Genomic DNA, 72089 nt, shown 5'->3' on the forward strand with positions numbered 1-72089 from the left:
TTGCAGTAGGGGGGCTGTTTCTCCTGCTACTGCACCTCCAGGGAGTAGCAGGAACTTCCTGGGGACTTGAAGAAGGTTCAGATCTGTAGAACAAAAGTGCAAGTTTGGTGTGGAAGACCAGTCAGGGAGACAGAGACAGGCCAGACGGGCACAGGAGGGCTCTGGGTGTTCCTCTTTAGGTGAGCTTTATGGAGATTAGTGCAGTTATGTTGTGAGGCAGTAGCCAGGCCAGGCCTTTAAACAGCAGAGCTGGGATCTGAATTCCTGGAGCTATTGCTCCACCCTACACTGTTCCCAGAGCCCTGACCAAGGCAGAGCAGTGCCATGCGGAATGGAGCCTTCACTGCCTTGCCTCCTGCGGTGTCCAGAGCTTCCAGCAGAGTTCCTCTGCACAGCGGTCTGACAGGCGGAGGCAAGGATGCAACTCATTTTCTGTAGGAGGAATTCTAAGCCATAGTCAGCTTGCCCTGCTCTTTTACATCCCAGGGAAAGCACTAGACAAATATCACCCACAGGGAAGTGAGACACGCAGCTTTAGGAGATAGAATGAAACATATAGGCACAGCAGCCTTCATGTGCACTCTGTCTTAAGGAGCACACGAAATCCTGAAACGTTATAAATGGTGGAGAATTTCTTTTTATGGGCACTAATTTGTCACTGACACCCGGAAATACACCATTCTGCTGACAGTGTAAAAAGTGAGCCCTCAGGGTGTAACGAATACCACTTTACCTGAAGATCACAAGGTTACATTACATATGATTGTTGGTTCAATTCCTGCTGCTACACTTCGGAGCCAGCTCCCCTTTGTTTTTGTTTTGTTTTGGTTTGGTTTGCCTTTTGACAGATACAGTTAGACAGTGAAAGAGAGAGACAGAGAGAAAGGTCTTCTTTCCGTTGGTTCACCCTCCAAATGGCTGCCATGGCCGGAACTAAGCCGATCTGAAGCCAGGAGCCAGGTGCTTCCTCCTGGTCTCCCATGCAGGTGCAGGAGCTCAAGCACTTGGGCCATCCTCCACTGCTTTCCCGGATCACAGCAGAGAGCTGGACTGGAAGAGGAGCAACCAGGACTAGAACCCAGTGCCCATATGGGATGTCGGTGCCACAGGCAGAGGATTAACCAAGTGAGCCACGGTGCCGGCCCCCAGCTCCCTGTTAATACATATGGGAGAGCAGCAGAAGATGACCCAAGTGCCTGGGCCCCTGCACCCACATAGGAGACCTGGAAGGAGCTCCTGTCTCCTGACTTGGGTCTGGTTTAGCCCCGGCCATTATGGTCATTTGGGGGGTGAACCAGTGGATAGAAGATCTCTCTCTCTTTCTCTTTTCCTTTCAAATAAATAAAAGTAAATCTTTAAAATGGTTGCCAAGTCTCTGAGAAGAGAGCAAGAGCCTTGAAGTGGAACTCAGAAACACCCACCTGTCATTGAGACTGAAACTGTCTACGTACCTCCTGTCTGCTGCACACCTGAGTCACCATCTTTCCTATCTGGCCACACGAGATCCAGGCTGTGAGTCTGGTCAAAGGCAGAAACTGCGGTGTAACCCACAGGCTGTCTCCAGCAGACACAGGTGCCCTGCCTGGATGGAGTCCATGAATCCACACCTGAGTTCCCCAGTGGGGAGCATGAGGGGTGACACTGGGAGGGAAGGTAGGAGAAAGCAGCTTGGGGCCATTAGGCCATGAGGAGAGAGTAGAGGACAGACAGGGGCAGATGCAGAGAAAAGAGAGACAACCATGAGCAGGGGGGCCAGGAGACCCCCCGAATTCTGCAGTGTGTTCCCCGAGACAAAGGCCAGTGTGGCCTGAGCAGTGCCTCTGTGCCCCTGACCCCTGCTCCCAGGCTGAGCCCCAGCTGGCCTTGGTTCCCTTCACACGCCCATTGAGTGACAACTTGATGTGTCTTTGTGTTTCCAAACTACCTCAGACAGCACAACCCAAATCTATCCCTCAAAATAGACACGTGAAAATAAGAGGAAATGGTCTCTGTTAGTTTGATCCAGCATTTGGAGAGATCTTAAGGATACCAGTCATTACAACTGAAGCCAATGTTCCTGCCCAGCACCTCACTTCCCGGTAGAAGAGAGAGCCACAGAGAAAAGCCCTGGGGGAGCCGCTGGTAACTGTCGGGGTGGGCCACGGAGTCAGCGGGGATGGAGAGAGGTGGGACATCAGAGCAGGAGCCACACCCCCCAGGGATCCAGCATCGGCCTTGGCTGGACACCGGCATGCATCCTGAAGGAATGATGCGATAATACACAGCAAGGTGGATGCACGGTAGTATGTGTCCCGATGTTACACATATTGTGCTGGTGGGAACTGAATAAGTAACTGTTTGTGCTACCAAGAGCTAGCACACACCAGCTCTGAGGTCAGCCAGGTAGGCTCTAAGTATATCAAAGACTGCATATCTTGTTCTCCTATCACCCCTGTGGGTTAAATGCTACCATTCTCTACATTCTAAATTTTCTTTATTTACTTGAGAGCCAGACAGAGGGATAGACATACAGACAGACAAAAAGAGTCAGACAAACACAGAGAGCTCCCATTCCTTTATTCACACCCCAAATCCTAGAAATGGCTATGGCTGGACCAGGGACAAAGTTGGGAGCCAAAAAATCCGTCCAAGTCTCTCCTGTGGTTGGCAGGAATCCAATGACGTGAGCTATCTCTTCTGCTTTCCAGGGTCTGGTTTAAAAGAAGTTGCAGTCTAGAGCCAGAACTGAGTATTAAAACCTGGGCACCACAACTTGGTCTATGGACACCATAAAAGCTAGATGAAATTCCTGATCCCAAGTTTGTATTTTATCGATGAGAAGACTGAGGAAAAATAAGGTTAAGTTGCCAACTGTATTGTAATTCTCCAGAAAAATAGGAGAGAGCCCCCATATACACACAGAGAGAAAGAGAGAGAGAGAAAAATATATTACGGAGATACTCCTATATCTATCAGTGTTTACACTTGCACACAACACACACACACATACTTACTATTTTTTGAAAGCAGGGATGGGTTTATTAATAGTACATAAATGCATCATTGAATTAATTGCAACAGATATGCTTGCTGGAGATCATTCAACATTAATTTGATTTACGTACCTGCAATGTGAGTTCTCTGGAAGCTGCAGGCATCATTATCAAGAAGATCTCCTAGGATTCTCCATCTGGAAGCTGTCACATTGTAGGGAAGCTTTCCCGAGCACCTGAGCGTATCTACAGCCTGTTGTCCAAATGAGTTCCATGATGTTGGAACAACCAGGAAACATTTACTTCTATATTCATTGTATGTTAGAACATACTACTTCTCCATACACTGGAGTAATCATTGAAACCACATCTTTGACAAATGTTTTCTGGACACATAATCCTTGACCTAAGTGTCGTTTTTATTGTTACTGAAAAACCAACCAACCAACCAACAACAAACACATCCAGGGGCTATGAGAGGTGATGACAAAACTTGTGCAGACAGAGCAGGTAGAGAACCCAAGTACTGGGCTTGCTGAGAGCTCACTGGTTCTGCGAAGGACTGGAAGATGATAGAAGACTTCAGAGCATGTTCTGAACAAGTTCACTTTATTCCCTGTTCAACTCACTCATAGCTTAGTATTCCTTCTGGTGATTGGTACTCTGTCCCATCCAGATCAAATCCATTCAGCATTCCTGTTATTCCTTCTTATTCATGGCTGCCCATTATTCCTATGGCCCCACCAACAGGCCCAGGAATGCAGTCAATGTAAGGCAAGACTTACAGCAGAGAAGAGGAAAAAACACAGCCACCTTCCTTTTCTTTCTCCACATCCACCTCCTCTTCTTTCTTCTTCCTCTCTACTTCCCTCTGTCCCCTCCCTATCTTCTGCCTCCATTTCTGTCTTTTCTATATTGTTGTCAGTGCATCTGGCACATGGCAGGTGCTTATTTGAGATTTGTGATTATCGATTTCAAGCAAGGACAATTAAAATGCTTGTGAGGGTTTTCTCCAAGGACATTCAACTCTGTGCTACAAGCATATAAGCAGGTAATTAAGCAGGCTCTTCCTTGATGGGTGATAACAATAATCATGAACTGTGTACAGATGTTAAAAATGCTTTCAAAGAGTGAGTTTATGTCCAAACCATGAACTCTCAGCTGATCCAGGAAAAAAAGTGCAAATGTCAGGATGGGAACAGGTAGAGGGTTAAAGGCATTGAGGATGGAAGAATCATTGGAATGAGCCAGGTACAAGAGCAGATGAGGACCGCAGACTGTTCTTTAAGTATGCATGCTAGAAACAGTTGAGCTACTGATTGGAGCCAAGTCTGCTGGGTGTCCTGGGGTTGGGTGGTGAACGTGGAACTGAGTATAAATTTCGTTCAGAGAAATCACAAGGAACACAGAAGCTCTGCTGCTGAGTAACTCAGCACATGGATGTTGGTGTCATCAAGTGAATTTGCTTTAGTCAGAGTCCCACATGATTGACAGTCTTACAGTTTATTCATTACATCAAAGTGTCAGCCTTGCCTGCTCTCCAAGGCGCTTGCCTTGGGGCAGTTTTCTTCCATGGGAGAAGCTCAGCTTCTACAATGTAAGACCATAGCAACACGTTATTTTTTTTTTTAAACTTTTATTTAATGCATATAATTTTCCAAAGTACGACTTATGGATTACAATGGCTTCCCCCCCATACCGTCCCTCCCACCCACAACCCTCCCCTTTCCCACTCCCTCTCCCCTTCCATTCACATCATGATTCATTTTCGATTATCTTAATATACAGAAGATCAGCTTAGTATACATTAAGTATGGATTTCAACAGTTTGCTCCCACACAGAAACATAAAGTGAAAAATAATAGATGATTTTTTTAAATGATGATGAAATCAGAGCAGACCTATTGTCATGTTTAATCCCAGTGAGAGTCAAGTTGGGAATTGATAATTTCTTTTTTTTTTTTTTTTTTTTTTTTTTTTACAGAGGATCAGTTTAGTATGCATTAAGTAAGGATTTCAACAGTTTGCACCCCCATAGAAACACAAAGTGAAATATATTGTTTGAGTACTCGTTATAGCATTAAATCTCAATGTACAGCACATTAAGGATAGAGATCCTACATGAGGAGTAAGTGCACAGTGACTCCTGTTGTTGACTTTACCAATTGACACTCCTGTCTATGGCATCAGTAATCTCCCTATGCTCCAGTCATGAGTTTCCAAGGCTATGGAAGCCCTCTGAGTTCTCCGACTCTTATCTTGTTTAGACAAGGTCATAGTCAAAGTGGAGGTTCTCTCCTCCCTTCAGAGAAAGGTACCTCCTTCTTTGATGACCTGTTCTTTCCACTGGGATCTCACTCGCAGAGATCTTTTGCCAGAGTGTCTTGGCTTTCCATGCCTGAAATACTCTCATGAGCTTTTCAGCCAGCTCCGAATGCCTTTAGGGCTGATTCTGAGGCCAGAGTGCTATTTAGGACCTCTGCCATTCTATGAGTCTGCTGAGTATCTCACTTTCCATGTTGGATCACTCTCCCCTTTATTTACTCCATCGGTTAGCGTTAGCAGGTACTAGACTTGTCTATGTGTTCCCTTTGACTCCCAGTCCCTTCACCATGACCAACTGTGAACTGAAACTGATCACCTGGAACAGTGAGATGGCATTGGTACATGCCACCTCGATGGGATTGAATTGGAATCCCCTGGTATGCTTCCAACTCCACCACTTGGGGCAAGTCAGCCTGAGCATGTCCCAAATTATACATCTCTTCCCTCTCCCATTCCCACCACCATGTTCAACAGGGATCACATTTCAGTTAATTTTCAACACTTAAGAATAACTGTGCATCAATTACAGATCTAAACCAGTCATATTAAGTAGAACAGATAAAAAAACTACTAAGAGGGATAATGTATTAAGTTGTTCATTAACAGTCAGGGCTATGCTGATCAAGCCACCATTTCCCATAGTGTCCACCTCACTCCAACAGGTTTCCCTCTTGGTGTTCAGTCAGTCGTCACCGATCAGGGAGAACATATGGTATTTGTCCCTTTGGGACTGGCTTATTTCACTCAGCATGATGTGTTCCAGATTCCTCCATTTTGTTGCAAATGACTGGATTTCGTTGTTTCTTACTGCGGTATAGTATTCTAAAGAGTACATATCCCATAATTTCTTTATGCAGTCTATCGTTGATGGGCATTTAGGTTGGTTCCAGGTCTTAGCTATTGTGAATTGAGCTGCAATAAACATTAGGCTGCAGACTGCTTTTTTGTTTGCCAATTTAAATTCCTTTGGGTAAATTCCAAGGAGTGGGATGGCTGGGTCGAACGGTAGGGTTATCTTCAGGTTTCTGAGGAATCTCCAGACTGACTTCCATAGTGGCTTGACCAGCTTGCATTCCCACCAACAGTGGGTTAGTGTCCCTTTTTCCCCACATCCTCGCCAGCATCTGTTGTTGGTAGATTTCTGCATGTGAGCCATTCTAACCGGGGTGAGGTGAAACCTCATTGTGGTTTTGATTTGCATTTCCCTGATTGCTAATGACCTTGAACATTTTTTCATGTGCCTGTTGGCCATTTGGATTTCCTCTTTTGAAAAATGTCTATTGAGGTCCTTGGCCCATCTCTTAATTGGATTGTTGGTTTTGTTTTTGTGGAGTTTCTTGATCTCTTTGTAGATTCTGGTTATTAACCCTTTATCTGTTGCATAGTTTGCAAATATTTTTTCCCATTCTGTCGGTTGTCTCTTCACTCTCCTGACTGTTTCTTTTGCAGCACAGAAACTTCTCAATTTGATGCAATCCCAATAGTTGATTTTGGCTTTGACTGCCTGTGCCTCCCGTATCTTTTCCAGAAATTCTTTGCCTGTGCCAATATCTTGAAGGGTTTCTCCAATATTCTCTAGTAACTTGATGGTGTCAGGTCGTAGATTTAGGTCTTTAATCCATGTTGAGTGGATTTTTGTGTAGGGTGTAAGGTAGGGGTCTTGCTTCATGCTTCTGCACGTGGAAATCCAATTTTCCCAGCACCATTTATTGAATAGACTGTCCTTGCTCCAGGAATTAGTTTTAGATCCTTGATCAAATATGAGTTGGCTGTAGATGTTTGGATTGATTTCTGGTGTTTCAATTCTGTTCCATTGGTCTATCCATCTGTTTCTGTACCAGTACCATGCTGTTTTTATTACAACTGCCCTGTAGTATGTCCTGAACTCTGGTATTGTGATGCCTCCGGCTTTGTTTTTGTTGTACAAGATTGCTTTAGCTATTCGAGGTCTCTTGTCCCTCCATATAAATTTCAGCACCATTTTTTCCAGATCTGAGAAGAAGGTCTTCGGTATCTTGATTGGTATTGCATTGAATCTGTAAATTGCTTTTGGGAGAATGGACATTTTGATGATATTGATTCTTCCAATCCATGAGCATGGAAGATTTTTCCATTTCTTGGTATCCTCTTCTATTTCTTTCTTTAAGGTTTTGTAATTTTCATCGTAGAGATCTTTAACGTCTTTGGTTAAGTTTATTCCAAGGTATTTGATTGTTTTTGTAGCTATTGTGAGTGGGATTGATCTTAGAAGTTCTTCCTCAGCCATGGCATTGTCTGTGTATACAAAGGCTGTTGATTTTTGTGCATTGATTTTATACCCTGCTACTTTGCCAAACTCTTCTATGAGTTCCAATAGTCTCTTAGTAGAGTTCTTTGGGTCCCCTAAATACAGAATCATGTCATCTGCAAAGAGGGATAGTTTGAGTTCTTCCTTCCCAATTTGTATCCCTTTAATTACTTTTTCTTGCCTAATAGCTCTGGCTAGAACTTCCAGAACTATATTGAATAGCAGTGGTGAGAGTGGGCATCCCTGTCTGGTTCCAGATTTCAGTGGAAATGCTTCCAACTTTTCCCCATTCAATAGGATGTTGGCTGTGGGTTTTTCATAGATTGCTTTGATTGTATTGAGGAATGTTCCTTCCAAACCCAGTTTGATTAGAGTTTTCATCATGAACGGGTGTTGTATTTTATGCTTTCTCGGCATCTATTGAGATAATCATATGGTTTTTCTTCTGCAATCTGTTAATGTGGTGTATCACATTGATTGTCTTGCGCACATTAAACCATCCCTGCATACCAGGGATAAATCCCACTTGGTCTGGGTGGATGATCTTTCTGATGTGTTGTTGCATTCTATTGGCGAGAATTTTATTGAGGATTTTTGCATCTATGTTCATCAGGGATATTGGTCTGTAATTCTCTTTCAGTGCTGCATCTTTCTCTGGCTTAGGAATTAAGGTGATGCTGGCTTCATAGAAAGAATTTGGGAGGACTCCCTCTTCTTCGATTGTTCTGAATAGTTTGAGAAGAATTGGAGTTAGTTCTTCTTTAAACGTCTGGTAGAATTCAGCAGTGAATCCATCTGGTCCTGGGCTTTTCTTTGTTGGGAGGGCCTTTAGTACTGTTTCAATTTCTGTCTCAGTTATGGGTCTGTTTAGGTTTTCGATGTCTTCCTGGTTCAATTTAGGCAGGTTGAATGTGTCCAGGAATCTATCCATTTCTGATAGGTTTCCCTGTTTGCTGGCATACAAGTCCTTGTAGTAATTTCTGATGATTCTTTTTATTTCTGTGGTGTCTGTTGTTACATTTCCTTTTTCATCTCTGATTTTATTGATTTGGGTCTTTTCTCTTCTTTTTTTAGTTAGTTGGGCCAATGGGGTGTCAATTTTGCTTATTTTTTCAAAAAACCAGCTCTTCGTTTGGCTGATTTTTTGTAATGTTTTTCTTGATTCAATCCTGTTGATTTCTTCTCTGATTTTAATTATTTCTCTTCTCCTACTAGATTTGGGTCTGATTTGCTGTAGGTTTTCTAGATCCTTGAGGTGAATTGAAAGCTCATCTATTTGGTGTCTTTCCAATTTCTTGATGTAGGCACCTATTGATATAAACTTTCCTCTTAACACTGCTTTTGCTGTGTCCCATAAGTTTTGGTATGTTGTGCTATTATCCTCATTTACTTCCAGAAAGTTTTTGATTTCTCTTTTGATTTCTTCTATGACCCATTGTTCATTCAGGAGCATGTTGTTCAATCTCCATGTGTTTGCGTATGCTCTAGGGATTCCTGAGTTACTAATTTCCAACTTCATTCCTTTATGGTCTGAGAAGCTGCATGGTATGATTCTAATTCTTTTGAATTTGCTCAGACTTGCTTTATGGCCTAGTATGTGGTCAATCCTAGAGAAGGTTCCATGTACTGCTGAGAAGAATGTAAAATCTTTAGCTGTAGGATTGAAAGTTCTGTATATATCTGTTAGATCCATTTGGGCTATGGTGTCGTTTAAATCTACTGTATCCTTGTTGATCTTCTGACCGGATGATCTGTCTATTTCTGAGAGTGGAGTATTGAAGTCCCCCAGTACTACTGTATTGGGGTCTAAGTCTCCCTTTAAGTCCGTTAATAAATCTTTTAGATAAACTGGTGCCCTGTAGTTAGGTGCATATACATTGATAATTGTTATATCTTCCTGTTGAATTGATCCCTTAATCATGATATAGTGTCCCTCTTTGTCTCTCTTAACAGTTTTTGTGGTAAAGTTTATGTTGTCCGATATTAAGATGGCTACGCCCGCTCTTTTTTCATTTCTGTTGGCATGGTATATCTTTTTCCAGCCTTTCACTTTCAGTCTGTATGGATCTTTGTTGGAAAGATGTGTTTCTTGTAAGCAGCATATAGATGGGTTTTGTTCCTTAACCCAATCAGCCAATTGGTGTCTTTTAACTGGACAGTTCAGGCCATTCACGTTCAAAGTGACTAATGAAAAGTGGTAACTTTGCCCTGCCATTTGCCAAAGATAAGTTCTAATATATGCTTTGAATTCCCTGTGATCTTTTGCTGTGAGGTTTCCTTCCTTGATTTCCTTCCTTTACCTTCTTTCATATTGATGACCGTGTTTCTGTGTTTCTGTGTGTAACACATCTTTAAGCATCTTTTGCAGGGCTGGACGAGTGGCAACAAATTCTTTCAATTTCTGTTTGCAATGAAAAGTCTTTATTTCACCTTCATTCACAAATGATAGCTTTGCAGGATATAATATTCTGGGCTGGCAGTTGTTCTCTCTTAGTACCTGGGCTATATCTCGCCATTCCCTCCTAGCTTTTAGAGTTTCTGATGAGAAGTCAGCTGTGAGTCTGATTGGAGATCCTCTGAGAGTAATCTGACGTTTCTCTCTTGCACATTTTAGGATCTTTTCTTTATGTTTCACTGTGGAGAGTTTAATTACAACGTGTCGTGGTGAGGATCTCTTTTGGTCGTGTTTATTAGGGGTTCTGTGGGCTTCCTGTACTAGGATTTCTCTGTCCTTCTCCAAACCTGGGAAATTTTCTGCTAATATCTCACTAAAAAGGCCTTCTAATCCTTTCTCCCTCTCCATGCCTTCAGGAACTCCTAGAACCCGAATGTTGGGTTTTTTAATAGTATCCTGAAGATTCCCGACAATATGTTTCAGATTTCTAATTTCCTCTTCTTTTCTTTGGTCTGACTGTATCCTTTCCTGTTCTCTGTCTTCTAAGTCCGATATTCTCTCTTCTGCTTCACCCATTCTGTTTGTAAGGCTCTCTATTGTGTTTTTCATTTGATCTATTGAATTCTTCACTTCAGTCACTATCACAGTTTCCTGTTGTACTAGTTGTTTCGTTTCATTTTGATTCCTCCTTAATATTTCATTTTCACGAGAGAGATTTTCTATCTTGTCCATTAAGGATTTGTGTAGTTCCAGAATTTGTTTTTGAGAACTTCTTAATGTTCTTATCAATTTTTTGAGATCTGCTTCTTGCATTTCTTCTATGTCATCATCTTCATAATCTTGAATTGGGGTGTCTTTTTCATTTGAGGGCATCATGGTGACTTCCTTGTTTTTATTACCTCGGTTTTTGCGTTTGTTATTTGGCATATTGGAGATATTTGGTTTCTTCACTGTGGTGCTTTTTCTTGTTATACTATGACTCTAGATTAAGTGGACTATCTGTTTTTGATGGAGCCTTAGGGCTTGAGATGGGTGTGGCCTGAGAGCTCTGTTTGGTGTGCCAAAGGTGACACTCCCAGGTTAGGCGTGGTAAATCTCTCTCTCTCTCTTTCTTTTTTTTTTTTTTTTGATTCAAAAGGGAAGTAATTCCGCACAGCTGAATGAAGTTGGAGGTAGTTAGCAGGCAAATGATATACCCACAGGAGCCAGAGATCGGAAGCTCTTTCCCAAGATCCCCACAGGGAATCTGTTCGGCCCTCAGAGTGGGCTCAAATTCTCCTTCAGTCTCCCACTGGGTTGCCAAAGTTACGGAATTGTAGCGTCTCTGGAGAGTGCTCACGTGAATTCCGTGAGTTCTCTCCCCCACCGTCTCTTTTTTCACAGTCTCAGTTCAGTAGCACCACAAATTTACTAGCTCCTAATCTCCTGTTAATTCGCCCCGCCCAGAGTCAGGTTTTTCTGCTAGGCTCAGGGCCGGTGCAGACCTGAGGTCGCTCTGCTTATGACGTATGTCCAAGATGGCGCCTGCTCTTTGTCTTGCTCGCCCTTGAGAGGTGAGCGGAGAGAGAGAAACCCGTGTCCGTACTAGTCACCCTTTTCTCTCTCTCTCTCTCTCTCTCTCTTCCAGTTAGCCTTGTGAACTTCCCCCCCCGGGGGGTCGTTCCCTCTAGTCTCCTCTCTCCGCTTGCCTGCCGGTGTCTCGGGCTATTGAGGTTCGGCTCACCTCGCGTTCCAGCGCTGGTGTGTTGAGTCTGCCGCTGATGTCCCAAACTGTGGGCTCCCACGCTGTCCACGCAGGTCCGCTGTGAGTCACGCGTTCCGGAAGAGTTTCTTCTGCTGTTTCCTCCCCTACTCTTCCTTGAACCTGCAGTATCTCCACTTTTATTAAACTATCTCTCCCCAGACTATCAGTGTGCTCCCTTCCTATTCCGCCATCTTGCCGGGAGTCCACACGTTATTTTTTTAATTTGCAAAAGGGATGTGTGGTTCATTATGTGTTGTATTTGTTTAATAATGTCTAAGTTCTTTGTTCTAGCTTTTGCTTTTTTTAAAAAAAAATAGAGAGACAGACACAGAGAGAGATTTCCCATGTGCAAGTATCAGTGATAGGCCAGGGCAAAGCTGGGGACCAGAGACTCAATCCAGGTCTTTAATGTAGGAAGTAAGAACATAATTATGAGAGCCATCACTACCACCTCCCAAGACCTATATCAGCAGGAAGCTGGAGTCTGGAGCTGGTACCAGTCATAGAACCATGGTATTTCAATATGGAATGCAGGAAGCTTAATTGATATGATGTAGTTTATTTTACTTTTTTGAAAGACAGATTTAGAGAGAGACAGAAGCAGAGAGAAAGAGAGAGATCTTCCATTTGCTGGTTCACTCCCCAGATGGCCACAAGAGTTGGAGCTGGGTCAATCCAAAGCCAGGAGCCAGGCACTTCTGGGTCTTCCACATGGGTGCAGGGACCCAATCACTTGTGCCTACTTCTACTGCTTCCCCAGGCTATAACAGAGAGCTGGATTGAAAGTGGAGTTGCCGGGACTCAAACTGTTGCCCATTTGGGACACCAGCACTGCATGCTGCAGCTTTATCCACTATGCCACAGCGCCAGCCCCAGTGATATCTTAACCACTAAGCTAAATGTCCACCCCAGTGTTTAAGTTTTATACTTTTGACTTTTGTGTAAGTCTTAAAAAATATTATCTACAAGATAAGAGAAAAGCCTAATGTAATGTATGGCTAACATAATGCATTAGCAAATAGGTCTGTGATTGCCATGTTGTTTTTGTCTGTTGTATTTAGATCCATTGCCATTTTTAGTACATAATAGATGTTCTTTTACAGCATTGGAAAGGACTATGGAAAGATCCTAAACATCCGGAGACTACTCCTGCAACCTGTTTATGTTCAGAAATTCCTGGCGGGGCTACCCAAAGTGTCTGCTCCACATATGGAGGCTTAAGTTCTCTCTCTTCCCAGTCCTGCTTTCCTGGTTAGGTGGGCACCTGAAGCAGAGATCCTGAGCTCCACATGCTGCCTCTGAGTCTTCTTCCAACAACCCAACTGGTGACAATGATCACAATGGGAAAAGAGGATCTCTTGCTTTTCAGATTTAACACAGAAAAATGGAGTTTTGGAAAATTTATTCAGAGGTCATGGTAGAAACAATTTCGTGCACTCAAGGCCCTGAGATTTAATGGTTTTCCAGCCCTATACATTAATTATATGCTTTAGACAATTAAAATTAGTCATCTTGATCAACCATTTCAATGTTCCGCCATGTGACATCCTAAGAGTCACCGTGTTGCAGACTGGAAGCCAAGGGGTCCTTCTGGTTGGGTACCACAGACAACTGTGAAGTCCTAGGATCACTTCACCACCCAGGCGACACATAGCATCTCCTCCTCTGGTGGTCATGGCTACATGATCAAAGACTACTCCAGAGGACTGGGGTGCATTGATGGCAGAAGAGCGTTGTTGCATTAACACTGTCTCACTTGAAATGAGAGACATAAATCCATGAATTGTCATATAAGAAGGGTAAATATATAAAACCTAGTGTCATCTATGTGCACATGGGGCATTTGTGTGCACATGGGACATTTCAGTGCTTTAAACAATTGCAAATAACTAGCTTACACCTGTATAAAAATTCATCACATGGATCTAGCCAAATAGATGGGAATATGACCAAAGAAGATGATTTAAATAAAACCAAGAAAGAATTCTATTTGAAAATTCCAATTCTAGAATTGCCATGCTTTAAAAGTTTAGAGCATTTTCAATATTCTAATATCCCCTGTGGAAATACAGGTATTGCTGAATGAGCAGCGATGTAAGTCATGATGATGGCAATATAAATAATATAGCATTGTAGAATTCACTGAACACACACACATACACCATAAATGAGGAAGAAAATGCTCTCGATTAAGAACAAGTATAGCATCAATCTAATCGTGTTGACAATGTCGACAAAAATCTAAATCAGCAAGACCTGGTATTACAGATTTGGCATCTAAACCAGGAATATGTTCAGATACAACCTGGAGGTCAAAATACAGAGGCATGAAAAGTGGTCAGAGAAGAGCCAGGGAGTTGACCCTGACCTGGACAAAGACAATAAAGACAGTATATGAAATGAGTCAGAACTGCAGCAGTATGGTTACGTTCTTAAACTTCCCATTATGTTGATAAACCTATAAACTGTAATGACTAAAACATCTTCCCATAGGGTCCTTTCATCTTCTGGGTGTGCAGTGACACAGGTAGCAGGGGAGTGGGGCAAGTGGGCTTTCCACTCCGCTCTGAGTGAGCTTCCTTTTACACAAAGAAACCCTGCTAAGGCAAAAGTCATCCTGGCACAAGCTCTGGGTGTTTTTTCTTTTTAAACTGGTAAGAGCTATTTGTCCTTTCTAAGTCTCAGAAAACGGTGAAGATGAGCTTCCCTGTTGATGAGAATGTGTGATCAGCAAGGAAGCATGCTCTCCTCTCACTGTCTCATAATTGTGACCTGGATACTGACAATGGCAACAATGGTGATCAAAGCTGAGATATGCTCTCCATGACACCTGTGCAGATTCAGGTTTCTGATTCCCCCTCGCCTTAGGGGTGGGGCTGAGTTGTCTGCGGGATGTGCAGTGACACGTCTCATATTAGTTGAGCAAACAAGTTCCTCACACCACGAGAACCTTGTAAACTCTTTTGAATAACACACACTTTTATATTCATCACACCATTCTTACAGGGACACACTGTTGGAACAACGGAAAGAGGAAAGACACTTGATCCATAGTTTAAAAGTGTGGTTTTCTTTGGCTGTTTGTGATTTTGAGAACATTGTGTCTGCAGAAATCAATGTTTCTACATACAGAAGAGAAGTTGGGAGAGTCTCTCCAGCTCCTTCTGAGAAGGAGAGACTTACCCTTGATCCAGCAGAAGCAGCGTTCAACTGTGTCCCTACATGGAGAGCACATAGCCCCAGAGTGATGCAAAGACACAGGTGACACAGTTTTGTGAAGGAAGAGCTGTGCTCTTGGCTCTACAGGTTACTTATGGGTATTTTTCTAGAGAAAGTCCTCTCTTACCACTTCTTTCTTTCACAGCACAAAAAAAATCACTGGAGAAAGGAATTTTAAAAGTAGAGAAGTGTTGGGGCCGGTGCTGTGGCGTAGTGGGTGAGGCTGCCACCTGCAGGGCTGGCATCCCATATGGGTGCTGGATCTAGTCTCAGATGCTCCACTTCTGATCCAGCTCTCTGCTGTGGCCCGGGAAAGCAGTGGAAGATGACCCAAGTCCTTGGGCCCCCGAACCCACTTGGGAGACCCGGAAGAGGCTTCAGATAGTGCAGCTCCGGCCATTACGGCCAACTGGGGAGTGAACCAGAGGATGGAAGACCTCTCTCTCTCTCTCTCTCTCTCTCTCTCTCTGCCTCTCCTTCTCTTTCTGTGTAACTCTGACTTTCAAATAAATAATTTAAAAAAGGTAGAAAAGTGATATGAAAAGGAATGAGAAATCTTGACATTGTGGTAGAAAAGAGGATGAATCAGGTTATACCTTATCTTTGTGTTATAAAATTTTTAAAAATACACATTTTAAGAATATTTCAAAAGAAGTGCTTTAGCAGTGATACAATATTCATAGATTCAAGGTAGGACTGAGTATTTGCAGGTTCTTTCTTACAAACCTGAATGAGCCCTATGATGAGAAAGTATTTAACACAGATTTCTCTCAGGTTAAAATGTGAGGCAATTCTAGCCTGTTTTCTTAAGAAACAAACAGCTACATTTGCTCTGGTGAATACAGGTCTAAGAATCAGTACACTCAAATTTCACCGGAGGAGGAAACACAAAATGCTTAACCAGCTGAATTTTTTTATCTTCTATGTTTCCAGAAGTTTATCTTCAGTGGAAGTGGCTTTATCATCATTTCACTTTGAGCTACCCAAATGAGTTTAAATGAGGTCCAGGGTGAACTCACAACCGATATTTTTTATGATTTATTATTGCTCACAGGATAACAACATTTTAAATATGGAGTATGCCTCAGAGACTGCTCCATAGAGTTTCCAAAGCAGTTTTGGAACTGAGCTTTATAACAGGGAAGTGACTTTCCCAGGGTCACATGGTCTCTTGGCCCATTCCCTCCATGACACTGCCACATGCTTACTGCTTGTATGACGTCATTTGATGGGCACTCAGTGGACCCCTCCTACTCTCCAAGAGAAGTCATAATGCATTCTCTAGTAACCTAATTGTAATGTTCACTGTAAGTACAGCATTTTAACAAATTAACATATTAAGGAATGAATCAATGATTGAAAACATTATTCAATAATAGATCAGTATAAGATATTTGTAATATTATAAAATACAATTAATGAGGTTGGGGTGTGGCACAACAGGTTAAGCCACTCCCAGCAACATTGGCATCCCATATGGGAGTACTGGGTTGAGTTCCAGCTACCCTACTTCTGATTCAGCTTCCTGCTAATGTGTCTGGGAAGGCAGGGGAGGATGACCTAAGCACCTGGTCCTATCACCCATGTGGGAGTCAAGGATGAAACTTATGGCTTTGGCTTTGGCTTGGCTCAGACCTGGTTGTTGCATCCATTTGGAGAGTGAAACAATAGATAGAATTATCTCTCTCTCTCTTTCTCCTCCCACACACATACTCTCTCTGGCACTCTGCTTTTCAAATAAATGAATAAATAATTTTAAGAACACAAAATTAAGAAGACTTAACTATTGTGGTTCATAGTTGGTATACTCACATGAGAAATGAATTAGAAATTGAAAATATCTTCCCCAATGTCTATATGGTATCTAATGAAATAATATTGACATCAAGCTGTTTACAAGCACACAAAAAAAGGAGAGGACAGACCCACATTCGCTGTTTATATTGAATCTTGTAATTAGTGAAAACGCAAATAACTAGAATAAAATAACCTATCTCCAATGGAAAAATAAGTAAAATTGTAAAAAAAAGTATGAAAAGAAAAGTGAGTTTGATAATACATATAAACATAATGGGATACTTAATTTTAGATTTGTATCAAATATGATAACTTGTGGCAATCATTAATTAGGTTATAGATTAACAAATATATTAAAATGTTATAGTTATTCTCTCCTTTATGTCCAACCCAATGCTGTCATATTTTTTTCTAAATTCAAAACCTATTTGGAATGTACTAGAATACTTCTAAAATGTTTTTTGAACTCTGTAATTAAGTTAAAAATGAATAATATAATTTTTATTGCTCGGAATAGGATCATTCATGTTCAAGACATCTTTGTAAAAGATGCCAGACATCCTATCAATGAAGAATGGAATTCCTGAAGATTTAATCATGTCAATGGAATCTTTTATACATCATTGTTTGAAGGAAATGGGCACTTCCAAAGATGTTTTAAAATCAGAAAACAACAATGAAAACCAGAAGGAACTAAATCAGAACTGTGATGGGGATGCCTAGTGGTTTCTCATCACAGTATAGTGGTTTCTATCACAGAATCACCCTTGTTGATGAAAAGATGAGCAAGAGCACTTTGGTGGTGGAAATGGATTCTGGTGAAGATTTCTCAGCATTTTTTGTTTTGTTTTGTTTTTTTGTTGTTGTTTTGTTTGTTTCTTGTTTTTGTAAAATACTCTCCTAATAACCTAATAAGCAGAATTATTTGCTCTTTAGCCTTCCAGAAAGTCGATTAGTGAGATGCCTAGAGCATTACACAATGCGCTCAGCCATGACCTTGGCTTTGACTGACCTACTCCTAGCTTGATTGCACCACTTTCAACTCTTGGTAGCCATTGTTTTGACTGTGCTTTGTCATCAGGATGATACTTCTGGAGTTACGTGTCTTCTCCTATTACAGCTCTTAGAAGAAATTCTTCAGGATCCTGATACCACTTCTTTTTAAGATTATTTATTTATTTGTTTGAGAGGTAAAGTTACAGACAGAGAGAGAGAGAGAGAGAGGCAGAGTGAAAGGTTTTCCATCTGCTCATTCACTACCCAGATGGCCACAGTGGCTGGAGCAGGGCAGATCCAAAACCAGGAACCAGGAGCTTCTTCTGGGTCTCCCACATGGGTGCCAGGGCACATGAACTTGGGCCATCTTCTGCTGCTTTCCCAGGCCATAGCAGAGAGCAGGATTGGGAGAGGAGCAGCTGGGATTCAAACCAGAGCCCATATAGGATGCTAACACCACAGGCGAAGTCTTACCCACTTTGCCACAGCACTGGCCTCTGATACCACTTCTTAAAAATGTCCATTGAAAACTCTGATTCTATTGCAGCTGATCTGGGTGAAATAGTTTTCACATGGCATCCATTGAACAGAAAGTTTGTTTCATTTTAATTTTCTTGTCAGCACTGACAGTGAACCTGTTCAGATGTCCTTGGTGGTGGCTGTTGTTTCTCCACATTTTAACTTATTTTAGTATTTTTAACATATATATATAATTTATTTTAGTATTTTTAACCTACTAAACACACTCATTAATTAAAATTATTATGAGGGCAGTTCCAAGATGGTGGAATAGGGAGGGAGCGCACTGATAGTCTGGGAAAAGATATTTTAATAAAAGCAGAGATACTGTAGTTTCAGGGAAGAATTATGGAAAAAAAAATTGCAGAGGGAGCTCTTCCGAAACTAGTGGGACAAGGTGGACCTATGTGGAGGGCATAGGCGCCCACAGCTCGGGACCCCAGACACCGAGTCTACGCACTAGCACTGGAAAGGGAGGTGAGGTGAAACTGCAGTAGCCCAAGACACTGGTGGAAAAGCAGCAGGAAAAGCCTAGAGGAAGCAAGGCTTGAAACCTTGTGGGAGGAATGATCACCAGGCTAACTAGAGTAGAGAAAAAATAAACAAAAGGGGTCAGTACAGACATGATTCTCTCTCTCCACTCACCTTAAAAAGGCTAGCAAGACAATGAACAGGCACAATTTTGGACAGTGTAACAGCTACGCCAGCTAAGGGCTGCACCTGCCCTCACCCAAGCAGAAAATCCTGACTCTGATGGGGAGAAATAACTAGGTTAAAACCTAGTAAATGTGTGGAGCTTATGAACTGGGACTGCGAAAAAAAAATGGAGGGTGTGTGGGAGAACTCACAGAGTGCCTGAGAGTACTATCAGTGGGAGATGCCACAATCTTGGTAACCTTGGCAACCCAATAGGAGATTGCAGGGGAATCTGAGCTTACACTGAGGACTGCACAGTCCTTGGGAAAAAGCAGACAAATATTATACCCACAGAGGCCAGCACTCAGGCACTGATTGCCTCCAAGGAGAATAGCTCAGCTGTGCAGAATTACTTCCCTTCTGAATAAAAAAAGGGAGGGGGGGAGAGAGAGAGAGAGAGTGATTTACCATGCCAAACCTGGGGGTGTCACCTTTGGCACACCCTTAACCCTGAAGAACTGAACAGAGCTCTCTGGCCACACCCAACACAAGCCTCTAGAGATTCACCAAAAGCAGACAGTCCACTTAATCTAGTGTCATAATATAACAAGAAAAGCCACCACAGAAAAAAAGAAGAAGAAGAAGAAGAAGAAGAAGAAGAAGAAGAAGAAGAAGAAGAAGAAGAAGAAGAAGAAGAAACTAAAGAATATCTCAACAATGCCAAGCAACAAATGCAGAAACTGAAACAAGAACAAGGAAGACACTCTGGCACCCCCAAATGAACATGGCATTCCAATACAAGATTATGAACATGCTGAGATAGAAGAAATGCAAGATATGGATTTCAAGAAAATTCATGATAAGAACATTTAGAAGTTCTCAAAAACAAATTCATGAACCATAGAAATCCATACTGGACAGGATAAAAAATCTCTCTTGTGAAAATGAAATCTTAAGGAGGAATCAAAATGAAATGAGGAATTTAGAACATGAAATTGTGCTATTGAAGAGAAATCAAAATGAAATGAAGAATTCAATGGAACAAATGACAAATGCATTTGAGAGCCTTACTAACAGAATCAGTGAGATAGAAGAAAGAATATCAGACTTAGAAGACAAAGCACAGGAACGTATACAGCCAAACCAAAGACAAGAAGAAGAAATTAGAAATCTAAAAAATATGGTTGGGAATCTACAGGTTACTATTAAAAAACCCAACATTCGGGTTCTAGGAGTTCCTGAAGGCATGGAGAGAGAGAAAGGATTAGAAGTTTTTTTTTAGTGAGATACTAGCAGAAAACTTCCTGGGTATGGAGAAGGAAAGAGACATCCAATACAGGAAGCACATAGAACCCTTAATAAATATGACCAAAAGAGATCCTCAAAACGACATGTTGTAATCAAACTCACCACAGTGAAACAGAAAGAAAAGATCCTAAAATGTGCAAGAGAGAAACGTCAGATTACTCTCAGAGGATCTCCAATTAGACTCACAGTAGATTTCTCATCAGAAACCCTACAGGCTAGGAAGGAATGGCGAGATGTAGCCCTGGTACTAAGAGAAAAACTGCCATACCAGAATATTATATCCTGCAAAGCTCTCATTTTTGAATGGAGGTGAAATAAAGACCTTTCAAAGCAAACAGAAATTGAAAGATTTTGTCACCACTCATTCAGCCCTGCAAAAGATGCTTAAAGATGCGTCACACACAGAAACACAGAAACACAATCATCAATATAAAAGAAGGTAAAAGAAAAAAAAAAACCTCTCAGTGAAAGATCACAGGAAGTTCGAAGCATATATTAGAAATATCTTTGGGAAAATGGCAGGGCAAAGCTACTTCTTATCAATAGTCACATTGAATGTGAATGTCCTCAAATCTCCAGTTAAAAGACAAAGACTGCCTTCATGGATTAAAAACCAAAATCCCTCTATTTGTTGCTTACAAGAAACACGTATTTCCAACAAAAATGCATGCAGACTGAAACTGAAAGGTTGGAAAAAGATATTTCATGCCAACAGAAACCAAAAAAGAGCTGGCATAGTCATCTTAATATCAGACAAAATAAACTTTAACACAAAAACTATTAAGAGAGACGAAGAGTTGCACTATATATTGATTAAGGGATCAATTCAACAGGAAGATGTAACTACTATAAATGTATATGCACCTAACTACAGGGCACTGGTTTAATTAAAAGATATGTTAAGCAACTTAAAGGGAGACTTAGACTTCAATACAATAGTATTGGGGTACTTCAATACTCTACTTTCAGAAAGAGATCAACCAGACAGATTAACAAGGAAACAGCAGATTTAATCGACACTACAGCCCAAATGGATCTAACAGATATCTACAGAACTTTTCATCCTACACATAAAGCATTTACATTCTTCTCAGCAGTACATGGAACCCATTCTAGGATTGACCACATACTAGGCCGTAAAGCAAGTCTCAGCAAATGACACAACATATCAAACTGATGGGATACAGCAAAAGCAGTGTTAAGAGGAAAGTTTAGAGCAATAGGTGCCTACATCAAGAAATTGGAAAGGCACCAAATAAATGAGCTGTCAATGCATCTCAAGGATCTAGAAAAACTGCAGCAAACCAGACCCAAAACTAGTAGGAGAAGAGAAATAATTAAAATCAGAGAAGAAATCAACAGAATTGAATCCAAACAAACACTACAAAAGATCAGCTAAACAATGAACTGGTTTTCTGAAAAAATAAGCAAAATTGACACACCATTGGCCCAACTAACTAAAAAAAGAAAAGACCCAAATCAATAAAATTAGAGATGAAAAAGGAAACGTAACAATAGACACCACAGAAATAAAAAGAATCATCAGAAATTATTACAAAGAGTTATATGCAAGCAAAATAGGCAAACCTATCAGAAATGGATTGATTCTTCGACACATGCAACCTACCTAAATTGAGCCAGGAAGACATAGAAAACCTAAACAGACCCTTAACCAAGTCAGAAATTGAATCAGTAATAAAGGCCCTCCCAAGAAGGAAAAGCCCAGGATCAGATGGATTCACTGCTGAATTCTGCCAGACATTTAAAAAAGATCTAACTCCAATTCTTCTCAAACTATTCAGAACAACACAAATTCTTTCTATGAAGCCAGCCTCACCTTAATCCCTAAGCCTGAAAAAGATGTAGCATTGAAATAAAATTACAAACCAATATCCCTGATGAACATAGACTTAAAAATCCTCAATAAAATTCTGGGATGGTTCAACGTTCGCAAATCAATCAATGTGAAACACCACATTAACAGACTGCAGAAGAAAAACCATATGGTTATCTCAATAGATGCAGAAAAACATTTGATAAAATACAACACACTTTCATGATGAAAACTCTAAGAAAATTGAGTATAGAAGGAACATTCCTCAATACAATCAAAGCAATTTATGAAAAACTCATGGCCAGCATCCTACTGAATGGGGAAAAGTTGGAAGCATTTCGACTGAGATTTGGTACCAGACAGGGATGCCCACTCTCACCACTGCTATTCAATATAGTACTGGAAGTTTCAGCCAGAAAGAAAAAGAAATTAAAGGGATACAAATTGGGAGGGAAGAAGTCAAACTATCCCTCTTGCAGATGATATGATTCTTCAGGGGATCCAAAAACTCTACTAAGAGACTATTGGAACCCATAGAAGAGTTTGGCAAAGTAGTAGGATATAAAATCAATGCACAAAAATCAACAGCCTATTATACACAATTGATCATAATGACAGGTTTAAGAGTCAAAGGGATCACATAAACAAGCCTAGTGTCTGATAATACTATCTGGTAGAATTGAAAAGGGGAGAATGATCCAACATGGGAAGCAGGATACACAGCAGACTTATAGATGGCAGATGTCCTAAACAGCACTCTGGCCTCAGAATCAGCCCTTAAGGCATTCAGATCTGGCTAAAAAGTCCATGAGAGTAGTTTAGGCATGGAAAGCCAAGACACTCTGGCAAAAAAAAAAAAATCTAAATGAAAGATCTCTGCGAGTGAGATCCCAGTGGAAAGAATGGGCCATCAAAGAAGGAGGTACCTTTCTCTGAAGGGAGGAGAGAACTTCCACTTTGACTATGGCCTTGTCTAAATAAGATTGGAGTTGGTAAACTTGGAAGGCTTCCATAGCCTTGGCAACTCATGACAAGAGCCTAGGGTGATTACTGACGCCATAAACAAGAGTGTCAATTGTTAAATCAACAACAGGAGTCACTGTGCACTTACACCTCATGTAGGATCTCTGTCCTTAATGTGTTGTACTATGCGAATCAAGGGTATAACTAGTACTCAAACAGTACTTTACACTTAGTTTTTCTGTGTGAGTGCAAACTGTTGAAACTTTTACTTGATATATACTAAATTGATCTTCTGTATATAAAGATACTCGAAAATGTAACTTGAAGTCAACGGGATGGGAGAGGGATTGGAGATGGGAGGGTTGTGGGTAGGAGAGAAGTTGTGGGGGGAAAAAGCCACTTTAATCCAAAAGCTATACTTTGGGAATTTATATTTATAAATAAAAGTTTAAAAAGTGTCATTTACTATTTGAAACATAAATCTATCAGAAATGTTAAATTTTGCTTGAAATAGACACGATTCTACAAATTAAAGAAACAGGGCTTTTGCAAATGCATGAGAAGTTTTGAAAGCTATTTTCAATACTTGTTAAATGGTTAATTTTCTCAAATAGAGTGATGATCAATTATGGCACTATTTTGGAATATCTGATTTGTACAGAGAAAACATAGAAAAGGAAGAGAAAGAAGATTTTTAAGGTGAGGCTGACTGTGGGATCAGGTGATTCATACAGTCAGCCAGGTCTTCTCTGACAAATTCAGTGATTTGATTTTACTTCACTTCTCTAAATCTTGACCGTAGTGCATGAGGACACCACTCACTGGGTGAAGAATAATGACTCCACAGCATTGTTTAATGACTACCTCCTTGTCACACTGTTTCATCGCAAAATTGTTTTGCCACGTCCTGACTTAATGTAGTCTCACCACTAAAGTTATGGTAATAGTCTACAAGTTTGCCAAGATTTTCTGTAAAAACATTTACTAATACACCAAAGTTTTAAGCTTTGGAGAAAAACTATGAATGGAAATTTAAAAATATAGCCATTTCATTGCTCTGGATGTATGGGTTGGGAAGAAAATTCTTTTATGGAAATGTATAAAAAGCAATAAGCCTTAACAGAAAAAAGTCCTTTGCAAGGCAGAGATAAGGGTTATGGTGCTATTTGGTTTATTACTGTGTGTGTCTTACAGCGATTTCACTTTCATTGTTTTATTTGTTGCTGGACAATGTAGTACCTCAGAGACTTGGCTTGTTCTCTAAGTGTGCTGCAGAATGTCGCTGTTTGCGCTGGATTCTGGAACTGCAGAGTTATAGGAGAAAACTTCTTGGACATCTATGGAAGACCTATGCTTGATCAACACAGAGCATGACCCACATCTCCAACAACTCTTTACAAAACCACGCAAGTGTACTGCGTAGGACATGTTCTTTTAAGTGTTGTGTATATAGCTTACTTTTCATACTTTAATATTATAACTATCTTATTTATGTCATGGGCCTGAAGTCAGAGGTGACTAGATGTGCAACCCAGCTCAACTCAGCATTAACTTGGGGCAAGTTACTTAGGTAGCATATATATTTCATGTCACTAGATAATAACAAAGCTTAATTTGCAGAGTAATAATTAGTGTTAAATGTGGTTATATGAATGAAAGCACTTCTCCTCATGACTGGTTTGTGGGAATATTCCCAAATATAAAAGTTATATTAGCCGCCTTTTCATCATTATAAGTAAAAGACCTTAGAAATACTTAAGAAGGAAGAGGGTTTACTTCATTTCTTGGTTTGGGAAGTTCAAAGTCCAAAACTTCCAAGCTTTGGAGGTTCATGTGCCCACTGAGATCTGGCACCATATGCAAGCAGTGATTGGTGGGATGCATGCAGAGAGAGAATCACAGAGTGAGCCAGCCTGCAGACAGCAAACATGTTTTTGCTATACAGCGAACCCTCAAACATGAACTATCTTCCAAGGGCACATCCCATTGACCTGAATGCTCCCACTATTTCCACTTCATAAACATCGTATTTGGATCAAGTTTCCATTTTTAGCCCATCAACCATTAACATTAATCCTTTAATCATTAGCATAAAACTTTGGACTTCAGAGATATGCAGGAATAGGGAGACAAATCATGCTCAAAGTATGAAAGAAGTTTTTGTTTCCCTCAGTACTTTGTTAAAATAGACAATGATGCTTAAGCCATGCAGGAAAATTGTTTGTTCAAGTTAACCAATCACAGAAAGGAAATTCTTAGGGAATATCTAGGAACTCAGGACATGGACATTTATTTGTTGCTTTGAGTCTGCGTTTCCTTGGCTGTGAATCCTTCTGAGCCCAGATAGAAGAAAGACTGTTCCACCATCGGCAGCACAGAGCTGTGTCCATGCTGGTTCTGTGTATCCTAGCTCTGACACTGAAAATCAAAATGAGTATGGCCCACCAGCTCTAGCTTGAACACTCTCAAGAATAGGGCTTTGTCTTTGACCATATGTGGACACTAGGGATGTGGCAGTGTAATGGCATATGCAACACTGTGGCAAGAAGTGAAAGCCATTACTAGTGTGGCAGACGAGGAGAAAGCTAAGTGGATTGGCTTCTTTTCATTTTATCTGATTATCATGCCACTCCTATAATAGCTTGTTTGTCTTGACATAAAAGCTGTGGTTACACAAATTGAGACGTGCGTGTACACCAGCTCTGATGACATTCATAATTGAACTGAGATGAAAGCAATGCTGAACTTAGAAATGGTTCTTATTTTGCTTAGATATTAACTCTGAGAGTTTACTATTCCCCTAATTCTTAAATCTATGTTTCTTAAAATGGAGAAAACTGTGCCTTGAACATCTCAGAGGATGATTATATAAAGACAAAAATATGATAGATAGTTTTGTAGTTGTCTAATACTACAGAGCAATCATCGAACAACATAAATAATGATGAGCTTTTATGTTTTCTGTAGTTCTGATGTACGCGTGTGATGTGGCGCTGTAGGATCAGGCTCATCTTGCTAGGGCTTGGACTGGAAGACGTTACGTGTATTTCACCAAGAATAAAAAAAAATTAAAAATATTTTCGGTGCACTCTATGGTTTGAATATGTTTCCTCTCAAGCTCTTATTGAGATCTAAGTTCCGTTGAGATATAATTAAGTCTGGAAGAAGTGGTTAGAACCCTGAAATCCACCCTCACAGGAGGGAATGCCGATGTGAGAGAAGAGTGGATTTTGGCCAGTGCCGCGGCTCAGTAGCCTAATCTTCCGCCTTGCGGCGCCGGCACACCAGGTTCTAGTCCCGGTCAGGGCACTGGATTCTGTCCCGGTTGCCCCTCTTCCAGGCCAGCTCTCTGCTGTGGCCCGGGAGTGCAGTGGAGGATGGCCCAAGTGCTTGGGCCCTGCACCCCATGGGAGACCAGGAGAAGCACCTGGCTCCTGCCTTCGGATCAGCGTGGTGTGTGGGCCGCAGCGCACCAGCCACGGCGGCCATTGGAGAGTGAACCAACGGCAAAGGAAGACCTTTTTCTCTGTCTCTCTCTCACTGTCCATTCTGCCTGTCAAAAAAAAAAAAAAAAAAAAAAAAAAAAAGAGTGGATTTGGCGCCCTCTAGGTCTCTCTTGCCTCTTGCCTTCCACCATGTGATGACTCAGCAAAAGTGCCCAGTCAGACACCAGGGCATTGACCTCGGATGTCCCAGTCTCAAGAAATGTGAGACTTTAGATTTCAGCTCATAATAAGCTGCGCAGTCTCAACTATTCTGTTATAGCAGTGGAAAATAGAGTAAGACAGGACAATAAAATTTTCACTCAGTCAAAATTAGTGTGTTAATTGGAGTCATCTTAAAAATGAAGATCACATGGTATTGCTTAAAACACAGAATCTGACATCACAAAATCTAAAATTTGACTTCCAGGCTGACTACCCATGTCACAAGTTTAGGCAGTTTTTGTCCCATAAAATACAAATACTGATCTCTAATTTTGAGTAAAATGATTGAATGAGGCACAAAACTGTAACATGCTTATAATAGCATTTCATGCAAATGAATATTAAGTGCTTGATATACTCCATATATTTTTGTTAAAACATGATAGTAGTATTATATCACATGTGGTAGTACTATACCACATGCATTTTGTTTAAAAGTAAATTAAAAATGTCAGGAAGAAAAGTCTATGATAGCAGTATTTATGAATTAAAAGAAGAGGGCATTTAGAATTCTATTTTTATATTAATTTTCAAATGTTCAGTCTTTTACATTTAACAGTTATAACTCAGTTGTGACAACCATATCATGAAAACTTCATAGAAGGAAATTGGCATATCTAAGGAAACACTGTATTTTATTAGCATTCTAGCCTTCTATTTATAAATTGTCTATTATAAATTAAGTAGTCCCTTCCCTAATTAATATCATATAGCTTACTGAGGTCTGTTTGGTTAATCATTTACCATCAAGACCTTCAAATCCTTAACTCTTTTTGTAATTGTTATTGCCAAAATTGACTTTATTAACCTGGAGTTTAACGATAACTTTTCTGGCTGAGAGTGATGACATAGTTTATATTTTAATGGTTTTATTTCTGGGAAAATATAGATAACAGTATGTTTCTTTCAAAGAGAAAAATTGTCTTATTTTGATTTACACTGTCCCCTTGTGACACTGTAATGTCATACTTGATTATCTTCTGTATTATTAGTAGTATCATAAAATAACAAAGTGTAATTCTGGTATAACTATATGATCAGATTAGATGTCATTATTGGATAGATGGTCTCCTAATAAAAATAAACAATAAAATGCCATTTTCTACATACTTAGGGAAATTTAAATGATCCTCAAAGTATGAAATGAAATACTAGAGCCAGCATTGTGGTGCAGAAGGTTAAGCTGCCATTTAGTCCCATCTGCTCCACTTAAGGATTCAGCTTCCTGCTAACGCACTTGAGAAGGCAGAGGGTGATGAGCCAAGTACTTGGGCCCTTGCCACCCATGTGGAAGACCCAGATGATGTTCCTGGCTCCTGGTTTTGGCCTGGTCCAGCCCTGGCTGTTGCAGAAATTGGGCTGTGAATCACTGGATGGAAAATCAACCTCTTTCTGTCTCTCTGTCTCTCTCTCCCCTACCCCAATCTTTTTCTGCTACTCTCTTTTTCAAATTAATTAATTAATTAACAAACATTTAAAAAATTAGCATGCTGGCTTATTAATCATGTTACTACAAGATCAAAAGAAAGCAGTGAACTGTATTTTACTTTTCAGTTTTCATTCTCTAGTCTGTCTTATCCTAGAATATTTTCATTATACAAAGTATCAAGTTTTAAAATACAACAAATATATCCTATAAATCCTCAGCATATCTTTTGAAATTAATTTTGGATCTCATGGATTGATTATACAAGAATTGCATAGTATGCAGTATCTGGATTAAAAGGGATTTGTTACTTATTTTTTATCTCTGAGTGCACTACCTTTTATGAACTAAAAAAATTCATTGATTTTGCTAATATTAACCCTTCCTATTGCAGTGAATATTGTTTACAAATCTACATTGAAGTTTTCTGTAGGTCCTAAGCTCAAATTTCACCATTTAGTATTGAAATTCTTAATCGCAGTTAATTACATGAAGGCTTCTCCTTCCTACTACTGAGAAATAATTCTCATAAAATGGAACACAATAATCTCCCCTGTGTGGAGTGAGGGCTATAGGTAGGTGAAAGGGATAATGGGAAGTTTTATTTTTAAGTATTGTTGAACAATGTAAAATTCTATGTTGTAGTCATTTAAAGCCATTTCTAGTAAATCTTTAGAAATATATTGACTATTTTGCATTTCAATATGTAAAAATGTCATCTAGGTTATCAGTGAGGACCTGTTATCTGGCACACTCAGTGTGGTGTATAAGTGGGAACACTCAGTGTGGTGTAAGAAGGAAGACTGACCATGGTTATCCCCATAGCTCTTTGAGGTCTGTGTGTATATGTGTGATATTCAACCTCATGTCCCTTTGGCTTAGCTGAGTAGACTTGAGTCCATGTGGTTTCACATTGACTTTGGACCTAATGCTGGGGCTTCTGCTGCCATGGAACTTTATCCTCCACTTGCATTATGGACTTGTGGGAAGATCTTCACAACCATTTTGTTGAAGAAACATCCTGGACTTGTTTTTTCTTCCTTTAAAATTTTAAAAATACTTTAATTGGTAAAAGTTTCATACATGTGTGGTGTACAACATGGTATGATATACGTTTACCTTTTGTGATAGCTACATCAGTTTAAATGACAAGTGAATTACTTCAAGTATTTTTTTTTTGTGTGATGAGAACACTTAAAATCTACTCTCGGTAATTTTCAAGTATACAATATCTTGTTATTAGCAATAGTCAATATGTTGTATACTATGCTGCACAATTCTGATCTTATTCATTCTATCTAATTTATATTTTGAGTTCTTTGACCAATATCTCCTCAATCCATCTCCTCTCTTCCCACTTTCCACCCCAGCTCTTTGTATCCACTATCTATGCTTTTGTGAGTTTGAGGTTTGTCGATTCCACAAGTATGTGAGATCACATGCTATTTCCTTTCTGTGCCTGGATTATTTCACTTATCTTGATGTCCTCCAGGTTCACTCATGTTGTCTCAAATGAATTACAACTGTTAGAATGGATATTATTTTAAAAAACAGACCTGCTATTGACAAAAATGTGAGTAATAGAAAATTCTTGTACACTGTAGATGGGAATGTAAACTGGTACAGCCATTATGGAAAACATTATGGAATTTCCTCAAAAATTAAAAACAAACAGAACCACCATATGATATAGTAATCCCACATCTATAACCCAAGGAAATGAAATCAGTATGTTGAAGTAATATCTACACATTAATATTCATTGTAACATTATCCACAAATGCCAAGGAATGAAATAAATCTAAGTTTCCATCATTGGATGAATGGATAAGGGCCATGTGGTATATGAATACAGTGAAATACTATTCAGCCTTAAGAAACAAGAGTCCTTCCATAAACCCTGTTATCTAAGAGTTCAGTATGATATGTTAACTCAAGAGTAAATAGAGCTAGAAAACTGAACTGTTTAAGACCCAGTTAGGACAGGGGTCTGGGCACAGCACCATTCAAGTCTGAGGGAGATACTTCTAAGTCATCCATGAACATGGTATATGCACTCCAAATGCATGATTAATTGGTTATACTTGTGCTTTCTTTGGTAAACTATATAGTTTCAGAAATCAAGGTGTTGGAATGGAAGTAACATCTCTGATGATTAACTCTAATGATTTACTAGTGACCTTTTATCTTCTGGGATGTCTTCATGCTCTGCTTGTTTAGATGTCTAGTTCTCAAAGCAAGAGTACTTATACAAGAGCACACAATAACTTCTCATTAAACTAGGAGTGCTATCTGGTACTTCTGAGTTTAAAAGAATATGACTGAATTGTTTGGTATTCTGGATCCTTTTATCCAGAGAAAATAGTTCATAGCCATGCAAGATAGATAAGGAAGAATTTATCTGAAAACTGGGGAGTCCTGTGAAATAATTTGTTTTAGTTCTTTATATTTCATATTTGCTCATGTTAATAGAAGAACATAGCAATCTCATAAAATAGGCCATTCAGTCAATAAATTTCACTTCATTTCACCAGGGAAATGATTGTGTTCACTGCTGTATGGACTGAGGACCAAGGACACATTGAAACAGGAAACACAGGAGGAAGCTCATGATCTCTGAGTGGTATTAAACGTGATGCAGCCATTTGTGATAATGAGCAAGTTGATGTACGATCTCTTTCTCTGTCTCTTCCCCTGTTGCTCTGACTTTCAAATAAATAAAATAAATCTTACAAAAGAAATGTGTTAGGTATACCTTTCCTAGGGGTATTCATACATCAACGCTTTATTGAATACCAAGAAAGGCCATCAATTACAAATTGTTATGTTGTGGGAAGAAAAGTAGTTAGGAGAAGGAGCTGAGGAATGAGAGCTCCCGCCAAACTGCAGGAGAACAGCAGGGTCCACGAATGATTGCTCCTGCAAAACTGCTGCTGCATGGTTCCAGATGACTTGTGCAGAGCAATGATTGACAGCTCCAGGGGATTTGTGATTGGACAGCCATGAAGAACTGCCACAAGACAGCTGCAGGCAGCCCATATGACAGCCTGGTCCAGCCCACATGATAAGTCCCTTCCTGTGCACTATTCAAATGACTTTTTCTGAATGTGCACATCCAAGACACTGATTATGTGCATCGTGCAGGCCCACCTCCCATGCACAAGCAACCCTGGCTGCTTTCTGAACAATGGAAATACAAATTCCATGATGTTGAAAACTTGGAATCAGTGCTAGCTGTGAATGTCCAGCAATGCTGCAGGATGTGTCCCTGTTAAGTCTTTCAGGTCATTACAATGCCATCATAATAAAATTACCTGTAAGACATGTCCACGCCCATCATGCACCTGATGCCATGACACTTCCAATATTTCCGAAAAAGAACATGAACTGGGCAGAGCTTGAGCCCTGCCTCAAACTCTGACTCCTTTTGAATATCCGATTATTTTCCACTCCAGACATCGCCCCCTGTGCCTCTGGAGGCGGGAAGGGGAAGGTCTGATCTCATTAAGAGGGCTTTTCCTTGTCTGGGGTTTTTTCCTTTGTCATGGACTTTTTCCTTTGTGGAGAGTTACTTTCACTATGGAGGTCTTTTTGGTTAAACAGGGAATTTTGTCCTTTGTTTGGGGGCCTGTTTGCATTTTTGACTATTTGTCCATGTACTACTTGGTTCTTCAGTTTGTACTTCGTTTTTCTCTAAAATAACTCCTGCTCTTCTGTCCATCCTTATGCTTCTGGTTTTGGATTGTTTCACATGTGGAGGGAAGAACCTGCAATAAGCTTAGCTGGAAACCCTGCAGCCCACAACAATTACTTTCCCATATCTGAAGAGCTAAGTGTATTTGGTTGATGGGTTTGCTGAAAAGGAAGTCAATCTACTTGATAGCAAAATAAGATTTAGATGGAAAAATAGAAGATCAGGTAACAAACAAAGCTATTCTTCTTGGAAGTGAATTACTGATAATTTAGTGCTACTGTTTACTGTGATGGTATACGTTAATATGTTTTTGTGATATGAAACATGATTTGCTAACATAAACTAGATGCTAAAGCTTACTATGGAATGAGAATACATGTAAATGATTTGAGGGAGGACTTTGGGCCAGAGGGAGATGCTGGGGAAGTTTCCAGGAGGTGAATAGCAAGCCCAGAGTTTCAGGTGATGCAGCTTGGGCAGCTCTAGCTCAGAGGCCATATGGTACTTGCTGTTGGGTATTCCAACAGCAATATTAGGTGGAAAACATGTTTAAAATTGATAATTCCCCCAGAGAGGAGCTTGGCATCAGAGAAAGGAACAAAAGGCAGTAAGAGCACAACAGTGGGGATGAGCTGGGAGGATGTTGAATGTGATTCAGGTAAGAAGGCTGCACCCCCAGTAGCAACTTGAAGAATCCAAGGATCCCTTGCACTCTGTGGACAGAAGGGTCAGAGGGACTAAGAGGCTCTTTGGCCAGTCTCTAGTGCTGATTCTGGACTGCTGTCCTTTCCTGCTATGCCCCAGTAGGTGAATAGCCCTTCTGGGAAACCACAGCAAGACCCATAACAACGCCAGCCTGATGACTCTCACAGGGCATTTGTTTGTTCTGCTAGTTAAAGATCGGATTTCCTATAAATTAAAGCATGGAGCGAGCACCATTTGATAAAGAAAGGAGTTAATTTGGCAAGAACATCAGGTTCATTGAAACACCGAGTTTTCCTATTATACTGTAGGGGGAAATTACATGGAATGATTAAAAAAGAATTCCATACCAACCCTGAGATAATGGCTGCTAAATTTCTGGTTGCACTAGCAATGCTACCATATGTGGGGGATCCCCAAGCGTCACCTTGTTATGCAAATGTGCTTCCTGGGGCAATAGTTGGGGGATTACAGGGCAGTCGTCCATACAGACTGATGTTTCTGGAATTAATGAGTTTAATATCATGTTTCCTCTACATCGGTTCCAAGGAAAGTTCAGTACAATGTTCACCCTTTTAATAAGCTATGTTGTTATGCTGACAATACACAGATGAGATTCTTTAACATGTATTTAGGTTATGTTGACAGAGATGTTTCTAAATTTATGTTTGTATCTGCATACGATAAAACTTACACTATAATGCAGAGTTCAAAATCACTGTCAAACAAATCTTTATTTTGTATTTTTACCTTTACCATTTGTAATTGAATTGCATCTAAACTGAATTGATGAAGAGATTCTACACCAGTTTAGAGAGAAAACTAAATCATCTCTATAATCTTTGCTGGAAAGTTTGGTAAAAATTGAATTTTTCATTATTAAACATAAGACTATTGATTATGATGTCTGCTATGTTTATTTTACCTTTATGATAATGAACATTCTTAGTCTGCTAAAGCTATTTGCATAACACTGCCAATGTTTAAGTTATCAGCTATAACATAATAGATACAATGGGAATTAATGAGCACTTAATTATTTTCCATTTACTAGACCTGGCCCAAAGCATACATTTTATGACAAACAACATGGCTGACAGGATCAACTTCTTTTTTAAATGAAGCAATTAAAGACAAGTCTTATGAAATGGCATAATATCTAGCATACAGAATATGCTAAGCTGATATCCAGATTAATACATGGAAAAGTGTACCATGATGATTTAATCAAACAACTTTTAAAACATTGGCACTCATAAGCTTTGTATTAGCATATAGTCTTGATGGATTTGGGGAACCCATCTACTTTTTTTATGCACAAAGCTGAATATGGCAAAGAGGCTCATGTACTAAAGGTTTTGTCCTCAAGATTGCATTATTGGGCCAACAGCTCTCTGGCATAGCGGGAAAGCTGCCACCTACAGTGCCAGCATCCCATATGGGCGCCAGTTCAAGTCCTGGCTACTCCACTTCTGAATCTTTCTCTGCTATGGCCTAGGAAAGAAATTGAAGACAGCCCAAGTCACTGGGCCCCTGAACCTGTGTGGGAGACCTGGAAGAAGCCCCTGGCTCCTGGTTGCATTCCTGGCTAATCTACTTCTGATCCAGCTCCCTGTTGATGTGCCTGGGAAAGCAGAGGAAGATGTTCCAAGTACTTGTGTTCCTGTAACAACATGTGAGAGCTGGATGAATCCATTGGCTCCTGGCTCCAGCCTGGGCCAACCCTGGCCATTGTAAGCATTTAGGGACTGAATCAACGAATGGGAGATCTCTTTATCTCTCTCTGTCTCTCCTTTTGTCTCTGTATCTCAACATTTTAAATAGATAAGTAAGTCATTTTTAAAAAGAAATATTACTATTATTACATAATGTAACATTCATGAAAAAATCATAAAATGAGGAAAGACAGATATATTGTTATATAAGGTGTAAAATTCAGTGACAACAACACTAAATATCTATGTACTAAATACTACAATGTCCAAACATTTTTTTACTACTTTATACATAAAATATCTTCCATATGTGAAGGGAAAACATTTGGCATTCATATTTCTGTGTCTGGCTTATTAAGCTTAGCAAAAGTATTTCTCATTCTACCCATTTTGTTGCAGATTTCAGGATTTCATTGTTTTCCATTCCTGACTAATATTCCACTCGGTAGATATACAACATTTTTCTTATTCATTCATATATTGTTAGACAATTAGGTTGATTCCAGACATGCTATTGTGAGTAGTGCTGCAGTAGACATGCAAGTATGGGCATTTTTTCACTTTTGGATTTCATTTATTTTGGATATATTCCTAGAAGTGAAATCCATGGATACATGGTAGATCTATTTTTATTTTTTTTGCAGTAACTCCATATTATTTTCCAAAATGGATTTTCTAATTTTCATTTCCACCAACATTATATTAGTGTCCCCTTTTCAAAACATTCTTACCCATATGTGTTATTTTTGACATTTTGATAACAGCCATTCAAACTGGAGTGCGATGATTTCACATTGTGTTTTTTACTTGCATTTTCCTGATGGTCAGTGATACAGAGCATATTTTCATGACTTTTTTTGTAATTTATATAAACTTTTCAAAAATTTCTATTTCAATTTTTGTCCATTTCTTTTTGTTTGGTTGTTACTGGAATTCCTTTTTTTCCTTTTTATTTAGTAAATATAAATTTACAAAATACAGTTTATGGATTACAACAGCTTTCCCCCTATAACATCCCTCCCACCCGCACCCCTCCCATCTCCCGCTCCCTCTCCCATTCCATTCACATCAAGATTCATTTTCAATTATCTTTATATACAGAAGATCGATTTAGTATATATTAAGTAAAGATTTCATCAGTTTGCACCCCACAGAAATACAAAGTATAAAATACTGTTTCAGTACTAGTTATAGCATTACTGCACATTGGACAACACATTAAGGACAGATCCCACATGAGAAGTAAGTACACAGTGACTCCTGTTGTTGACTTAACAATTTGACAATCAGTAATCTCCCTAGGCTCTAGTCATGAGTTGCCAAGGCTATGGAAGCCTTTTGAGTTTGCCGACTTAGATCTTATTCTGACAGGGTGATAGTCAAAGTGGAAGTTCTCTCCTCCCTTCAGAGAAAGGTAACTCCTTCTTTGATGACCCATTCTTTCCATTGGGATCTCACTCGCAGAGATCTTTCGTTTAGGTATTTTTGTTTTTTTTTTTTTTCCCCCAGAGTGTCTTGGCTTTCCATGCCTAAAATACTCTCATGGGCTTTTTAGCAAGATCTGAATGCCTTAAGGGCTGATTCTGAGGCCAGAGTGCTGTTAGGACATCTGCCATTCTATGAGTCTGTTGTGTATCCTGCTTCCCATGATGGATCGTTCTCTCCCTTTTTGATTCTATCAGTTAGTATTAGCAGACACTAGTCTTGTTTATGTGATCCCTTTGACTCTTAGACCTATCAATATGATCAGTTGTGAACTGAAATTGATCACTTGGACTAGTGAGATGGAATTGGTACATGCCACCTTGATGGGATTGTTTTGGAATCCCCTGGCACGTTTCTAACTCCACCATTTGGGGCAAGTCTGATTGAGCATGTCCCAAATTGTGCATCTCCTCCCTCTCTTATTCCCACTCTTTTATTTAACAGGGATCACTTTTCAGTTAAAATTTAGACACCTAAGAATAATTGTGTGTTAATTACAGAGTTCAACCAATAATACTAGAACAAAAAAAATACTAAAAGGGATAAAGTATTAAATTGTACATCAACCGTCAGGACAAGAGCTGATCAAGTCACTCTTTCTCATAGTGTCCCTTTCACTTCAACAGGTTTCCTTTTTGGTGCTCAGTTGTCACCAATCAGGGAGAACACATGATATTTGTCCCTTTGGGACTGGCTTAATTCACTCAGCATGTTTTCCAGATTCCTCCATCTTCTTGCAAATGACCGGATTTCGTTGTTTTTGACTGCTGTATAGTATTCGATAGAGTACATGTCCCATAATTTCGTTATCCAGTCTACTGTTGATGGGCATTTGGGTTGGTTCCAGATCTTAGCTATTGTGAATTGAGCTGCAATAAACATTGAGGGGCAGACAGCATTTTTGTTTGCCAATTTAATTTCCTTTGGATAAATTCCAAGGAGTGGGATGGCTGGGTTGTATGGTAGGGTTATATTCAGGTTTCTGAGGAATCTCCAGACTGACTTCCATAGTGGCTTAACCAGTTTGCATTCCCACCAACAGTGGGCTAGTGTCCCTTTTCCCCCACATCCTCGCCAGCATCTGTTGTTGGTAGGTTTCTGAATGTGAGCCATTCTAACCAGCGTGAGGCGAAACCTTATTGTGCTTTTGATTTGCATGTCCCTGATTGCTAGTGATCTTGAACATTTTTTCCTGTGTGTGTTGGCTATTTGGATTTCCTCTTTTGAAAAATGTCTATTGATCCTTGGCCCATCTCTTAAGTGGGTTGTTTGTTTGATGTTGTGGAGTTTCTTGATTTCTTTGTAGATTCTGGTTATTAATCCTATATCACTTGCATAGTTTGCAAATAATTTTTTCCCATTCTGTTGGTTGCCTCTTCATTTTCCTGACTGTTTCTTTTGCAGTACAGAAACTTCTCAATTTGATGCAATCCCAAATGTTAATTTTGGCTTTGACTGCCTGTGCTTCTGGGGTCTTTTCCAAGAAGTCTTTGCCAGTACCTATATCTTGCAGGGTTTCTCCAATGCTCTCTAATAATTTGATGGTGTCAGGTCGTAGATTTAAGTCTTTAATCCATGTTGAGTGAATTTTTGTGTAAGGTGAAAGGTAGGGGTCTTGCTTCATGATTCTGCACATGGAAATCCAGTTTTCCCAGCACCATTTATTGAATAGACTGTCCTTACTCCAGGGATTGGTTTTGGATCCTTGATCAAATATAAGTTGGCTGTAGATGTTTGGATTGATTTCTGGTGTTTCTATTCTGTTCCATTGGTCTATCCATCTGTTTCTGTACCAGTACCATGCTGTTTTGATAACAACTGCCCTGTATCCAAAGAACTCTACTAAGAGACTATTGGAACTCATAGAAAAGTTTGGCAAAGTAGCAGGATATAAAATCAATGCGCAAAAATCAACAGCCTTTGTATACACAGACAATGCCACGGCTGAGGAAGAACTTCTAAGAACAATCCCATTCACAATAGCTACAAAAAATCAAATACTTTGGAATAAACTTAACCAAGGACGTTAAAGATCTCTACGATGAAAATTACAAAACCTTAAAGAAAGAAATAGAAGAGGATACCAAAAAATGGAAAAATCTTCCATGCTCATGGATTGGAAGAATCAATATCATCAAAATGTCCATTCTCCCAAAAGCAATTTATAGATTCAATGCAATACCAATCAAAATACCAAAGACATTCTTCTCAGATCTGGAAAAAATGATGCTGAAATTCATGTGGAGACACAGTAAGCCTCGAATAGCTAAAGCAATCTTGTCAACAAAAACAAAGCTGGAGGCATCCCAATATCAGATTTCAGGACATACTACAGGGCAGTTGTTACTGGAATTCTTAAATACTTTATATATTCTGATAAAAATCCTCTACTAGATGCGTGATTTACACATATTTTCTCCCACTTTGTTGGTTGTTTCATTGTTCCCTTTGCTGTTTAGAAGATTCTTAGTTTGATCCAATCGCATTTGTTTATTGCTTTTATCATTTTTATTATTTTATCTGTGCCTTTGGGGTCTTATTCAATGATACAATGTCTATACCAACCTCTTGGAATGCTTTTCTTATGTTTTCGTTTCATAGTTTCATAATTTCAAGTCTTACATCCAGATCTTTTATCCACTTTGAGTTGATTTTTATACAGGATGTAAAGTAGGTGTCTTGCTTCAAACTTCTGCATGTGGAGATCCAGTTTTGTCAATATCATTAAATGAAGTTAGTTTCCTTTCTCCAGGGAGTGTTTTTAGCACCATAATCAAAGATAAGTTGGTTGTCGATGCATGAATTATTTTTCTGGGAGTTCAGTTCTATTTGATTTATCTATGCATCTATTTTTACGCCAGTACAATGCAGCTTTGGTTACATTAGCCCTGTAATATGTCTTGAAATTTGGTATTATGTTCTTTCTAGGCTTGTTTTCATTTTATCAAGATTGCTTTGGAAATTTAGATTTTTTGTGCATTCATATAAATTTCAGTTTTTTTCCCTCTAATTCTTGATGAACACCATTGATATCTTGAAGGGAATTGCATTGACTCTGTAAATCATTCGGGGTCTTATGAACATGTTGATAATATTAATTCTTCCAGTTTATGAACATGTGAGGTTTTTCCATTTTTTCTTTGCATCTTCTTATTTTTCTTTCTTCAGTGCCTGTAAATAATCATGATAAGTCTTCAGAAGGAACATGATAAAGTAAGTTGCCCTCCTCAATTTTAAAATATAGTGTGGATCTGCTGTGATGCCATCAAGTTGGTAGTGCTGTACCTTAGACTTCTAGCCTCCAGAACTGTGGGAGAAGATGTTGTTGTGGTTCTAGCAACCCACTGGCAGCACTTTCCTACAGTAAAGACTTGGACACTAGTACATATTTCATGCAGCTGATACATGACCTACACAAATGATGCTTATAGCTAATTAAAAAGCAGACCAAAAGGAAACAAAAGTTAGGCAATTAATTAAACAATTTACCTGTGAAGACTAAAATAGTATAGAAAGGTGCTTCACATCATTAGTAATTAATGAAGTATAAATTAAAGCCATAGTAAGGTGCTACTACACATCTATTACAATGCCTATCATTTTATAAGACAATATTAATTTTGGCATTAAGAAATTGAATATTTCTAGTTAAGTGTTCTTATAAAATGGTTTTACCACTTTGGAAATCGTTTCTTAAGTTAAAGAGAGACTAAAAACATGTCACAAAAAGACTACTTTAGAAATTCACTCAGTGAAAACAACATGTTTACAACAAGACTTGTGTACAAATATTCATAGCAGCCTTATTCATAAGAACTAAAAGTGGGAGCCACTCAGTGTTCATGCACTAGGGAAAGGTTAAGCAAGAAGTCCTGGTCGAGCCGTGCTATGGAACTGTTACTTACTGAAATGGGATAAAATGCTGAATCATTTATGAACTTCAGGAGCATTATACAAAGTGAAAAGAACTGAGTTGTCATCTTGATGGGCAAGAGAGAAGAATGACGTGGAAACAGCTAATGAGAACATCAAGGGCTATGGGTTTGAGTCAGAGTTCATCAGCTGAGTTCATGATTTCACAGGTGAAGAATTCCAGGCTGTCATGAGTTCAAGTGCATAGTTGTTGGAAAAATTTCCTTGTGGAATCAGACTACAGAGATTCTGGTCCCGAGACACAGGATGTTAGAGAAGGCAGGTTGGAAGCAGAGAGTGATTCAGAATCATGCTATTTTAGTAGAGATATTGAATGAAATGCTTGCACCGTGACTTTTGGTGTGTATATACCTCAGGCTTCTAGCTCTGTGAACAGTCTGACCTGTTGTATTTCATGCTTTTGCTCTTTTTCTTTGCTTTGATACAATTTTTATGGCTTAGCTGAGTCACAGCCTTGATTTGACCTTCTGTTCCATAATGTGCTCATTGTATAAATTGTTGATCTAATTTCACACACCTGGCTTCACTTTAAGTATGGGCTCCTCTGTCCTGCCCTGTCCTGATGTATACCCAGGTACATGTACTGGTAGATGGGAAAACTCTTCTGACTTTTCTGATCCTGGTTTCTCAGTCAGACTGTGGGACATATTGACACCAAGCCTCAGCTTTTTTCAGAGAACAGAGGCAAGTCTTTGGCCTGGTGAACAGGAATAGCAACTGACGTAGCAGCACTTTGAACTTCTGCTTTGTCTAACAAACTAGTAAACTAGACGTTACAATTCAATTCTGCCATTTTACTTTTGGTAAAAATGGTTCTAGGCTTTAATTAGTTGGCACAATGATTGTACATTATTTTAAATCCCAGAGCAGTTGACATTTAAGAAATACATTTCTCTTTATGTTATTTTTATTATAGTCACCCTTTTCCAATAAACATAGGAAACCACAAGAACGGCATATACTTATTGTAAGGTTCTTTTCAAATCAGATTAAACTGTTAGTAAGAAGTGTATTTAAGCAGGCATATTAAATATATAGCCAAGACTTATGTGTGATATCTACTTGCTATTGAGCATACTACATCACAATTAATTTTATGCACATAAGATTAACCATACAATAATAAAGCATTCAAAATAGTATTTAAAAAATCCTATTCTTCAACAGTCAAGACACGGGCTGTTGAAAGTCAACCTCAAAGTGTCAATTTCATTTCTATAGATTACCTTTAAGGTACTCTATTAGTTACCATAGATCAGGGAGAACATATGGTATTTGTCTTTTGGGGACTTGCTTACTTATCTAAATACAATGTTTTCCAATTGCATCCATTTTGTTGCAAAAGAAAGGATTTCATTTTTTCTGTTATATAGTATTCCATGGTGTACATATATCATACTTTATTTATCCAATCTTCAGTTGATGGATATCTGGGTTGATGCCATATCTTAACTATTGTAAATTGAGCTGCAACAAACATGAGAGTACAGATAACATTTTTATAAGCTAATTTCATTTCCTTTTCATAAATTCCCAGAAGTGGGATGGGCGAGTCATAGGGTACATCTATATTCAGATTTCTGAGGTGTCTCCATACTGTCTTCCACAGTGGCTACACCAGTTTACATTCCCATCAAAAGTGGATTAGGGTAACTTTTTCCTCACATCCTCATCAACATTTTTAGTTTGTTGATTTCTGTATGAAAAGCATCCTAACTGGGGTTGGATGAAATCTCATTATGATTTTGATTTGCATTTCCCTGATAGCTAGTGATCCCAAGAATTTTTTCATGTGTTTGTTGGCCATTGGATTTCCTCTTTTGAAAAATACCTGTTCAAGTCCTTTGTCCATTTCTTAACTGGATTGTTTGTTTAGTTTTTGTTGAGTTTGTGAACTCTTTATAGATGCTGGATATTAATCCCTTATCAGGTGCATAGTTTGCAAATATTTTCTCCCATTCTGTCAATTGTCTCTTCATTTTGCTGAGTGTTTCTTTTGCAGTGAAGAAACTTCTCAATTTGATGTTAATACCGTTTGTCAATTTTGGCTTTGATTGCCTGTGCTTCTGGGGTCCTTTCCAAGAAGTCTTTGCCTATGCAAATGTCTTTCAGAGTCTCCCCAATGTTTTCTAGCATTTGTTGGTATTGGTTTATATATTTGTGTTTTTGATCCATTTTGAGCAGATTTTTGTGTAAAGTGTAAGTTAGGGGTCTTGTTTCATACTTCTGCCTGTGGAGATCCAGTTTTCTCAGCACCGTTTGTTGAAGAGACTGTCCTTGCTCCAGGGATTGATTTAGCTTCTTTGTCAAAGATAAAGTTAGTTGTGGATACATTGATTGATTTCTGGAGGTCCTATTTTGTTCTTAGTCTACCCATCTGCTTTTTGTTTTGTTTTGGTTTGGATTTTTGCCAGTACTTGGCTATATTGATTATAACTTCCCTGTAGTATGTGTTGTGATGCCTCCAGCTTTGTTTTTGTTGTACATTTTTTTTTTTAGCTATTCAGGGTCTCCTGTGTTTCTGTATGAATTTCAGTATCATTTTTTTCTAGATCTGAGAAGAATGCCTTTGGTATTTATTGGGATCACATGAATCTGCAAATTGCTTTTGGTATTATAGACTTTTTGATGATATTTATTTTCCAGAAGCAGAAGACAATGGACAGCGTGACTCATAAACAGCAAAATATGGTTTCTCACTGACCCTGGAGGCTGGGGAGCTGCAGTGAGGGTCAAGAGCTAGAAAGCTGTAGTGAGGGTCCTCTTCCTATTGGTAGATAGCACTTCTCCCTGTGTCCTAGCATGGTGGCAGGGGCAAAGCAGTCAGTTGGGATTTGATTCATTATAGACCTAATCACTCCCAAAAGCCTCCTTCCCAATGCATCATCACCTTGAGGATGAAGACTTCAACCTTTGACTTTTGAGGGAACCCAAATTCAGACCTTAGCGGCACCTTTGCTCTGGGCCCAGATGTGACTTTTTTGAGTCCATGTCATTATCAATACAAAGATTTATGAAAAGTGGACTTTGGCGCTGGGTTGAAGACCAGACATCTACAGTCATCAGGAAGTTTGTTCTGAGTCCCCATGCTGGGACCAGAAGAAAACAAAGATGAACCAACACCTATTATGCACTCACATGGGTGGATAAAAGCAATGTTCATTCATATTGAATATTGCTGTGAACATCATGGATTGGCCATACTGGGTAAAAATAAGTGTAGACTCCTAGTTTAGATAAAAGTTGACCTACCCTATATTACTTTGCATGCTTAGATGAAATTTTCATTAAACATTTCAAAATCTAGTCATAACATAAAAAATCACTCATGTAGATCTCTACCTGTATTCCTCTTCCTTTCATGATTTTCACATCTTTAAAGTAAAATCCCCAATACTCTAATTGATTAACCCATTGTTATAATTCAGAACCAACTTTTCGAATGCCTTACTGCTTGAAGTTTAAATGACAGGCAGCCAGGCAGAGGCGCTGTGTCCCCTGCAGCAGTCTTGTCTCTCCCATCAGCTGTCATGAGTGGGTCCAACTCTGGCACCAATGAAGTGCCCTGTTTTCCTTCCCATAGCTGCCACAGCCACTCTCACCTAACCCACTGCCCACAGCACCTCATCATTCACACACTTTTCACATCTACTCATAGAATAACAGCCTGGATCATTGAACAGTCCCTGGTCTTCTCCAAGCTTTGACATTCTGGGCTTTAGCTCCACAGTAATTCTATTTTAATTACAACAGAATCAAAATCTGTTGCCTAGAGGCCCAATTCTGAAATAAGGCATCTTTGAATTCCTGATACCCACAGAGAACCTAATAAAAATAGCAATTAATATTTACAAGTTCCCCCACTCTGATATTTATGGCCACATATCTATTGTATTTAAGACTGTGGCTTTATTCAATATTTATTCACTTACTTCATTCCATATTCCACTTCTGGATACTTGTGGGTAGATGAGTTAGAAGACGTTGTGGTGATGCCCCTCAGAGATGTCCACAGCTCTTTTCAATGCGAGGATTGAAATCCAGCAGCTCACTGAAAAACACCGCTAAGCAATCCTGGACTTGATTTAGATGTAGTCCAAGGAGACGCAGCCGTGTGTTGGTTCTGTCCTTTCTGGAACGTTTCTTTGTGATATCCATTGCTAAGTTTTAGCACCAACAACATACCAGTTGGATTTGGAACTGCAGGTATAAAAAGCACCCGATGCAAGGCATTGAATCCAAAAGAGAGAGGAACATTATACTGGCAAGTCATTCATTCATGTTATCAGTTAACAAGCCAAAGCTGGAGAGAAGCATTGTGATGCAGCAAGCAAAGCCACCACCTGTGACCCTGCCATTCCATATGACAACAGTTGGAGTCCCAGCTGGCACTTCTGCTAATGCACGTGGGAAAAGCAGTGGAAGATGGCCCAGGTGCTCGGGCCCCTGCAACCTCCATGGGATATGTGGAAGAAGCTGCCGGCTCCTGGCTTCAGCCAGGCACACCCATGGCTAGCGAACCAGTTGATGAATGCGATTTCTCTCTCTTTCTCTTTCTCTCCGCTCCCTCTCCCTCTCTCTTTGTAACTCTGCCTTTCAAATAAATAAAAAACAAATCCTTAACATTCCTTTATTGTAAAAAAAAATCAGTAGTGCTTGAATACTATCATATAAACATCTGGTAAAGAAATAAAAAATTGAACAATTATGAAGAAATAAATGAGAAATATCCTGTGCAACAGAAGCTCAATAAAAACTCAAAATTAAAAAAAAAAAGTTAAAAAGAAACCAAAACTTATAATAAGTAAGACAATGTATGGAGCAAGAGTATCCACATATCCACATTCCGTGACTTTTGTTGTCTCAACTGTCTCCCCTCATGCCAACTGGGTTACCTGAGGGTCCCACTCACAATCTACTGTTTTCATTGCTGGCAGCAGGTGCATGGCCAGGCATAGCTACCCTCTCACAACCCCAGCCACAGACATTGGTGGCCCAGCTCTGATGGTTACCTGGTAAGGGAAGTAGTCCAAGGTCAGAGAACTACCTTCCCCAAAGTCATCTGGTATGCACTCATTTCATATTATTAAGCACAATGTACACCAAATCACAAAACAACCATGTGAGTTACTTTTTAATGAGCTTCTTAGTGTAATGTGACTCTGTTTGATTATAGTGATGATGCATCGCTGGATTCAAGGCAAAGTCGAATAAATGCATAAGAGCTTCAAACAGATCAGAGAGAAGAGGAGAAAGCATCAAACAGCACCAACGGAGAATATGACAAACGCACTTCTGTTATTTGCTTACGACTTGTTTGGTCTGAATTATTTTTTTCTTTTTTTAATTTTTTAACAGGCAGAGTGGACACAGTGAGAGAGAGAGAGACAGAGAGAAAGGTCTTCTTTTCCATTGGTTCACCCTCCAGTGGCCACTCCTGCCGGTGCACTGCAGTTGGTGCACCACACTGATTCGAAGCCAGGAGCCAGGTGCTTCCTCCTGGTCTCCCATGCAGGTGCAGGGCCCAAGGACTTGGGCCATCCTCCACAGCACTCCTGGGCCACAGCAGAGAGCTAGCCTGGAAGAGAGGCAACGGGGACAGAATCTGGTGCCCCGACCGGGACTAGAACCTGGTGTGCCGGCGCCGCAGGCGGAGGATTAACCTATTGAGCCGTGGCGCAGGCCTGGTTTGAATTATTGTGTTAAAGATGGAGAACCCTGCCTGGGGTGGGAAAGGATCTTGTTGTTTCATGGGAGCAGAGGGTGAGCCCCCCACTTGAAATCACAGTCCCATCTTTTTCCAGCTCTGACGAGTGTCTCCACAAGCACCATGCAGACTCATTTCCTTGTAAGCACAGCTCCAAGTTTCTTAAACTCAGCCCTCCTTGGGATGAACTAGAAGCCTGCCCATCTCACGTCTGGATGCAGGGTCAGGGCTGCAAGAGTCATCAGGAGTTAATGGTGTCCTGTTTGCTATACATTTCAGACAGGGCCCAGTATGAGATCTGGATGGAGAATGAACACGGGAAGTATTTTAAACATAATTGGTCCATTAAGATTCTTACTCTCATAGGTGGTAGTACTCCCAGATGCCTCAGAACAAGTAAAAAAAAATCTGTAAGATGTCTAAGCTCCTTATACACAAGAATTCCTTTGCAATAATTCATATCTGCTCCTGAAATTGTAAATTATTCATCACTTGATTAATATGCTAATTATGGATTGCTGTTAAATAGGTATAAATACTTTTCATTGCCTAAAGTAATTAGAATAACTTATTACTTAAACATTATTATTCTGATGTTAAATACTTACAATGAGAGAAGGAGGAAGTAGTTACAAAGATATGCTTGATATAGTTCCCGGTGCTGAACCAAATGGTGATATCCTGTGTCATTTATGTAAACACACACAATCTCTGGAAGAATCAGATACTTGTTTCCTCTGGGGTAAGTCATTTGTCTTTCATTTCAGTGACAAACTAGAATTATAATACCTATGTCTTTATCTTTCATATCTTTTGATGTGTGGATCCAATCACTTAATGTTTAGTATTCATTTTAGTTTTGTTCCAAAGAAAAACCTGATTTCTAGGTTTTTATCTATCCATTCATTCATCCACAAACGCATGCTTTTTTGTCTACAAGATAAATATGCAGGGGTAGATGCCCATTTATGGTGAGGTGTATAATGAATAATTCTGTCAAAAAATCCATATCAGAAAGTCTTGTAGACAGCACTGTGGTGTGGTGGGTAAAGATGCCTCCTACAGAGCCGGCAGCCAACATGGGTGTCAGTTTGAGTTCCCGCAGGTCCACTTCCGATCCAGCTCTCTGGTGTAGTCTGGGAAAGTAGTGGAAGAGTGGAAGATGGCACAAGTTCTGAGGCCCCTGCACACATGTAGGAGACTGGGAGGAAGCTCCTGGCTCCTGGCTTTGAATCAGCATAGCTTTGACTGTTGCGACCATCTGGAGCATGAACCAACAGAGAAAGGACCTCTCTTTCTCTCTCTCTCTCTCTCTCTCTCTCTCTCTCTCTCTCTCTGCCTCTGCCTCTCTGTAACTCTGCCTTTCAAATAAATAAATAAATATTTTTTAAAAAAAGAAAGTGTTACCAATCATTTTAGATTTTAGACTGTTGCTGGATACCATGCGGTTGGAACTGACTCTGTGCAAGCAATGGGAGAGATTGTGAGTGCTGCCATGTTCTCTCTGATGATGTAAAAAGGTTGTCTTTGATCCATGGCTTCTACATGAGCAGCTTAAGCCACTGTCTAAATTCCCTTGTATGTTACTTAATCAAAGCAAAGTAACATAATTCGTAAATCCTATTAACCATGCACACTGTGAAGTGTAAAACTTTTGGCTTAGTGTTAGTGTTAGGGTTAAAGATAAATTTAGTGTTAGGGTTAGAGCTAGGTTTAAGGTTAAGGTTAAGGTTTAAGGTTAAGGGTAGGGCTGGAGTTAGGGTCCTTGGGTCGAGGTTAGGTTAAGGTTTAGTATTAGGTTTAGAGTTAATGTTATTAGGTCTAAGATTACAACTAAACTTAGGTTTAGATTATGACTAGATTTAGCATTAAAACTAGCCCCAATGCTACTGTTAGCATTAGAGTTAAAGTAAAAGCTAGGGTTAGAGTTGGAATTAGGGTTGGGTTTAGAGCTAGGATTAGAATTATGGTTAGGGGGCCAGCACTGTGGCACAGGGGGTTAACACCCTGGCCTGAAGTGCCAGCATCCCATATGGGTGCAGGTTCCATTCCCGGCAGCTCCTCTTCTGATCCAGCTCTCTGCTATGGTCTGGGATAGCAGTAGAAGATGGTCCAAGTCCTTGGGCCCCTGCACTGCGCATGGGAGACCCGGAAGAAGCTCCTGGCTCCTGGCCTGGGGTCGATACAGCTCTGGCTGTTGCGGCCATCTGGGGAGTGAACCATCGGATAGAAGACCTGTCTCTCTCTCTCGGCCTCTCCTCTCTCTGTGTGTAATTCTGACTTTCAAATAAATAAACAAATCTTAAAAAAAAGAATTAGGGTTAGATCTAGAATTAAGGTTTGCTGACAGTTAGGATTGGTTCTAATTAGAGCTACTCATTTGGTTAAATTTTTGCTAGATTTAGATCTAGGGTTAGGGTTAGTGTTGTGCCTAGAGGGATAGCCAGGGAGGACTCTGAAATTAGAGTTAGGTTCAAGGTTACAGTTAGAGCTAGGGTTAGAGCTAGGTTTAGGGTGAGTGTTGGGATTAGTATTTCAGGTAGAGCGAGGGTTTGAATAAGGGTTACATCTGATGCTAGAGCTAGGGTTAAAATTAGGACTAGATTTAGAGTTAGGGTTCAGTACAGATTTAGAGATATTGTTAGAACCGTGGTTAAGTTTATTTTTAGGGCTACATTTTCAGCTAGGGTTTCAGGTTAGCCTAGGTTTAGGATTATGGCTTCAGGTCAACCTAGGGTTTTGAGTATTAAGAGTTAGATTTAGAGTCAAGGTAAGTATCAGCATTAGACCAGGGAAATTTTGGGATTATGGTTAGAGACAAGGTTAGGGTTAGGGTTAGCTGTAGGTTTATGTTTAGGGTTAGGATTTAGTTTAGCATAGGGTTAAGTTTAGAGCTTGGGTCAGCATTATGTTTACCACTAGAGTTAGGGTCTGAGTCATGGTAAGTTCTAGGTTTAGGGTTTGGATTAGAGCTAAAGTTCGTGTTATGTCTAGCATTATAGCTGTGTTTAGGCTTAGGTAAATATTAGGGTTAGAACTAATTGGATTAGAACTAGCAGCAGAGTTAGTATTCAGGTTAGAAAGTTAGAGTTAAGATTAGAGCTAGAATTAGGATTGGGATTAGGGCTAGGTTTAGCACTAGTGATAGACCTAGATTTAGTTTGTTTTAGTGCAAGCGCTGGATCTAGGGTTGGATTAGTTTCATGGTTAGTGTTAGAGCTGGAATGTCTCTAGGATTACCCCTAGAGTAAGACTTAAGCTGAGGCCTAGTTTATAGTGAAGGTTAGGGTTATTTTTAGGACTAGTGTTAAAGCTGGGGCCAGCACTGCAGCTCACTAGGCTAATCCTCCGCCTTGTGGCGCCAGCACACCGGGTTCTAGTCCCGGTCGGGGCGCCGGATTCTGTCCCGGTTGCTCCTCTTCCAGGCCAGCTCTCTGCTGTGGCCCAGGAGTGCAGTGGAGGATGGCCCAAGTGCTTGGGCCCTGCACCCCATGGGAGACCAGGAGAAGCACTGTGGCTCCTGCCATCGGATCAGCGTGGTGCGCCAGCCACAGCGCGTCAGCCGTGGCAGCCATTGGAGGGTGAACCAATGGCAAAGGAAGACCTTTCTCTCTGTCTCTCTCTCTCAATGTCCACTCTGCCTGTCAAAATAAATAAATAAATAAATAAATAAATAAATAAAAATAAAGCTGGGGATTTCTCTAGGATTAGATCTAGAGTTGGACTTTGGATTGGGCCACTGGTTACAGTGAGGATTACAGTTAGATTTAGAGTCTAATTTAGAACTATGGTTAGGTCTAATGTGAAAGCAAAGTTTATGGCTAATGTTAGAATTAGAGCTAGGGTTATATCTATAGTTATACCTATGAATGGGGTTAGGTTTGGAGCTAAGTTTCTTTCTAGCAGTAAATCTAGGTTTATGGTTATATCTTCAGTAGGGTTAAAGCTAGAGTTATGGTTTCATTTCATGCTGCAGTTACATATAATGGTAGAATAGAAGTAGGGATTGTGTTAATGTTAGAATTTCTTAGGACCAGATACAGAGTTAGGATTAGTTTAGGTCTAGTCTTACAAAAAGTGTTAGTGTTAGGTTTAGGACCTAATTTAAAACTAGGGTTAAGTGTAGGGTTAGAACAAGGTTTAAGGTTAGTGTTATGGAAGGATTAAAGCTAGGATTAGGATAAACATAAAAAAGCCTGTGGGGGCAGTGTCAACCCCTCTGTGCCATGGAGCCCTCCTTTCCCTAGGTAAAATACTAGTGTTGGGTACGGCAAAGGTTCTTGGCAGTGCCAACTTCAATAGAAATAAATAATACAGTTTTTATAAATTTTAGATAAACTTTATTAGAATTGAAAATTTAATATTTTCTTCCTGTAGCACATTAGGCCACCTTGCACATTCATTTAAGAACAATACATTAAAATATAGCTCAAGTACACTTTCTTCTACTAAGGTGTTCCTCATCTTGCCAGCCTGAAATCATCATTTCTTCTAACAGATCATAACTTTGTTTTTATAGCTCTTATGTAGTAACTGCTAAAACAGACAATCCCTTTCATCCTGTGATCTGGTGATTGCTGAAGGTCAGAAAATTTCTCCTATTTATATCTGTATCATAAGAGCACCTAACCGTGAACCATACACTTTGAAAGTGCTTAGCAAATGCCAATGAAAGAACGGAGAGCTATTCCATCTGCTCTAACTCTGCCAGTGTGGACATGACTAGAAATGATAGAGTGTGTGAGAACCAATGCAGGATGACATGAACAAACTAACTAAAGGGGCGGATTATGGATTTTGATGCCAAAGGAAAATCCTAGGCCAAGATTCTTATTTTTTATACAGAGCCATTGAGAAGCAATTACTCAGATTAGATGGTTCTTCATAATTTTTTTTTATTTTTTATTTTTATTTTTTTACAGGCAGAGTGGACAGTGAGAGACAGAGAGAGAGGTCTTCCTTTTGCCATTGGTTCACCCTCCAATGGCCGTCGCAGCTGGCGCGCTGCGGCCGGCGCACCATGCTGATCCGAAGCCAGGAGCCAGGTGCTTCTCCTGATCTCCCATGCAGGTGCAGGACCCAAGCACTTGGGCCATGCTCCACTGCACTCCCGGGCCACAGCAGAGAGCTGGCCTGGAAGAGGGGCAATTGGGACAGAATCCGGCGCCCCAACTGGGACTAGAACATGGTGTGCCGGCGCCGCAGGCAGAGGATTAGCCTAGTGAGCCACGGCGCTGGCCCATCATTTTTTAATCTAAAGATCAAAGTATCTGCAAAATCAAGTGGCAGAAATTGTAACACATCTTTGGAGTGTTCATTTTTCTGGACCTAGATATAGAAACATGATGGAATACTTGTCCACTCTATATTTTACAGTATATGATTTTGGAATATCACACATGGAATTGTTGGAAACTGAAAGGCCTAGAATGCATTGCCGAGCCATCACTTCTGTCTGTGGAAAACTAGTTAAGTTGCATTCTTTCTCTACATCTTAACTTTCTCATCTGCAAAATGGGACTAGGAATGCCAGTTTTCAGATATAGTTGTAAGTCTTGCATAAAATGTTGAGGAACTGATACATCATAGCTACCTAAATTACTAGTTTTGCTGTAATCTTCAAGTCTCCCAAATTGCCACTGAATCAAAAGCAAGTGAAATGAAGAACTTTAATCGCTGCAGTGCACTTTTTACTGATGGGAAAGAGGTATGGGGTGAGGAACACACAGTCCACACCTGATTTGGCTCATCCTTAGATCCTCACTTGTGGTGCCTGGATGATCAGCTTCAACATCCCTAAGAGTCTGTGCCAAATATAAGTTCTTGGACTCATCCAAAGTTAACTGCATTAGAAAACTCTGAATGGAGCCCAGCAATGTGTGTCTGCATGACCCTTCCTGGTGATTCTGAGTTACATTCTAGTTTGAGAACTGCTGATCCATACACTTGATGCATTGAATATGAGTGACCAGAATCACTTCCACACCACATGGGAGGATCCTAGCAGCCGAAAGCCCCATCTGTACTGTTTCTTTGAACACCACAATTTATTATCCATCTGCCATTGTTTCTATGTAGATAGCAAGACTTAGCGGTAGAGATAGGCGACACATATGGATTGGCATCACAGCTGCAACTCAGTTATCAGCCTTTGAAAACAAAACCACGCCTGCCTATCAATATGTGATGACAAGTGCCACAAAAAAATTTAAGGCACACTGAAATAATGTCAGTTGTGTGAGGTCTTTATTGCCCCCAGAGGATAAAGAAATTCTTGCACCTGAGAACAAAATTGAAGCTGAATTTTGAAGGGTGGGGTTGAGTGGTCAAGAGAGTAGACAGCATCCCCAGGGCCAGGAAGGGCCTGTGCTAAGGCGTGGAGTTGTACTCAGGCAGGCTTTATGCACTCATTCTTTAATGTTTGTTTCATGAACCGTGGTATTCCAATTCCTGGAGTTAAATGTATTAGCTCCCTTTCTTATGCATGTTTGAAGGAGTGTGCTGTAAACTCAAAATCGAGTTGATTCCCTGCCATCTTCTGAATGTTTCCTTGGATGTTGGGTATTGCTGCCCTCCAAGAAAACAACTCCTGTATGAACTAAATAAAGACTTCTCTGTGAAAATACTGCCCTTTGAGCACACCAAGTTGCCTTGTTTTCAATAATAAACTGCCTGGTGTTATCTTCCCTCCTGGCACTGCCCTGGTATTTTCTGTAATTGTATTAAACACATTACTTCCAGGAACACCTTTTACTATGCTTGTTATTGCTAGAAAAGCAAATTTCTCCCATAAATACCCATAGCTGCATGATTTTATGAAAATGTCAATGTTGAATTAAATTGTAATTTTGACTAGGTGAATGAACAAATAGGAAGATATAAACCAGACTAAAGTGATCCAAATTAGTAAGCCCTGGAAATGGGAAACTTGGCCTATGAGTTTATTTGACAGATATTGTGCTTTATTGAATGGGTGCCTGGGTCACGGGTGATCACATGTCCTTTAGAAATGGAGGCTCTCACGATGAGTATGTACTCATCCTAGCAAACAAGGAGAAATATCTTTCTTCATGAGATTTATTATCTATATGATCTTTGATAGAGTCAATTTCAGAGACTGTATTACATTTAGACTTTGGAGAAATATTTTATAATGCTCACTTAAAAGATGATAAAATACAGAATTCTTTTCTCATAGAAAATTGCACTAAAACTTGTGACTGTACCAAAATATAGCATAGATTCATCAATCTCTGAGTTAAATGACATCCTCCTATTATAATAGGAACCTCCTTTGCTGCAGACAACATACCAAGTAGGTCCTTTGAGGTTAAATATTAACTTTTTCTATTTTAATCAAAAAGGTTACTCTTAGCAATCTCCATTAGTAAGTGAAAGTGCTATGGTTCTTACTCAATTGCCTCCCAAGCCTGGGTGTTTCCTCTTCTGTCTAGACTCGTGTTTGGGGGCATCCTCTGTCTATACTGGCTGGAAGTACAAATGAGTGTCAGCTACCTCACCTCATTCCCTGAGCTCTTGTCATACCCGCCCTTCCTGGGTTCTGTGTCACCCAACATTCTGAGTTCCAGTTTCCTTCATTTAAGTACAGGAAATAATAATTTTGGCTACATATGGCCTTTCTGAAGGTTCAGTGCAATCCATACATGTCTCAGCCGTGCAAATTTAATTTCTTCTCTACCTTGTTCTGTCAGAAGATTTGCTCAAAGCAACATTGCTTATTTGTTGTTGCTGTTTTTAATTCAACTGTATATGTTTGTGTTTATTGAGGTCCCACCACCTTCTTGATTACATCTACAACAAGTTAAACAGGAGCTGCACTCTGAGATCTTCATGACTAGGGCTTCGTGCACACAAACACATAGTAGCAGGGAGAGGTACCATTTGTGAAGTCACAAAGGAAGATCAATGAACCATGCATGCAAGTGCACCCTGGGGAGGGAGTGCAGTCCTTCCTCAAGGCCTTCCCTTCCCCTTTGTCTTACACCATTATTTATTTAACACATAGTGCCTTACATTCCTTACATCATTATTTATTTAACACACAGTGATTGTAGCTGTTGGTAAGAAGTAGTCATCAGGAATACTGAAATCCATCACAGGCTTTCCTTGAAATCTTCTAATTTTTAAAAATATATTTTAGTTTATAGGGTTGCAAAATACAGTATGTGAAATTGCAAACACAGAGCTGGCATTTTGAATTAAGACACTTGTGAGCCCACATCCTGCATGAGTATGCCTGGTTTCAAGTCCCAGTTCCGCTCTGGATTCCAGCTTTCTGCTAATGTGCACCTGGGAGGCAGTAGTGATGGCTCAGGTATTTGGATCCCTGCTATTGATGTGGGAGCCTGCACTGAGCTTTGGCAGTTCTGCTTTCAGCCTGACATAGCTGTGTTTGTTGCAGGCATTTGGAAAGTGAGTCAGCAGATGGAAGATCTTTCTGTCTCTGTGTCTCTTTGCCTTTAAAATATAAATAAATAAATAAATAAATAAATAAAATTTTAAAATAATAGAAATAGTTGGATCTGCTATTTATTTTGCCTTTCCTTGTTGCCTACATTAATTTATAGCATCCATCCATTTGTAGATGATCTGGCTTTTAGGAATTTGAGATTATGAATCTGGGCTGCCTGGAATTGCTTGATAAATACATGAAATAATAGCTCTGGAAGGTGAATCAGAAAGTGAATTTTCTGATTCTGACCATGTGGCTGCAATTTGGTTTACTTTGTGTCACCGAAGCTGTGCTTGCATTGTGCACACTGGCAGGTGCTGGTGAGTGTAGGACCACAGCCAGGAGAGTATCCACAGCTGATAAACACCAGCCCTGCAGTCTTTGATTCTGCCACCACCCAGGATCTTCCTGCACAGTCCTGGTGGCCACAGCTCCTCTATTTACCCTGGAGAGCAAGATCTCAGGGAGTGAGATAACAGAGTCCATTTTCCTGAAGTAAGAGCTCCAAAAGTAAACATTCCAAAGCATTGCACTGATGTGTCTATTTTTCTTCCACATCAGATGGCAAACAGGCAAACATTTCCTGGGGAGACTTGATAGCACAGATGTGAGTTGCAAAGTAGAAAAGATTTTGCATGTTACCATGGAGACACCTAAGTGTGAAAAATATATCCTTTCCCTCCCCTTTGCTCTTTTATTTTTTTTTTTTTTTAATTTTTTTGACAGGCAGAGTGGACAGTGAGAGAGAGAGACAGAGAGAAAGGTCTTCCTTTTTTTTTTTTTTGACGTTGGTCCACCCTCCAATGGCCACCGAGGCTGGCAAGCTGCGGCCGGTGCACCGCGCTGATCCGATGGCAGGAGCCAGGTACTTATCCTGGTCTCCCATGTGGGTGCAGGGCCCAAGCACTTGGGCCATCCTCCACTGCACTCCCTGGCCACAGCAGAGAGCTGGCCTGGAAGAGGGGCAACCGGGACAGAATCCGGCGCCCCGACCGGGACTAGAACCTGGTGTGCCGGCGCCGCAAGGCTGAGGATTAGCCTAGTGAGCCGCGGCGCCAGCCCCCTTTGCTCTTAAGGTAGCCATGGATCCTGAAGCCTGCTGAGGCCTTTTATTTATTTATATTGAAGGTGAAGGTCACGTGCATTCATACCTTTCTTTAGGATTTTAGGAAAGGCAGTGTCTTTGCAGGGCGGGTTCTCCCCGGCTCTGGATGGAGCAGGCTGGAGGCCAGCTCTGCCCCTGTGCAGGGAGGCAGGCAGTGCAGGCTCTGTGCGGTGCATTCTTGACTCTGGTTCCTGGGACGGACAGCCGCCGCGAGGGTGCTTGCAGTGAGTCCAGCACGGGCAGCTGAGCTGTCCATGGACACTGGCTCTGTGAGCCCAGCAGTGATGGCTGCGCACGCCTGGCTTCAGGTGTGGGAGCGCAGGGCGCGTGGGCGGCTGAGCAACGTGGGGGCCTTTCTCGGGAGATGGCGCATTTCCTGCACGGCACATCGTCACGTGCCCATGTGATCGATAAAGCGCATCAGGAAAGGATGCTCTCCCCGGTCACAGGGCCGGGGCCCGAGTCCGCTGGGCAAGCAGAAGGCGTGTGGACAAAGCGAGGCCCCGTCCGCCTGTGGAGGCCACGAGGACGCGACACCACGGGAAGGAGAAAACGGTGGCATTCTGGTGCCCTTCTTGGAAGCTGGGCGCGGGCTGAGGCCGGGAACCCCTGGCTCAGAGCCTCTCCGAGGAGCCCCGCGTGGGGCCGGACCCCACTCTCTCCCCAGGCCCTGGTCAATGTGGGGGAAGCGCCAGGCCAGCGCCGCAGGGGGCAGCCCCTGTCTCCTGAGTGGTCCGGCTTCCTGTGGGGCCTGAGACTGCCCTGGAAGCGTGGACCCTGCGGGTGGGAGGGAGCGCAGGGCTGGGCGCAGGGCTGGGCGCAGGGCTGGCGCAGGGCTGGGCGCAGGGCTGGCGCAGGGCTGGGCGCAGGGCTGGGCGGCCGGAGGCAGCATCAAGGGTTCGCGGAGCGGCCCCGCAGGACCGGGGGTGCAGGCCGGGAGCTTGCTCCTGTCATTGAACCAGGGGTGGAGCTCAGAGCCTGTCCCGCACTGTACTCTGTTCGTTATTTCTGATGTACTTTCCCCTTCATTTTACTGTGGAACTGGATTCAAATCTGCCACCCCACAGCTACCCCGAGTTTCTTTCCCATTTTCTCTTGCCTTTTTGGAATCTGCTTTTCTTTTTTTTAAATCATTCTATTCTTTTTTTTGTTTTTTGACTGTGACAGTAGATCCTCCGCATCTATTATAGCAGTTAACCTGAGATTTACTGTGTTATTAATTTACGAGAGTCTAAAATGTGTGAATGTTTGTCTTCCTTCCAGAAATGGAAAGAACTTAAAACATTTTAGTTCTTCATAGTCCCCTCCTGATTATATCTAATTGTCCTGTGTATTTTCTCCCTCCACATAATGTTTTAACCTGATAAATTATGTTACTATCTTTATGTCAATTTTAGTTGCATTAACTCATATATGTATCATTTTCTTTAAATTTTACCCATTTATTTATTTTCGTTTTATTTGATAGGTGAAGAGACACTGAGAGAGAATGAGAGACAGAGCTGCTCTTCCATCTGCTGGTTCAGTCGCCAAACTCCCCTAACAGGCATGGTGGACCAGACCAAAGCCAAGAGCTGGAACACCACCTGGGACTCCCCCCGGGGGGAAGGGCAGAAAGTTCCCAAATACCTGAGCCATCACCTGCTGCCTCCCAGGGTGCACATTAACAGAGGCTGCTAGGGAGCAGAGGAGCCAGGACGCCCGCCAGGATCCCCGCCAGGATCCCCAGTACGGGATGCAGATGTCCCGAGTGACGTCCTTACCACTGTGCCTGGTGCCTGCCCTGTCATTTTATTTACTCTTGATTCCGCCTTCAGAATTTCCAACAGGAATTACTTTTCATCTTTCTGAAATACAGCCTTTAACGCCTCTCTGTTGCATTACTTTTGCCATCTTTTGATGGTCTGAGCTCTTATTCTTTTCTATTGTGTTCAATTTTGTTTGTTTTGTGCATTATTTATCTATTGAATTGATTTCTGCCTTCAAATGTATTGTGTCTTTCATTCCTATTCCCATTAGCATGTTTGTTTGCTTATCTTACATCATCATTTTGAATAGTTCATTCATTGCTCATTCATACATCCTGATGGTTGTGTTTGAAAACCTTGTTTAGATTCCAGAATAACTGTGTCTTCCATATTCCAGCCTACAGTGTTCACAATTGTTCTTTATTCATAATTATTTCTCAAGTTTCCTAATGTATTTTTCTTGAATTCATGTTATAATATCATTTCCAGATATCTTAGATTAAATTTAGTTTCCACTTTATTAATTTTTCTCATTTTTTTAATTAAAAAATCCATGTATGCAGTTGGCCTTTAGCGATTTATTGTGTGCATGCATGCCACAGCCTGCTCAACTTCCATAAATATTTCATATCGTACTTCTAAAAATAGTCTCTCTTTAGTGTAATCTGTGCAAAGTTCCTGTACACATATGACAGGAAACTTGATATTCATATCTTTTGTGTCTTTATATGTCCATTTATTTTGTTATACGAAACACCTGAGGCAGGCTGACTTTATAAGGATGGAGACGTATTTATGTCACTGTTCAGGAGATTCAAGGACAAGCTTCTAGCATTACTCAGGTTTAGTGAGACCCTCATGGTGGAAGGCAGGTGCAGATGCAATGGGAGATAGCAAATCAGGAAGCCAATGAGGCAGGCTAGAGCTAGGCTCAGGGTTTCAATATTCTCTCATGAGATATCTTACCAGGGAAAAATTTGGTCTCTTCTGAGGGCACACCCCTTGTTGACCCAAGGACCTCTCACTCAATGCCCTTCCTTCAAGTTGCACACTCCCTCCCAGTACTGGCACCCTGGGAAGCCAATTCCCAGCACATGGGCTTTGAGAGATAAAGCACTTCCAACCCATTGCAATATCTTTGCTTCTTTTCGATATGCTCAATCTACTAGGAAAGAGTTTTATATAAAAATTCTCTCCTGTGATTGCTAATGTATAATTTTTCCGGTAAGTTTGCCCATTGTTGCTTTACTATTTGGTGTAGGTACTGTTAATGACTCATGTATTCATAGTTATTGCTTCTTCTTATGTACTGTTTCTCTTCCTGGTGGGAAAATTCCTTCTCTACTCAAGCTTTTCAACATTGGAGAGCCTGTCGAGTGAAAAGTTCAAGCATATTCTACAAATCAAATTTATATAGTTAGTACTTCCATAAATAGGTACACACAGACAGTATGGCTTTCTTGGAAATAATTTTGTCTTTTTTGCTCTATTAACTTCTGATACACGGCGTACATAAAACAATGCAAGCTTTTCTAAGATATATTCTTCTAGGCAGAGATAAGATTTGATTAGAGTGAGCGTTTGTTAATGACTTTTATTATCAAGGCTATGATATATCACAAACATGCATATTAGCTAATGGTTCCTGTCACTTTCCCAGTAGTTCTGGAGAGCCATCTAGTACGTATTCTTTCCATAACCTAAGCAGACTTGTAACAGACTTGAATCTGAACTACCACTAACTGGATGTCCTAGGGAAAGCTGGACTGACTTATAATCAATAAGAAATAAAGTAGAAAAGTAGTGAAAGTCATAAAAAGCCACATTTCTATAAATTATGTCAGAAAAAAGCCAAAGTGTATTTTAGTTCATTTTTGGATAATGCACAGAAAAAGTTTGTTATAAAATCATAATGTGATTTAATTCTCACTTGATTTATATGGTTAATGGTGGTTTTACATTCACGGAGTAATTGATGTGTAGCTTTAAAAAAACTTTTATTGGATTATAAACAAAATTAAACTGATAAACAGAAAATCTAAAAAAAAAACCTTGAAAATATATTTTTATCTTTAAATGAGATTTTTAAGAGAGTTAAACATCTTGCTTTGAGGTCGTGAATTTTTTTTGTTATATGAACACTATGAATATATGACAATTATGTTTAGATCATAAATTTGTGCTCCTTTACTTTTCAACCTCAATTTTCAATAAAAAGTACCATTTTATGGTTAAAACAACCAGCCAACCCTTTCTCTAGAGTCATAAAATGTATTAAGATCAGAGATTGCAAGTTGCATATATTTTAAGCATCTTTTTAGTTTTACTAGAGAACATGTATGCATTAGGAGCAGAGGGAGTTCTCTCTTCCTTGCCATTAATTATCTGTTTTAATGCCATCAGCTTATTTCTCCTGCTGTTGTAAACAGCGAGGTCATTCCGAGGTTCTGCTGGAATGAAGATCATTATCATCAGAGCAGTATTCAGACAGAGGGACTGAGCCCTAGGGCAGCCGTGAGACTCATGGTTAGTGCTGTTTCTATAAATGCAGGCTGATGTCTACGACACACACTGACATGGTAAGGTGAGCTGAGCCAGATGATCACTTAAATTTTCCTCTTGAATGTAAATATCTGCAAAGTTCTACTATCCAAAGCCACAGGAAAAGAGCAGTGATGGAGCCATGTGTCCATTGGGTCCTCCAGTAACCCATTTTGAAGAAATCAACCTCAACATGGCAGTGGTGGGGAGATCCCTGACCCACTTCCCTATAAAACTGACAAGAATTATTTTCCACAAACCACCACCAAGTGGATCTGGAAACATCCCTAAGAGCAAACAGCAAATAAAGGAGTATCTATTCAATGAAATTCACAAGACATTTGATGAGGCACCAAGAATCAGTGATATCTGAATCCGAACTTACCCTTCCCTTCTTTTCTAGCTCAGAGGATGCTTGCAGCCAAGAACACAGGATGCCCTCTGCTCTCTGTGCCCCCACCTCTTAGGTGTAGGGTTTCTTCCCTTGAGGCTATAGCAGTTTCATCAGACTTCCAGCTACCTTTTTCTGGAGCTGAGTCCTAGGCAAGTGCAACCAGGAAAGGCTTCCTTCTCTTATTCCATTCCACTGCTATGACATTAGCTTTCCTGGTCATCCATATCCTCACTGGTGAGTTGGCAGGTTCACACCAGAAGAGGCAAGATAAAAGACAATCATACTTTCAGCTGGTAGAGCAGAGTCTCACTAGACAGAAGCTTGCCGTTGCCCATCAACCCACATTCAGAGATCCACTTCTACTCAGAGGTGTTAGTTGGTGAGGGAGAGGGGAAGCAGGTGAAAGAATAGATAGGTTTGCACTGCTCCATGCCATATTGCAAAAGTAGTCACATCCTTTGGAAAGAGATTGGGAGTTAAGTGTGCCCTCCAGAACAGGAGAGGTTGTCATGGAAATAAGTTACATGGAAATTCATTAATCTAACAGAGATATAGGCTATATTGTTGGCAAGTTATTTTGCAAGGAGTATTAGGATATAAAATAGCTGACTTGGTGTCAGAACATATATCAAACACAAAAAAGATTCCATCAGGTGAGCCAGAATTTTGTTTGATCGCCTTTTCAAGGATTCATTCCATAGGATAAAATATATAAAAATAGGGCCATCAACTGGCATTAGTGGATTTTCACAGTGTAGTTGCCAGGTAAGGAGTAGAAAAGAATCCTACAAAGCTAGAGTCACCAAAGGGTAACAGTGGACTCCAATCTGCAAACTTCTGAAGCAACACTTAGAGGCTTAATATAGTGGGTAGGAAATAGACATCACTATGATAATTCATTCACACACATATAATAATAATAATAATATCAAATACTGCTGTGTGTAAATGGTGAGAAAAATACTTAAAGTTGCTATAATAGGTTATTTAAAATTTCTAGCTCCCTACAAAGATAATCCAAGGCACACAAACACATATGAAATTATAACTCATATACCAGTGAAAAAGCAAGGGAAACTGTCAATGAGAGTGACCAGTTGTCACAATTAACAGACAGACTTGAGAGTTACAAATGTGTTCACAATATGAAAGTATGACCAATGAATAAAATATAAAGACATTATCACACAGAGTGGATGATTTCAATAAGAAGGAAGAAATTGTGTTTGTGTGTAACAAACTGGAAATTCTGGAGTTGAAAATTATAACTAAAATGAAAAAGTCAGGCAAGTAGAGTGTCTCAATAGTATATTTGAAATGCCAGAAGCAAGAATCAATGAATTTAAGATAAGTCAATAGTATCAGCATGGCCCAAAGAACATGAGGAATGAAAAATGAAGCAAAGTGAAAAGCTGGGAAAGGAGAGACATCCTAACACACCAACACATGTATAATGAGAGTACTAGAAATAGAGGAGGAAAGTATTTGAAGAGTTCATGATTGGAAACTTCATGATCACACTGTAAAATAATAACCTGCAAACCTAGGAAACTCAATAAACTTGAGATAAAATAAATATGAGTCTCACAAACAGATACATCATTATAAAAGTGATAAATGTGAGAGAGAAAGAGAAAATCTTGAATGAATAAAGAAAGAAAGAGACACATCATTTACAAGAGTTTCAACATGAGACTGACAGCAGACTTCCAAGCAGCAGAAATGGTTGCCAAGAAGCAGTGGGATAACCCATTATATCCAGACTTCTCAGAGGGAAACACCAAAACTATCACACAATGATCCTTATTTCTTAAGAAATGCTAAAGGAAATTTTTCAGGCAAGTGATATCATTAGTCATTTAAATCAATACAATATATCTATTATGTAAATGTAATTAAGAAAGTATAGCAGAATAATATAAATTAATATTTTTCTCATATCTTTTAAAATTTGAGTAGGTGTTTAAGGCTTAATTTTAAAAATTTTGTTAAAATAAAAAGAACAAATTTCATGTATTTCATAGGTATAATTCTAAGAAGATAGCAATATTTCCTTCCCTCTTTGTTTTCCTCAATCAATTCCCCTCCCTACCTCCATCCTTCCATCCTTCCTTCCTTCCTTCCTTTTTAATTTTTTTTCCAAAAACTCAGTTCACTCATTCACATTTCATGTGGGATTAGTGTGCAGTGCTGTCTCCAGCTCACACTCAGGAAATTCAGAATCAGCATGAAACACAAAAGCAGAGAACTTCAGGTCACTGGTAACACTTTCACCTCTCTACTACCTGTCTAAGAGCTTAGAATAACCATGACCTATTTTACTTGCTAATTTCCATGGAAAAATCTATAATAGATTATGTTCCTATAATCACGGGCTAACTGTGCCAGTAACCATAATACTCAGCAAGTTAAAAAATAGAAATTCTACAGTTCCTCAGGAATAAAAAAAAAAAAAGACAAAAACAACAATCAAATCTCAAGATGTCCATTTCATTCCTATACATTTTTTTTGTATCCTGTATTAACTACCATGTATCAGAGAAAAATAGGATATTTATCATTTGGGGACTGGCTTATTTCAAAGTATAGTTGTTTCCAGTTGCATCCATTTTCTTGCAAAAGGCAGAATTTCATTCCATTTTATGGGCATCTGGGTTGATTTCATATCTGAAAAGAAACTATAAAATAATACATGTATAATGTATCAATGGACCTTTCACAAATGAGAATATAATATTTGAAATACATTTGTCAATAACTATAATTTAAATGGGTGGGAGTAAATATTCAAAGGAAAAAGGAAAGCCTTCATATGGCAATGTAATAATGTGACTGAGGAAATTTTGGAATCATTAATTTTGGAATGAATTAATAAATACAATATATAATAATAATGTCACAAGTGGAGTGAATGAAATAGAACTGTAGGACAGTAGCATTTCAGTAGAAGTAAACTAATGCGAATATGAATTTTTCAAATATAGTAAGATGCTCAAGGTAAGACTGAAATAATCACTAAATATAATTAACCTCGAAGTAAATATAGCAAAAATTATTAAGGAATTATAAAAGTTTGATTAGAAAATACTCACATAAAAGAAAGGATTATTGGAGAAATAGGGGAACAAAAACCTACATGAGACAGATAGAAGACAAAAAATGAAAAGTCATGTGGTGCAATTAATTCTAACTATATCAGTAATATTAAATGTGAATGAAATTAATAATCAGAAGGCAGACATGAATGGATTGGGTTAAAATAGTGCTCAACTGTTTCTGTGGATTCTTTCTGAGAGGAGTGCGGTGGGGGCAAGAGGCACGGAGTCACCACACAGACCCAGGGAGTCCGGTGAAAGCAGGCTAGAGGCAAGCAGCCCACAGACTCCTTTATTTCAGTTGGTAGAAAAGCTTAAATAGCCAAGGCAGCCAATCTAGTCAAGGGGCGGTTTATGCCCTAACCAATCACAGCTTGTTGCCAGGTAGGCTCCAATGCCAGGTGGGTTTCAAAGCCATTCCCGAGGAACTGACACTCACTTGCCAGTGGCCATCTTGGCATGACCTTCTCATTCCACCACATTTCCCCCTTTTCATTTATTTTTGAGCAACAGGAGGCATGACTCTTGGCCGTACCATTGTTGACCCCATTTCCATGTGGTCTCCGTATGCAGCTGTGCCTGTCTGAACTTGCCCCCCAGGGGATCTTACCCGTCATTGACTAACCAGCACTCAAAATGGGAGACCACAGGATTGCTTGCTCAGATAGAGGTAGGAATGAGGAACAATGGTAATCAGGAATGGCATGACCGCACACAGGCTGTGGGCCATTTGAGTGGCTGACCAGAGCTAGTGGGATATAAAAGAGTAACGGATGTGGCTATGGGCAGTTTCTCAGGGTAGAATGATAGGGCAGGTGCATCTGCTAACAAGACAGATTCTCAGTCTTGTTCAGCTGGTTCTGGTTAACTGTCAGTTGCAGGCTTGATGTTTCTGGCTGGTACCCAAATGGGCTGTCCTTCATTCTCTAGAAAGACACAGGTATCCTCAACCCTTAGTTAGCAGAGGGTGGATGTGGTCCCTTCCATTCTCCTGTCAGGGGGTCTTTCCACCTAACCATAGGGGCTGGGGTCTGGGATGGGAAAAATCCCCAGTGTTTATAGCTGGGCTGATCCCTTGGGCATTAAAACTAAGAAAATTGATAGTGAAAAGGACCTCTGTCAAAGCAAGCTATGGGTCTGGGGGCATATGATATTTTTTATGTCTTTGTAAGAGAACTTTAATTGTCCTATGAGTCCTTTCATTAGGATTGCCTGTCCTTGTGGGTTGTATGGGATACCTGTGGTAGACTGTATGTTCCAGGATTTCAGGAAGGGATTAAATTTCTGTGATGTATATGCTGGCCTGTTATCAGTCTTTATAGTCCAGGGGACACCAAGGACCAACCAGTATGGCTGACTTAACCGCCTTTATCACATTACTAGCCTTTTCTCCAGATTGGGCTGTTGCAAATACAGCCTTTGAATGAATATCTACCACCACATGGACAAACTTAAGTTTACCAAAGGAGTTAATGTGGGTGATGTCCACTTGCCATAGCTTATGAGGAGCAAGGCCTCACAAGTTCACTCTTGCTTGTTGCAGTGGGCCTAACAGGGCAAGGGATGCACAATTCTTGCAAGAGTGCACTAGGTGTTTGCATTGGCTCATTGTTAGCTCTGGGAAAAGCAATTTTATGTTGCTTGCTGACATATGACATTTTTGGTGTAGAATACGGGCTTGTTCTAGGTGTCCAATGGAAGCCATGTTGCAGGAGATAAGACGATCAAATTTTTTGTTGCCTTGGAAAATAAAGCAAGGTAACACAGTAGGTGATCTTATGTGTGAGATATACCATGGGTATTTTTTGTTCTCAGTTAGCTCTTTGAGTGTTGTGAACATATGGTCAATTGGCTTATTGGTCGGGTTAAAGACTGCAAACGGGATCATCTTTGTTATCTGTACTGAATATTTGCTGTCCGAAAATATATTTACTGGCCCATCCTGGCTAAGGAGTAGAACATTGACTATTGGCCTTATTTCTCCCAACTGTACTGATCCCCTGTGGGGTTCTACATGGATCTTGTCTTTTTCTGTGGAGGATTTGATCACTATTCCAAACAGTGACTTGTTGGCATCCATAAACGCACACGGTGCCCTGGGTATAGGTTGATTAGCAGGGAAAGCATGTTTTGGATAGTCTATTTCTAAGGTTTATAACCTCTGGAGTAGCCTGTCCGCTGGCAGGTGATTGTCAACATGTCCTGGGAAATTTATCATTAAAGTTTGAAAGAGCATGCTATTCTGCACCAATGTGGACAGTTCTATGCTTGACTTTTAGGTTTGGGCCCATTGGAGATATATGGGAGGAGATTTGATAACCCGAGAATTGAAAGGGAGGAAAATGTTGTACCTTTTCTGTGGCAATAGACAAACCCAGGAATTGTAAATTTCTTACTGTCTCACTGAGGCCTTCAAAGTAAGACATCATCCACATAATGTATGACCAAGCACTGATATTTAAGTGTGCTTGTTGCATGAGAAACATATCTTTGGCAAATGGAAGGGCTATTTTTCATGGCTTGTGGGAGTACTGTCCACTGAAATCTTTTTGTGGGGAGCTGAAAATTGGGCTCCCATACTATAAAGGTGAAGTAGGCCTTATCCTCCTCCATGATGGGAATGGAAAAGAAGCAGTCTTTGATATCAATGGTAACTATGTGGTATCCATTAGGAATGGTCCCTGGATAGGGAATGCCAGCCTGGAATGTTACCATCTTTTTTATGATTTTGTTGATGTGTCTCAAATCCTTTAGTAGCTATATTTTCCCTGTTTCTTTGGTATCACGAAAATGAGTGTGTTGTGAGGGCCAGTGGAGGACTCTATGTGTCCCTTTTTCAATTGTTCCTGTACCAATTCACTAAGGATGCCAAGTTTGGACTGTAATATTGTCCACTGCTCTACCCAGATGTGTCTTGTTTTTCCCATTCAATGGGGATTGGACCTGACTTTTGTATGAGGTGAGCAGTGGACCCTAGAATTGGGGGTGAATCTTACTTGTAGGCTCTCCATTAAAGCTGTTGGCTTGTGGAGATCTGTGATCCGTAGTAAGGACCACTTGCATTTGTGAGAGCACATCTCTCCCACATAAGGTCAGGGAAACCTCAGCAATTAGTGGAAAGATGGTTCTCGTATCTCCATTGTCATCTCGCCACATTACAGGTGTGATGACCTGATCAGCCAATTTTAATCCTCCAACGGCTTGGATGTTGGACCTGGCGCTGTCTTCCAATGTTGCATTTTTCTTGCATCCCTAGCTTTTAAGACAGTGGCATCTACCCAGTATCAATTAAACCCACAAAGGCAATATCATCTAAATATAGGGTCAATTTTGGCCTCAGATTGAAGATAGGCATCGACAGTTAATGATGGTGGGACTCCCTCTTACTTGCTGGGCTGAGGGCCACCCTGCTGGGAGTTTAAAGGCTTTGTCTTGAAATCTTTTGCCCAATGAAAGCCTTTTTTACATCTGGGACACAGCGTTTTGGGCTTGCCCCATCTGTCAGCATTTGGGCAGTTTTGCCATAGGTGTCCCGTTTCCTGACAACCCCAACAAACTGGAGGATAATTAGACTTCTTTGTGTTCAGTTTGTTAATGGCTGCAGTTAGGGCTTGTATGGGTGTATCAGCAGGGTTTACCTCCTCTGTAACTACTATCCATTTAGAAATGTCTTCATTATGGACTGAGGCGATTGCAACTTTTGCCTCTCTGGTAGCACCTTCCCAAGCTAATTGTTTGATCAAATTGTCTTGATCAGGGCCAAGTGGTAATCTTTTCTCTACTGCCTCCAAGACTCTGGCAAGGAAATCGGGGAACCATTCGCCTGGGCCTTGAACTAGGTTTCTAAATAGCTGACTATAATTAGGAGGATTTATATTTTTTAAGGCTCTAAGTGCCAAATCTCTGACCTGATCAAAATAGGCAACTACTCCAATGCAGGCCTGTTCATGAGGATATATGTCAGTGCCACAGCCTGTAAACATATCAAAGATTACTGCAATTCCATAGGCAGCATTATTCCTTGCCACAGTTTCAGCCTCTTTCTCATAGGAAGCTTTCCATTATAAGAACTGTGGTCTTGACAAACATGCTTTGAGCAGTGTAACCCAGTCAAAATGAGTTTGAAGGTTCACTGCCCATCATATGAGCACCTGTTCAAAGAAGGGAGAGTTGGGGCCTGACTCTTGAGAAGCCTTTTTTAGCATAGTAAGGTCATTTATGGTCATTGGAATCCAGGGTCTGAATTCTGTGTCCACTGCTACATTAACGGCAAAGGTGTGGATGGGATGGGGTCTAGTGGCTGCCCTGAGAGCCGGGGGTGCCCAAGGACTGCCACAAATGTGGGGATCCTCACTGGGTGTGGATGGAATGACCTCGAATGGGTTATTATCTCGAAGTTGTCTAAGTTCATCCCATGGATATTTGGGGTGTGGCTGACCAGGTATTGCTGCATTGTTTGCTGTCATTTCATTTTCGCTGTCAGAACTCTCTCTCCCTAAGTCAACTGTTGCCTGTGAGGCAGAGGCCTGGAGTGACAGGCTCTTATCACTCACAGATTCATTGTGTTTGGTAATATGTGTGCACTTCTGAAAGGGGGGGTATCTTTCCCATGTTTGAGCACTTAATAGCAGCATGCCACGTTAACTCTAGCCAAAGGAAAGACACCCATAGCACTGCTGCCATAACAAAACAAATTCCTGGCACCTCAGTGGCTGATGGCATTATGCAGGGGGTTCCCTAGGTTAGACGAACTGACTGGTGTGTCAGATCATATGTATGTCCTGTGATTAGTGGGAGACTTCCTTGATTTGTTAGGTCAAGGCTGTATGCCCACATGGTGTCTTTGGAGCGTCACCTCTCTCGAGTGAGGGAAGATGACTTGGTTCCGAATTCTGGAATGATCAGTCCCTTATGTGAATTCGCTGGGTGAACTGAAAGTAAAAGGAGGAGCCAAGAAGCTGCATATGCTTCTGGGTGATGTATGCCTAACCCGGGGTCACTTAGTCAAGGACAAGGACAAGGAAAGGGGCGTAGGAGGGGGTTCTGTGCTCACCCTCACAGAACTGAACAGCATACAAAACACCGAGGGGTCTTACTTGCCAAAATCAAGGAGGGACCTCGCCAAGTCTGACACGCTGTCTCTCTAAGTCAGTTTGGGCTCCAGATGTTGCTGTGGGTTCAATCTGAGAGGAGGAGCATGGTGGGGGCAAGAGGCACGGAGTCACCACACAGACCCCGGGAGTTAGGTGAAAGCAGGCCAGAGGCGAGCAGCCTGTAAACTCCTTTATTTCATTGGTACAGCAGCTTAAATAGCCAAGGCAGCCAATCCGGTCAAGGGGCGGTTTATGCCCTAACCAATCACAGCCTGTTGCCAGGTAGGCTTTGTTTCCATGTGGTTTCCAAAGCTATCCAATCATAGCCTGTTGTCCGGCAGGCTCCATTGCCAGGTGGGTTTAAAGCCATTCCTGAGTAACTGACGATCGCTTGCCAGTGGCCATCTTGGCATGGCCTTCTCATTCCACCATACCCAACTATGGTCTTTCTATAGCAAAAACACTTTAGATTCAGAATTTAAAATAAATTTAAAATGAGATGGAAAATATATGTTTGCAGTCATGAATTCCAGAGATTAAAGCAATTGTATTGATTTTTTAAATATTTATTTACTTATTTTGGAAGCCAAAGTGTATGTGTATGTGTGTGTGTGAGAGAGAGAGAGAGAGAGAGAGAAAGAGAGAGAGAGAGAGAGAGAGAGAGAAATGTTATCTTCTATCTATTGGATTACTCTTCAGGTGTTTGTAATGGACAGGGTTGGGCCAGGCTGAAGCCAAGAGCCAGGGTCTCCCACCTGGATGGCAGGGGCCCAAACACTTGGACCATCTTCCTCTGCATTTCCCAAGGCATTAGCAGGTGCAAGCAGATTTATAAATAACAGACAAAATAGACTCAATGCAAAAAAATTGTTACTAGTGGAAAAGGGAACTATTTTAAACAATTACTATCATGTAGAATATGAATAATAATTATAAACTTATTTTATATGCAAATAATATCACATACATAAAACTGATAGCTCAAGAAATTAGCAATAGACAACTCAACAATGATAACTGGAGACTTCAATACCCAACTCTGCTTAACAGAATTGATGAAAGATCAGCAAGGAAAGAAGACAAAATTACAAGCTAAATAGAAATAAGAGCAATCTCTGAGATACTTCATTCATCAATAGCATATACCTTCTTCTCAATTACACATGCAACATTATTTGGGGTAAACAATATGATATGCCATAAGAAAAACTCAATAAATTTAAAAATACAGGAAGAATAAAGAACATTTCCCCAACCACAACAGAATATACTTAGCATAAATAGAGAAAAATATTGAAGTCTCAAAAATAATCGTAAATTAAATAACATAATGTTAAATAATGATGGGAACAAAAGAAGAAATCAATGAGAAACTAGAACAAATTAAAATGATACAAAATAGAAATACAATATATCTCAACTTATGGAACACAGCTAAAGAAGTGTTTAGAAAGAAATGTATAGTTGTAAATGTTGTAAATGAGTATATTAATAAAAAATATCTAAAATCAATAGCCACAAAACCTCACTTAAAACATTGGTTTGGAGCCAGTGTTGTGGTGCAGTGAGATAATCTGCTACTTATTTTGCTGGCATCCCATATTGGAGTTCCACTTCTCATCCAGATCCCTGTTAATGCACCTGGAAACAGCAGATGGCTCAAATACTTGGGCTCTGACACCAATGTGGGAGACAAGGATGAAGCTCTTAGCTTCAGCCTGGTTCTTCTGTCTCTCTCTCTCTCTCCCTCTCTCCCCACCCATTGCTCTGACTTCCAAATATATAATAAACTAATATTTTAAAAAACTGGTTAAAGGAGAGCAAAAGCAAAATTAAGGTAAATGAGAGAAGGATAGATTAAAGAATTGAGCTTCAAGTAATATAATGTAAATTAAAAAAAACAATAAAGAAAAATAAATGGAACCAAAATTAGTTCTTCAAATGTTTAGCAATATTGAGAAAATGTTAGCTATAAAGAAAACCAAAAAAGGAAAATCTCACATTATTAGAATCAATAATGAGTGAAACGAGGTTAATGCCAACTCTATGGAAATAAAAAGGATTATAAGGGAAAATTATATAAAACTTTAAGCTAAGAAATTACATAGCTTAGATGAAATCAACACATTCCTAGACAGATACACTACCAAATGTACTCAAGAAGAAATAAGCAATATGCATAGACGCATAAGGGTTGAATCAAAAATCAATACAAACTAAGACAAAACTACTGAAAAAGAAAATTTCAGTCCCAAATATCTACACTTCTGAATTATAGCAATCATTTGGAGATGAAATGTTTTTAGGAAAATGTTAGGAAACTGGCGCAATTTTAGCCAGGTGGCCACATGGCCCAGCTACCTGAGCCAGGCTCCACCCCCATCCTGATGGGATTCGCTGCTCCTGCTTCCCTGCCCACCCTCAGGCGAAGTTTTAAAAGGGCCTGTTCCTGAACACGTGCTCTCTTGGCTCTTGGTTCTTCTCTCTTGGCTCTGCTCTCCTCTTTCCTCTTCTCTGTCTCCTCTCCTTGCTAGCTCCTCTCCTCTCTGTTTCTCTCTTATTCTCTTTCTTTTTCCTTCGCCGCCCCTTCACTCTGGTCTGTAGGGTGTTCCTCCATAAACCCTTTCCCTTATTCCGGTGTTCGGTGTGTTTTGCGACGGCTAACATTAATATATAACAGAAACATAGAAGATGAGGAAATACTTCCCAATTAACTTTATGAGACCATTATTGTTGTGATACTCAACCTAAGCTGAAATAACACAAGAAAACAATAGACCACTATCTCAAATACAAAAATCCTAGAAAAAATATCATATTAGATATAGCAACATATAAAAATCATAAACCACTGACAATTGGGATTTTGCCCCAAAATACAAAGTTGGTTAAGCATTTTAGTTTTAATTAATTCAATGCATCATTTACATGATTTCAGTAACAGTTTTAAAAATTATATGACCATTTCAGTAGATGCAGAAAAACCATTTGACAAAATATGACACATTTTGTTAAAAATAAATACACAACAAATTAGGAAATAAAATATATTAGTCATACTTCTCCAGAGAGACTTAAGATATATATCTCTATGGACATATGACAAATAATTTATTAAGGAAATTGGCTCATGTAATTACGAATGCTGAGAAGCAACATAATAGGCCAGCTGAAGAAACAGTCAAGTTCACGGCCCAGTTAAAACTGGAAGACCTCAGAAGCCAGGAAACCAATGGTGTAAATCTCTGAGACCAAAGACTCCGTAACCTTAGGGCCACTGGCACAAGTCCCAGAGTCCAGACTCTTGAAATCTGGAGTTCTTATGTCTAAGACAGCAGAAGAACATGGCAGAAGAGGGACAGACACACACACGCAGACACAGACGAAGAAAATTAACCTTTCTTCTGTCTTTTTGTTCTATCTGGGCCCATGGTTAATTGTATGTGGATAAATCATAGTGGGTGAAAACAGATCTCCCTTTGTTCACTGAATCAAATGTCAATCTCTTTCAGAAACACCTTACGGATACTCAGAAATGACATTCTACCAGATACTCGGATACTCCTGACATGAGTGAAGTTAACAACTAAAATTAACCATCACAGAGAATTTCCTAAACTGATAAAGGGATATATGGAAAGCTGCAATGAACAAAGACTGGAGGATTTTGCACTAAGATCTAGAATGGCGCAAGTATGTCCACTTCTGATGCATTCAACATAGGATTTCTACCCAGTACAATTAGGCCAGATTTAAAAAATAATACAGTGCACTCATATAGGAAAAAAGAAAGTAAAACTATTTCTCTTCACCTTTGAAATAATCTAACATAGAGAAATTTTAAGGAATCCATTAAAAAAACTACTGTATCTAATGAGTAAGTTCAATACAGTTGCAAGATACGAGATCAAATACAAGTCAGATGTATTTTTGTACAATTGCAATAAATAATCTGGAGTGAAGTTAATAAAATAATTCCATTTATAATGTCTTCAGGAAGAAGTTTAAAAGTTAGGAACACATTTACAAGATATGTGTAAACTTTTCACTCTGAAAACTATTAAAAATGACTAAAATCATGGCATTCATGCTATGAAAAGACACAACCCCAGGCACCATAATCCTGAATGCTGAAATCCTGAAAGAGAAAAATCCCTAAAGCCTGAAATAACTATCTGTCCAAAGCCAAGACACCATAATCACAAAGGTTTAAAATACAGAATGTTGAAATCCCCCAAATGGCAACTACTATTGAAAATAAATGCTGTATAAGAGG

Source organism: Oryctolagus cuniculus, chromosome 2 (assembly GCF_051225735.1).
Source record: "Oryctolagus cuniculus isolate XC-2025 breed Fujian yellow rabbit chromosome 2, ASM5122573v1, whole genome shotgun sequence".
NCBI classification, from domain to species: domain Eukaryota; kingdom Metazoa; phylum Chordata; class Mammalia; order Lagomorpha; family Leporidae; genus Oryctolagus; species Oryctolagus cuniculus.